Source organism: Phyllobates terribilis, unplaced genomic scaffold (assembly GCF_046119375.1).
Source record: "Phyllobates terribilis strain yellow unplaced genomic scaffold, ASM4611937v1 Scaffold_1__5_contigs__length_1240528914, whole genome shotgun sequence".
Taxonomy (NCBI): Eukaryota; Metazoa; Chordata; class Amphibia; order Anura; family Dendrobatidae; genus Phyllobates; species Phyllobates terribilis.
The window spans coordinates 417215969-417288057 of NW_027362761.1; the positions used below are offsets into that span (position 1 = coordinate 417215969).

Sequence of the window (72089 nt, forward strand, 5' to 3'; positions counted from 1 at the left end):
TTTTAGCAGTTTCAAAAGTGAGAAAAGATCGGATTCTGGAGATGTTTTTAAGGTGCAGGTGACAAGAGCGAGTGAGCGATCGGATATAGGGAGTAAAGGAAAGGTTAGTGTCGAATATGACCCCAAGGCAGCGGGCGTGCTGCTTGGGAGTTATGGTTGAACCCTCCAAGGTAATTTCGATGTTAGGTAGAGTTAGGTTAGTAGAGGGGGGAAACACAAGAAGTTCAGTTTTGGAGAGATTCAGTTTAAGATAGAGGAGGAAATGATGTTATACACAGCAGACAAACAATCCTTGGTATTTTGTATTAGGGTAGGGTCAGGGGATGTCAGGGGAAGAAGTGTATAATTGGGTGTCGTCAGCATAGAGATAATACTGGAACCCAAATCCGTTGATTGTTTGTCCAATAGGGGCAGTGTATAGAGAGAAGAGGAGGGGGCCTAGGACTGAGCCCTGCGGAACCCCGATAGAATTTATATTATGGCAAGAATACTAACAGTCTATTCAGTAGGACTATCAGCTGTGTATCCACCTGACTTCTGCACAACACAACTGATGGTCCCAACCCCATTTATAAGGCAAGAAATCCAACTTATTAAACCTGACAGGGCACACCTGTGAAATGAAAACCTCTTGAAGTTCATCGAGAGAATGCCAAGAGTATGCAAAGCAGTCATCAAAGCAAAAGGTGGCTACTTTGAAGAACCTAGAATATAAGACCTATTTTCAGTTGTTTCACACTTTTTTGTTAAGTATATAATTCCACATGTGTTAATTCATAGTTTTGATGCCTTCAGTGTGATTGTACAATTTTCATAGTCATGAAAATATAGAAAAATCTTTAAATGAGAAGGTGTGTCCAAACTTTTGGTCTGTACTGTATGTTCATTCATTTGAGCGTTGAGTCAACTCTTCTTAACTTTGTTTTCAGAGCGGAATCCATGTGAAAGTTACGTCTCGTGCATATACCCCTAGACTTCTCCTCCAGAGGAACTTATGCCTAGTCTAATATGCTATAGTGTCCGACAAGGCGGACAGTGCTGAAATGGTGGTCAAACGGAGTCCCTAGTTTCATATTTTGTACTCGACCTTCCCAATCAAGTCAGTAGTTGCTTCAGGGGAACACCTAAATACTGTGTGTCGACTAATCACAAGGAGACCCCATGTTGTGAACCCAGCATAAGGCTACAAGGAGACCCCGTGTTGTGAACCCAGCATAGAGCTACAAGGAGACCCCGTGTTGTGAACCCAGCATAAGGCTACAAGGAGACCCCGTGTTGTGAACCCAGCGTAAGGCTTGCTTCATATTTTGGTTAGTTTTTTTTCTTTGATTGTTAAAAACTGCATGATTATTTTTGTGACTTTTTTTATTCACACCAAGAGACCTAGAGTATAATGATTTTGGAAAAATAATGCAAGGGTTTTAAAAAAGTACCAAATGCTAAAAAAAAATGGCACAAAAAACTATTTGAGACTACATTCACACCTCTGTTTATATAGCCTCGTAAAACATTTTTCTGTTGTGTCATCTGTATTGCCTCTGTTTTTTTTTTTCTCATCGATTTTTAAAAATTGAAGCAGGTAGAGAGAACTTTTAATCATCTAGTTCTAACAAGTGTTAATCTATGGGTTCCCTCACACAAGCGTATAAAAAATCAGTCCCATTCTCATCCAGAAAAGTGGTATGATTTTCTCATGTGTCATCCGTGTGTTGTACATATACAATCTTTTTCTTACTCAGCAGCTATTAATCATCTACAGGACGATTTACAGATTCCTATGTTACAGAATTGTAATGTATCCGTAAAAATCCGATGCCATACTGATTGTCCGTATGGTATGTGATTTTTTTTATTTTTTTTGTATTGTTTTCTCTCACACCCATCAGATTTTAGAGTGAAATCGTAGAATGCTGCAATTTTTTCTCATGCTGAATACTTTTTCTGAGTCCAGCTACTGTAGCTATGCAGGTTGTTTTGTGAAATCTGGTGACAGATGTTCTTTGGGCTGTGAATACAACACAAACGTTATCTCAAGAGCCTTCTGTATATAAGAAAGCTGTATACTACTGTACTGTGCCCTATAACTGTTTTCTCCTTGTCGAACATATCTTTCCTTTCCTGGATACATTGATAATAAATATATATTTATATTCTAAATGGTATGTTTGTGTTTTTATTAATGTTAGACTTTTTTTTTTTTTTTAATTATACTTTGATCATATAGTATTCTATTGCATTCTTCAAAGCAAAGCAGGAGGTGCCTGACTGTACCACTAGGGGGGGCTATTATAGGAATATCCCTTTATATAGTAAGTATTCTGAAAGTAATTTGGCTCCACTCACTTCTGTATCTTGAGGCGAGTGGGGCCGGTGATGTTATGTCTATAGATATCTTCTGTCACACGTGTGCTCGGAGGTATTGGGCTCCTGTTCTATTCCAGTGATTAGCAGATCTGGTGCATTGACATTTATAGTTCACACGTGCACAGACCTTTATAAAGACACACCTGTTGAGCGCTGTTTCCTCCACGTTTGGCCCTTTCTGGCGCATATTGATGATAGGAGACTCTGATATATTTCATTGTGATAAGTCGCTCACAAGCTACTGTACTTTAAAAAAAAATAAAAAAAATAATACACTGTGAGAGATGCTTCGATATAGAAAAGACCAGTACCCTTTTCCATACAGTTGAAATGACCAAAACATATCTACAGTGATAACCGAAAATTTTAAGACTAATACATTTTGTTGTTCAGTTTGCTGCTTCACTTTTTTTAAGGGCAATTTGCATTAACTTTATTATGAAGAGTGATCAGATGAATTGCTGAAAAGTATAAAGTCATTCTTGGCCATTAAATTACTTTACCAAAAAAAGACGTTACACTGAATTTCAGCCCTGACACAAAATGACCTTCTTATATCATTTAGGCCAAGTGCACACATTCAGTAATTGACTATTCACATCAGTATTTGGAAGCCAAAATTAGTGGGTGAAAAATCCAGAAGTGGTGACGTGTTTCTATGATTCTTTTCCTGTGATTGTCCCACTCCTGGTTTTGGCTTACAAATACTGAGGTAAAATACTGATCAAATACTCAACATGTGCATGTGGCCTAAGATAATCTTTTTGTAAGCTAAGACTACGTTACCTTGAAGAGCTTTTGTTGAATTTTTGACACTGTAGAGTTTCCACACCTAATATTAAAATTGGGTTACTTGCATTTTTTATTGCAGTGTTTAACGTGTTTTTGACAACTTCTTTTTGTCTTGGTGTCATATTTCAAATAAAGCTGCTTTTGTTTTTGATACTTCCTGTTATTTGGCTTTGACAAAAATGTATTGATATACCATATTTTGCGGATTATAAAACACACCACAATTTTTTGGGTGGAAAATAGGAAAAAAACTTTTTTAAATAAAATGGTGGTGCGCCTTATAATCTGTTTTAATGGTAGCTTACCTGGGGGGAGGCGGTGGAGCGGGGTCACAGGAACCAGGGTCGCTGCTTCACGAGGTCTGCGGCAGCAGGAGTGGGTCGGTGCTGCAGGCCCCATTCTCTCAGAAGGGTCACTGATTCAGGAGGTCGGCGGCAGGAGGAGTGGGGCGATTGTGCTGGCCCTCTCAGAAGTTGTCGGCGCCGGTTCCCTCTCCCATACATATCCCTGCGGTGGGCTATGGGAAAATGGCCGCCAGAGGCCCCAATCTGCGCATGCTTCGCCTGCATTTTTGACACAGTATTAAAAACGCACCAAAAGCTCATCATGGGAATGTAGTCTAAGAAGAAAGTGTTAACGAGGATAAGGCAGATGATATCACTCTATTATGCTGATTGTATAACAGCAGACTGGTTGCTTTAAAACCGATGCACAGCTTCAGTTCTCAAGGGCTACCAACAGTGCATGTTTTCAGGATTCCCTTATTATTGCACAGGTGATAATTTAATCACCTGCACAGGTGATGATTCCTACACCTAGTGCAATGCTAAGGAAATCCTGAAAATGTACTGTTGGTGGCCCATTAGGCTTGGAGTTGTGCATCTCTACTTTAAAAGGAGGCTGGTGTTTGAAATCGTTGTCTTATGTTATGCATGATTTCCACCAATGAAATGCATGCAGCAGCATTGTTTTGCATCAAAAGGGCTTTACAGGCAAGGACATTGCTGCTGCTAAGGTTGCACATAAATCAACCATTTATCGAATAATCAAGAGCTTCAAGGAGAGAGGTTCAATTGCTGCAAAGAAAGTTCTAGGACTCCCAATAAAGTCTAGCAAATGCCAAGACTATCTCCTATAGAAGATTCAGCTATAGTATTGGTTTAACACCAGTGCAGAGCTTGCTCAGGAATAGCAGCTGGAAGGTGTCGGTGCATCTGCACTCACAATGAGGCAGAGGAATTTAGAGGATGGTCTGCTATCAAGAAAGGCAGCAAAGAAGCCACTTCTAGCCAAGAAAAACATCCAAGGACAGAATGACATTGTAGGAAGTACAGAGTTAGACTGCACAGGACTGCAGTTCTCTGATAAAGCCCCTTCAGACTATTTGGGACATCTAAAAGAATGATTGTCCAGAGAAGAAAGGTGATCACTACCGTGACTTCTGTGTCATGCCAACAGTAAAGCATCCTGAGACCATTCATGTGTGCAGTTACTTTTTATCCATGGACAGGGCTCACTCACAATTTTGCTCAAAAACACTGCCATGCATAAAGAATGGTATCTGAACAACGTCACCCAATAATTCAGGAGAAATTTGGTTATAGACAATGCTTCTTTCCAGCATGATGGAGCAACATTTCACAAGGCAAAAGTGATAACTAAGTGGTGAACAAAACATTGAAATTTTGTGTCAATAGCCAGTAAATTCCCCAGATCTGATTAGACGAGAATAGTTATCAGGGCTGTGGAGTAAGCCAAACCTCCGGCTCAATTTCCATGACACAGACTCCACGACTCCATGACACCGACTCCCTCATACATGGCTCATGTTTAAGTGATAAATTTACTGTAGCACAGATTCATCTCAGCTAAAAGTCTAGACCCTTAGATCAGGAATAGGACAGACGTTTATAGGAGATTTCATAACTTTCCCAAATCTTATGAAAAAATATTCCCCACAAACTGCATTGAACTACTGTACCCAATTTATTATATATTTCAGGAGTCGGTCCATTTTATACTGACTCTGACTCCACCAAAATGGGCTCCGACTCCACAGACCTGGTTATTGTCAGTCAGGATTTGGCGCAGAAGCTGATATCCAACTGCCAGGGTACAGGTTTAACAACAACAAAAAAAATCCCAACAATAAAATACAATGCAGTGAGGTGCCCTGATGTGAATACACTTAAAAGCAGCTACAAAATTATAAAACTGGCACAAAAATGCAGCAAAGTGGACATCAAAGGGTGTTATTGAAAGGGTTAAATGACTTTGGGCCATTGCTCTCACAATGCAGACATACATAGTGATGCCACGCATGAAATTCAGGTCACTCCAGCTTGGCCCAAATGGGTTCTGGGAATCAGAACTGGCATCAAAGTGAGAAAATATAATTTTTTCCCAGATTTGAATAAGTGTTTTTAAAAGGTTAAATGACCTTTGGCCACTGGTCTTACAGCACCAGCACAAAGCAGGAAGACCCACATCAAAATCAGTTTTTTGCCAGGAGTGGGTACTGATCAAAAAAGCTGGCATCAAATTGAGCAAATTGCAACTTTGTATTGAATTGAATAAGTTACTGATTTGTTTTAAGGGTTAGAGGGAACCTGTCATGCCCTAGCTACTATCTACACGGCCCCCATAGCGTTGTTAGTGATGCAACGTGCATCACCAACACTCTTTTTTCATTACAATTGTTGGTAGTATAATGATGTTATAACATTATATACACTTTGTTCTACCTGCTCATTTTCAGTCATAGGGGTGTGATTCTGCTATTCGGTCATGGGCAGCACCGCATTCAGTCACTGCTGGCGCTGCCCATGTATTTGAATATTGCTCCCGGCAAGTGCTTATACTATTGGGGCGCTTGTGCATTTCTAAATGTCTGGCCGCTGGTCCTGCACCTGCGCAGTGAGGCTATGTGATTATCAACTTCACTGTGCACACGCTATGTCCCCGTGCATGCGCAGTGAGGCTGTGAAGTTCGCAGCTTCACTGCGCATGCGCTATGACCCTCTGTTCACCGTACGTGTGCAGTGAAGTTGGTAATCACACAGCCTCACTGCGCAGGCGCAGGACCAGCGGCCAGACATGTAGAAATGCACAAGCGCCCCAATAGTAGAATACTGCTCCCGGCAAGCGCTTAAAATACGTGGGCGGTGCCAGCAGTGAGTGAGTGCGGTGCTGCCCCCGACTGAATACAGCAGGTAGGACAAAGTGTATATAATGTTATAAAATCATTATACTACCACCGATTTTAATGAAAAAAAGCTTGTTAGTGATGCACATTACATCACTATCAACGCTATGGGGGCAGTGCAGATAGCAACTAGGACATGACAGGTTCGCTTTAACGGGGTTGTCCGGTCTTAAAGAAGTTGTCCACTACTTTTTTGAATTGCCCCAATGTATTTAGCATGTGGCCATAAATTTTTTTGTAAATATTTTTAGTTGTACAGTATGTTTTGCCTGTGAGCGGCGCTATAACTGGCCGCTCACAAGCATCATGTGACCCCGGCTTTTTCTTCCGCTGATGTCACGTCAAGTGAGCCGTGACATCAGTGACGCGCTTCCCGCGGTGGATGCTGGGCTGTGGGCGGGGTTACCCCGTGCGTCACCCCCAGAATCCACCACGCGCTTCTCCAATGAATGAGTTGAGGTAACATGCGTGCTGGATGCTGGGTGTGACGCATGGGGTAAACCCGCCCACAGCCCATCAATCACCGTGGAACGCAGCACTGATTCACGCCCGGCTGCAGCCGGAACTTGACATCAGCGGATGTCAGAGCGGGCTGCAGCCGGGGATCACGTGATGCCTGTGAGCGGCCAGTGATAGCGTCGCTCACAGGTAAAACATACAACTAAAGGTCTTTACAAAGACACTTATGGGCCCCGGGGGGATACATTGTGGGGGGAATAATAAGTAGTGGACATCTTCTTTAAGCTACAAGTCTGAATCCTCACACACACACTGCTCACTGTGAGCATTCTCTGGAGCTGGGACCAGGAGCGGTGGGAGCATTACACACACACACAGCTTTGCTGGAGCATTACACACACGCACAGCTCGGCTAGAGCATTACACACACGCACAGCTCTGCTACAGCATTACGTAAAAATTAATTCATCGCACACTCATAGGAAGTTTTGCTTTTTAGTGCCAATTTATTTATAAATAAATTGGCACTAAAAAGCAAAACTTCCTATGAGTGTGCGATGAATTAATTTTTACGTGATTTGAGGACATTTCCAGTCCATTGCATCTGCACCTCAACTCTATTTGACAGTGTGCACGCTAATTTTCTATTTACTGCTACAGCATTACACACACACACAGCTCTGCTAGAGCATTACACACACACACACATCTTGGCTAGAGCATTACACACACACAGCTCTGCTACAGCATTACACACACACACAGCTCGGCTAGAGCATTACACACACACAGCTCGGCTAGAGAATTATATACACACACAGCTCAGCTGGAGCATTACACACACACAGCTCGGCTACAGCATTACACACACACACACACACAGCTCTGCTGGAGCATCACACACACACACACAGCTCTGCTGGAGCATTGCACACACACACACACAGCTCTACTTGCGCATTGCACACACACACACAGCTCTGCTTGAGCATTGCACACACACACACACAGTTCTGCTGGAGCATTACACACACACAGCTCGGCTAGAGAATTATATACACACAGAGCTCGGCTAGAGCATTACACACACACACAGCTCTGCTAGAGCATTACACAAACACACATCTTGGCTAGAGCATTACACACACACACACACACAGCTCGGCTAGAGCATTACACACACACAGCTCGGCTGGAGCATTACACACACACAGCTCGGCTGGAGCATTACACACACACAGCTCGGCTGGAGCATTACACACACACAGCTCGGCCGGAGCATCACACACACACAGCACGGCCAGAGCATCACACACAGCACGGCCAGAGCATCACACACACACACACAGCTCTGCTGGAGCATCGCACACACACAGCTCGGCTGGAGCATTACACACACACAGCACGGCCAGAGCATCACACACACAGCACGGCCAGAGCATCACACACACACACACACAGCTCTGCTGGAGCATCGCACACACACACACAGCTCTGCTTGAGCATTGCACACACACACACAGCTCAGCTTGAGCATTGCACACACACACACAGCTCAGCTTGAGCATTGCACACACACACACACACACACACACAGTTCTGGAGCATTACACACACAGCTCTGCTAGAGCATTACACACACAGCTCGGCTAGAGGATTACACACACACACACACACACAGCTCGGCTAGAGAATTATATACACACAGAGCTCGGCTAGAGCATTACACACACACAGCTCTGCTGCGCTCCATATACACTGTCCACTGCACACTACATATATGCACTGACACTACAGCCCCCCTCCATGGACAGAGTATACGTACACACTGTATAGTATATATATATATATATATATATATGTGTGTGTGTGTGTATTCACGCGTACACATACACCATCACTCAGTAACATGTGGAATATAGAACACCCAACAACATTCGTATAGCTCATGAAGTACAATCACTCCCCGGAAGCCCAGAGCCTGACTGCTCTCCCACGTGACTGATCACATGACGATGACATCATCGCAGGTCCTGCAGCTCTCTACTAGGTTTTAGCATCTACTGTACGGAAAGAGGAGTGGGTCAGAACACATTAGGGAGATGGCGGAGGAGGACGATGAGTTGCTTGGTGAGAGGTTACTTTTCTTACCCGATCGTCATGTGCGTTACTTCCAGCGGAGTCTACAAGCGCTCCCCGAGCAGTGCTCGTCACTGGAGACCAGCAGGTAATGTGTGTCTGGGGGGTCCCCAGGTGATGACATGACTGGGGGCTCTGTGGCTGCTCACCCTCCCCTGTACCGGGGCTGAGCCCATACACCCTGTATACTGTCAGCAGTGGCTGCCATCATTTCTTTGCCTCGGACACTTTGCCTTCCCCTCACCATATTGTTCTCAGAAGAAAATTGGAATGCTGTGAATGTTATAATCCGCACCCCAGGTTAGTCTGTGTGCACAATGTCCTGGGGGGTGACAGGAGGAGCCCCCACTCTGCCCCTGTGTAACCACTTAGGTGCCGGAACCAGGAGCAGGGATGTGTGCCCAGCACCACCACATCAGTGTCACCAGTGTCATGGTGCTGGACCAGTGCCCGGACAGTGAGGTTAGGAAGCGGTTAAACAGAGCAGGAGTCGGGGGTTACTGGCCTGCACAGGAAAGCCCCATAGGCCATGGTTCCGTCTCCTCTGTAAACTGCAATGCATAGGGGATACGTAAAAAACCTAGGCAGTTTGTATAGATCACATCTGACTCCCACCTCTAACAGTCAAAAAGAAAATAACAGAAGCAAACACAGAACACAAGGATCGGCCAGTTACACAGCTTTAAAGGGTTATTCCCAAAATAGTAAGTTATGCCCTATCTGCATAATGGGGGGATAACGTACTGATCACTGCGGATCCAGCTGCTGGGACCCCCAATGATCCTGACAGTAGCGCTCTGTATGGCAGCTCCGCTCATTGTCTCTGGAAGCTTTCAGCTGAACGCTTAGACTAGAAGCAATGGGATGAAACTGAAAGGGAGAAGACACAGATTAGATGTTAGGAAAAACTTTTTGCCAGTGAGGGTGATCAATGGGTGGAACAGGCGACCACGGTGAGTTCTCCTTCACTGGAAGTCTTCAAACAGTGGCTGGGCAGACATCTGTCTGAGATGGTTTAGTGAATCCTGCATTGAGCAGGGGGTCACTTTGTCGTTGGCTATTGGGCTCACATGGATTGGCCAATTTATGCACTAAGTATCTAAATTTTTTTAACTTCTTTTCTATAGCAATAATGCAATTTTATATATTGAATGTTTGCACACGATAGCGTTCCAGAGTGCAGCTTTAATTCATTAGTTACATATAGAGTGGCTCTATTAGCTTGCACCTGTTCACATTTGTCTTTCTGTTCGGAAGTGACGATCAGTAGGTGAAAATTGGTCCGTGCAGAGACTGCTAATGCATGGACTGGCCTCGTGTCTCCCGAGCCGAGAGTGATAGTTCCATGTATTTCTAGGAGGCTGTTCCCTCTCGAGTCAGTAGCGTCACAGCCAGTCCGTGCATTGCGGTCCCATCTTGGACCGATTTTCACAGATATCTGAATGAGGCTGCGTTCCCACTATGTGTTTTTGCCGCAGAATTTCCGCAGCGAAAACGCTTAAAAAACGCTTGGTAATACGTGCCCCATGGTCCCCAATGATGATCCGCATGTACTGTGCACATGCTGCGGAAATTTCCGCTGCGGATTATCATTGCGGAAAAATACGCAGCATGTCCATTAATTTTGCAGACATGCAGTGTAATCGCCGCCATTGACTTGCATTGCACCGCGTGACATCCGCATGACTACTTCTGTACATGCAGATATCACACGGTTCAATGTGCGGATGGTACCCAGGCCTGGAGAAGATTATACTTACCTTCTGATGTCCTCCCGGTGTTTTCTCCTCTCCGTCTGGTCTGCTGTATGGGTCGCGGTGTTGTGAAGGACCTGCCATGACATCATTGAGTCATGTGACCTGTCACATGACTCAATGACGTCACCGCAGGTCCTTCACACCACAACGAGCCCCCCAAGACACCGGACGCAGCGGAGAAAACACCAGGAGGACATCAGAAGGTAAGTTTAATCTTTATTTTTTACCATTCTTATTCTTTTTTTTTTTTTTAACTAACTTGGTCACACTACTATAAATCCATGCCGGTTGCATGGGTTTATATAGGGTGACCAAGTTGTCAAGCACTTTTCCAAGTGATGCTAAAATTGTTTGGAAAGCGCTTGATAACCCGCATGCAGAAATGCATGCAAAAACGCTTGACAAACGCTTCTACCTGGCGGGAAAAACGCATGTAAAATCCGCATGCGTTTTTTCTGCCAGGGAGAAGCGGAAAAAATATGCAGCATTTCTGCATCGTGGGCACATAGCCTGAGCCCTTACTGTAATATAAATCAAGGTTTGTCATTTTTCTTTGCCTGGGCCCCATAATAATATTAAAAATATTACTCAATTTACCTTCTGGGTAAAATCAGCCTCTGTGTTTCCCCACCAGAGATTACTCCAGATATAAGTGACCTGGGCAGATTACCACTTCTGACTAACCTGCTGAGCTTCACCAGTAAGTAGGGGGCACCTCACCGTTTGAGAAGTGCAGATATTAATTAGAGCAGAAATCTACATTATCTTCTCATAACTGGCACGATGGCTTTCTGGTGCACAACCAGCAAATGTATGTGAAATGTATTGAGAGTAATGACCCCAATAAATACAATCGGTGCACTTTAGGGTCTGTGCACAAGTGTTTGCTGCAGACATATTTGCTGAAAGTACTGGTGTTGGCAAGAAAAACGCAGCATAAAATATGTGCGTTTGTGCCGCGCTTTTGATGTGTTTTTTTCCTATTCAATAGTATAGGTGAAAAACGCTGCTAAAACACTGAAAGAACTGACATGCTGCAGATATGAAACTGCGTGAAATCTGCAAGGAAAAAAATAAGCAGCATGTGCATGAGATTTCAGAAATCTTATTCACTTAGCTGGTAGTAGGAAATGCTTCAGTTTTGGTGACAAATCTGTGCAGAAAAAAAATGCGACAAAAATGCAGCAAATACTTAATTTGTGCACATACTTTTATATAGTGAAGTATAGTTTAAATTTAATGTTTTTTTTTTTTTCAAGTTGTATGAAGCGTCAGACTTAATAAATTCTCCATCCAAGTTTTTGAAATGGCCTTCACAAACCGAATGGCCTGTGCACGACAATCTAAGGCCTCATTCACACATCCGTGATTTTTCTCATGCGTAAAAAAACACACTACGAGTGTCATCAGTGTTTTTGATCTGATTTCATCAGTTTTTGCTCTGTAAGGTTTTACCACCAGTGATTTTCACATATGAAAGTAAGTAGATGAACTGCTTCTCCTATTGATTGCAATGTTAATCATGACCAGCCACGGATCCAGCCTCGTGCTGTCCATGATTTTCACTGACTTATTTTGACCTGTGATCAGAAATGAACATGTCTTTGTGTTTCTATTTTTTTCATGGGGATTTAATAGGTGGCTTTTTTCCTTGTGGAGAGTGACAAGCCAGGCCTGGCATGTCAGAGTCAGGAGACTTGTATGCCATGCATGCTCCAATGGGAAATTAAATATGCAAATTGCTTCTCTAGTGCCATCTTTTAGAAATGGAAGTCCTAAAAGTCAATATCGACCTTTCAACTAGCAAATTGAGATTCTGGTTTGACTTTTATCTCAAGTCATATTGCAAGGCTCATTGAAGGGTCGATAGTGACTTTTAGGATCGCTACTTCCAATAGGTGGCGCTAGAGTTCTAATACTCTTCCTCTCTGAATTTGCATATATTTTTTTCACGGACACACTGTCCACAAAACAAAACGGACATGTGATCAGCCCCATAGACTAATGGGTGCATGTTTTATCTGTGAAAAAAAATAATAGAACATGTATGTAATGCACGGATCTGAATGAGGCCTAAGGATGCTGATAGGACTGTGGCAGCAGATAATGGGAAACTGGTTGTTTTCTGGCCTGTGATAAGTTTGTTGTCCTGTCTGTGTGGGACGACGAGTACATTTAATGTGTTCGGGGGATAAATCATTGCTTTGACATTTTTCTAACTTGTATTTTTAGGTTGACGATTGCATTTTTCGCTCTGTCTGGACTGGACATGTTGGACTCCTTGCACGTTGTGAACAAAGCTGAAATAATAGAGTGGATATATTCCCTCCAGGTTCTTCCCACTGAAGATAGTAAGTCATTATTATTATTTTCTTTTATGTAGTACTAAAATGAATAAAACGTTGTAAGAATAATAAAGAATAATAGACAGTTTATTTTAATGCCCTCATACACATTAGATTTGTTGGCTGTATTGGGGGCCGCTTGACGACCATAGATGGGTATGGGGCCCCCAACTCTCCCCTGACAGATGACCATTTGTTCTCCTACTAAATAAGCTACAATATGTCTGGCAGCAGTTTACTCCACTCTATCCATAGTGAACACCAAAGAGAGCGCTCCTGTGTCTGGGGATGTTGGGGGAGAGATGACTGTCAGCCGAACGAGGGCTCGGCCGACAGCTGTCTTGTATTGGTACTTATACAAAGCAGATGTCTTGGGGAGACAGAAGAAAATTTCTTGTATCTTTCTGGGTGACATATGTGCCACCAGTAAGTTCTCGTGGACCTACTATAAGCACATAGACAGTATATAAAGTGGGGAAATGCACAAAAATAGTGACTTGGCGTACGAGTCTGTGGCAACACACCAGATACCAGCTCTTTTAGCGTCATCAGGGAGGCAGAGGCTGGGCTAGTCCCTACACACTGTTCGAAGTGATCAATGACAGCACGCTCTCTGTTGTCGGCTCAGATCATCAGTTAGGAGCTGGTGTCAGAATACCCGGCGTGCAGTGACCAGTGCCGTCCCTGGTTTCTGCACACTGGGTATACTTTGTTGCCGGCTGGTTGCTGCTAATCTGAGCCGACAACAGAGAGCGCTCTGTCATTGTGCACATTGAACAGTGCGCAAGGACTAGCCCAGCCTCTGCCCCCTGATTATGCTTCGTTTGAGTATCCCAGCATGCACTGGGATTCTGAAACAAGAAGTCATCAAAAAGGAATTGAAAAAAATAAAGCAGTTAGATAGTGTAGTTAGAGAAGGATAGGGAATTTTTAATTGAAGTACACTGCTCAAAAAAATAAAGGGAACACTCAAATAACACATCCTAGATCTGAATGAATGAAATATTCTCATTGAATACTTAGTTCTGTACAAAGTTGAATGTGCTGACAACAAAATCACACAAAAATCATCAATGGAAATCAAATCCAGGCCTCCATTGGTTAATAAATTTGGAGTCACCCCCCCAAAATTAAAGTGGAAAAACACACTACAGGCTGATCCAACTTTGATGTAATGTCCTTTAAAACAAGTCAAAATGAGGCTCAGTATTGTGTGTGGCCTCCACGTGCCTGTATGACCTCCCTACAATGCCTGGGCATGCTCCTGATGAGGTTGTGGATGGTCTCCTGTGGGATCTCCTCCCAGACCTGGACTAAATCATCCGCCAACTCCTGGACAGTCTGTGGTGCAGCGTGACGTTGGTGGATGGAGCGAGACATGATGTCTCAGATGTGCTCAATCGGATTCAGGTCTGGGGAAGGGGTGGGCCAGTCCATATCTTCAATGCCTTCATCTTGCAAGAACTGCTGACACACTCCAACCACATGAGGTCTGGCATTGTCCTGCATTAGGAGGAACCCAGGGCCAACCGCACCAGCATATGGTCTCACAAGGGGTCTGAGGATCTTATCTCGGTACCTAATGGCAGTCAGGCTACCTCTGGCGAGCACATGGAGTGATGTGCAGCCCTCCAAAGAAATGCCACCCCACACCATTACTGACCCACTGCCAAACCGGTCATGCTGAAGGATGTTGCAGGCAGCAGATTTCTCTCCACGGCGTCTCCAGACTATGTCACGTCTGTCACATATGCTCAGTGTGAACCTGCTTTCATCTGTGAAGAGCACAGGATGCCAGTGGCGACTTTGGCAATCCTGGTGTTCTGTGGCAAATGCCAAGCGTCCTGCACGGTGTTGGGCTGTGAGCACAACCCCCATCTGTGGACGTCGGGCCCTCATACCACCCTCATGGAGTCGGTTTCTAACCGTTTGTGCAGACACGTGCACATTTGTGGCCTGCTGGAGGTCATTTTGCAGGGCTCTGGCAGTGCTCCTCCTGTTCCTCCTTGCATAAAGGCAGAGGAAGCGGTCCCGCTGCTGGGTTGTTGCCCTCCTACCGCCCCCTCCACGTCTCCTGGTGTACTGGCTGCACTACCTGAGCAACTTCTGTGGGTTGTAGAGTCCGTTTCATGCTACCACGAGTGTGAAAGCACAACCAACATTCAAAAGTGACCAAAACATCAGCCAGAAAGCATTGGTACTGAGATGTGGTCTGTGGTCCCCACCTGCAGAACCACTCCTTTATTGTGGGTGTCTTGATAATTGCCAATAATTTCCATCTATTGTCTGTTCCATTTGCACACCAGCATGTGAAATTGATTGTCAATCAGTGTTGCTTCCTAAGTGGACAGTTTGATTTCACAGAAGTTTGATTTACTTGGAGTTATATTCTGTTGTTTGTGTTCCCTTTATTTTTTTGAGCAGTGTATATTAGAAAATAGACAGTTTTAGTTTTAATTCGCGCTAAACAGTAGTGAGACGGACTCAGGATCTGAAGTAAAGGAGGTTAATTTTTATTTAAGGTCATAAAATGTTTTGGTTCTTGGTTAAAAATATTTAATTCTTTTAAAATTCACAGTTTGCAAATCTCCATTATGAAGGTAAAATAAAATTAGAAATAGAGGTCGTGCTCTTGGTTGTTCATAGGAAATGGTCGTTTGTTTGGTTGGCTCAGAGGTGGAGGACCTGTAGAGAAAGAGAATAGGTTATTTAGGTCTGATTTGGAGGGTACTGGTCTATGGTAGTGGGGGGAGGGTATTATTTTAGGTACCTGGTTTGGTGGTTCGATAGGTGTTTGATTGTAGATAAAGTGCTTTATCCAAGGGTTCCTGTAGTAGGCTCTGTAGGGAAGTGCAGAGGTTAGTATCTCAAATGATAGCACTTGTTAGGAATTCTGGTAGATAGTAAAATATGTACCTGTATGGACTGGTAGTAGGTGTTTTGATGGGGTCCAAGCCTGAGGTTGCTTGGTTTGAGGTTGACGAGCTTTAGGGAGCTTGCTGCTCGGGTATCTTGTTCAGGAATGCTTGTTCCTTTAGGAGGTAATATATAGGGATTAGATGGAGTGAAGAGCCAGGTTCCTAGGTTTTGAAGGGGGGTTGTCTTACCTGTGGAAGTGCTTAGGTAGAGATTGGTTAGGTTAATGTTTAGGAAATTGGTTTCCTTTGTTTATAGGAGTGTCCAGGAGGGTCCTGGATAGTCTTCAGGTGTACGTGCTGGTTAAGAGTACAGGGTATGTCCCTAGGTTAGGTCAAGTCGTTAGTGTTGTGGTCAATAGGGAGCTAGTAGTGTTGTACTTAAGGTGGTGGTACCTGAGAGTAGCCTGGTGGGGGGTTTTGGTGGCACAGGTTTTGTGCTTTGGAATCTTGAGGTTTGTTCCGGTGCCTTGATTGGCTCTGTAAGTGGTAGGGGAGATCGAGGATTCTGGCAGTGGTTCCTGGGGGGGAACGTAGGTACTGGCAGCGGTGCCTAGTGCATTCTGGCAGCGGTGCCAGGTACGGTGGTCCAGGGGGGCGGTGCAGAGTCCGGATGATAGTCACCGTTCTAGAGAGGCAAGTATATCTATTGAGGGTGAGAGCTCTGGCTGCGGTGCCTGGTGCACCGGTCCAGGAAGGCGGCGCAGAGCTCCGGTGATACTCACAGTTCTTGCAGTGGCAGGCGTGTTCCTGCTGAGGGCTGGAGCCCCAGAGTTACTCAGTCTGGGAGGCGGGCGGGTTTTTCCAGGGGCCGGAGCTAGAGCGGAGTCCCGGCCGGTGACTGCCGCTGTCTCGCGTAGTTCTGGGTAGGGGTGAGTTTGCGCTTCCTGCAGAAAGCGCGCGAGGACCTGTGTGACGTGGCGGCACGTGACACACGTGGTACAGAGGCTTGTTTGCGCTAACTGAGCTGGAATAGGGACACTTTCCAACGCGTTTCAACAGCAACTGCTGTCTTCTTCAGGGATGGTCCTATCCAGCTACATAGTGTCCTTATACACCCTATGGTAATATGATGCTTGTAGTCCACCTGTCAGTCATTAAAGGCAAATAGCTCAATTTCGCTGTTTAGTCCCCTTGGTCTTAGAGTATTTAGTTTAAAGATCCACTGGCTTTCTATTTTTGACATTGTTTTAATAAAATCTCCTGATCTCTCTAGAAAATAGTTTAGATTATGGCACTAAATGGAAAGAGATTTAGGATGAAAATTATTTTGGACTTCGGACCACCCTGTTAAGTATCAGGGTCTTTATTTATTCAGATATTTTAAGGTATATTGTTTTTCTTTTCCTGCACAGTCTAATATAATCTGTAAGAAGCGGACTCTATAATTGTATAGGATTTTTTTTAAGAGACACATAGATACAAATTGAATGTGTTCCTAAACACATAGGAAAGCTGCCCTTCTGCTCATCTGTGCTGTGCCTCGCATGACCCCTAGGTGGCAGTGTAACTTAGGTAGTTTTCTTACAATTATCTATTCAGTATCGGATACTCTACAGGTTTCACTTTATCATAAAGCAGATGGAGATTCTTGAAACTGGAGATGTTTTCAAATAGTCATAAATCTGCCTCAAAAATGCTTACTAATATATATATTTATTTGATATCTTGTATCCCCACTGGTCTGTGTATAAACTACATCCACTAACATTGGGGAGTGATTTGGTCGGTGGGAGTTACATTTCACAGATCCAATATTTTTTTTTAGAAGTTAGATGAACATGTAAAAGGTAAAATATACATACGATCAGCACTAAAGTAGGCAGGTTGGGTGAAGATTGAACTTCTTCAGAAAACGGCTGTATTCAGCAGGAAAATGTATAAGTAGCTCCAGTTATATAGTGTGTTTGTAATAGATCAAGATGAGAAGTTCTCTTTCCACTGAAAAAAAAAAAAAGAGGATATAAACTGAGACTGATATAGAGCTGAACCTGTTACATAGAAGGCAGCGGCCCACGGGATCTGTCTGTTCCCACTGAGCGCTCAGCCGCTTTCACGGTAAAAATGGCGCCGTATGCTGTGTCCAATGCAGATATAATATAAGCTGGTCACAACACATGCAGATTGCACTAAATCTATTATCTTCTACCACTATACGGTATATATACATATACCACACATGGAGGCGGCCATTTCTTTTGCAATCAGACTATCTTAGAAAGTAAACTGATACGTGGACAATAAAGTGCATATCCACCAGCCTTAGTGGGTACTCCCTATTAGCAGATGTCAGCCATGTGCACTGATTATATGGACTTCTTGGCTAAATAAGTTGGGCTGGATACCTTTAACTCCTTTAGGCTATATTCACATCATGTTTTGTGTTCAATCTATTTTTATTGATTAAAAGCAACAGAAAATTTCCAATTACATCATACTAGAATATGAAAGATTACAGAGGATTAAAGCAAAGTAACAAACGTCTTAATATTTATAAGCAATAGTTATTAGTGATTTTGAAATATCATATCCTGAACAATTTTACAAAAGTGAAGAACAACAAACCGGAATGATATTGCATTAAATACAGAAGTCACTTATGGAAGAGGACTTTCCCAGAAGACCCCTATACAAAGAAGAGAAATACCAAATGGGGGGAAAATGAAAGGGAGGGAGGGGTTGGGGGATCCTTCAATCTCACTGCATATTTTGTCACAAATCTGCTAGCGCCAATCCAAAACTCTAACATCATGTTTTAGCCCTGACCTCGCTGGCTTACATCTGAAGCCATGAAAAACGTGATTCTGGTGTACCGCTGAAGGGGCCATTGGCTTCAAAGGGATCATCAGCACAGAATGACTGTTCAATCCAAGTCCTGGCGCTCGGTGCACCCTTGGTTTGAGCAAATATTTAAGTGCACCTTCCCACTTACTTGCTTTCCTTCTCCTCCTTTCCCACTCATCTTCTTTAATTATAGAGGAAGAAACGGATGGAGATTGATGGAAAACAAGTAGGTGAGCAGGTGTATATAAATGATGGGCACCGAGCATCTGTGCTTGGTTAGAAGGGTCATGCTGTAAACATTACCTTAGTGACCAAACTCAATTTTTAAAATTTTTAAATTGTGTCAATTTGTGAGGCAATAACTCTGGGCTGCATCTACATATCCCAGTGATTCAAGAGTTTTTTTTTCATGGCACATCATACTTTTAGTGGTTAAATTTAGGTCGATATGTTTTGTGTTTATAAAAAATATTGGAATTTTTTTTTGTTAGTTTCTAAAAATGATCAGTGTTCAAATTTTGATTGCTTACTCCCTTTAGACAGTCAGAGTACACAAAAAGGTACCATTTCCCATATGTCTACTTTACCGCAGCATCATTTTTCACACTTCATTTACTTTTATAATAATGTAGAAAGATTAAAAGTTTAGCAGCAATGTTTCACTTTTTCAATAATATTTACAAAACGTCGTTTTTAAGGACTTAATCAGTTTTGAGAAGCCTATATATTTGAAAAACCACCAAATGTGTTACTATTGTAAAAGCAGCACCCCTCAAAGTACTCAAAACTGCTGTCAGGACGGTTAACACTTCAGGTCCTTCACAGGAATGAATGCAAATTTCTGAATAAAGGAATGAATAAAATGGAAAACATTTTTTTTTTCTATTAAGATTTTGCCAACCTTCTATCAGGCCACCATAAATAGCAGACGTTGTGGCTATTACTTGGCCTCAGAAAGCAATGGCAACCATCGGGACCACACAGGATGCCAATGAGGTGTAAGAGGGAACCCCCTGAATCTGTTAACCAATTAAATGATAGGGGTTTAAACCATGTCCATAGTCCATAGCCAACACCTTTCACATGTTAGTCCATGCTGGAGTGCTGTTCCCTTATTCCTCAGGTCAGTAAAAAAGCATATAAGTTATTAAGGGGTTAAGGCTGAGTATGCCCTTGACTGCCTGAATAGGAGTTTATTTTCTAAGAGTATGTGCACACTTCTGCACCAAAAATCCTGCACCAAAAACATTGCAGTTTACAGAACCTTCATAATAAATGAGATTTCTGAAATGCTGCTTATTTTTTTGTATTGTAGCAATTAATAAGCACATGCTAAGGTCATTGTGAATGGAGGGAGGGCTGTGACATCGCCTATTGTGATTGGTAGATCCTGTGTCATAAGCTGTGTATGAATGTGTTACCTGTCACTGTAATGTTGTCTTTGATGATACGGAGCCTGCTGAAAACTCTTAATCTTAAAAAGCCCCAGTGGCCACTGTGAAAATTGTAAAGATTGTGATGTGGAAAAAAAACACATTGTCAACATTTTTTTTAACAATAAATGGAGCAAAAAATCTGATTTAAACAGTAGGTCATTTTTTGATGATCGCTTCCTTTAATTCTGCACAAGAACTGAGAAACCTCTGTGTTTCTGCAACCCCCCGATAGTAAATGTTCAGGAAAACGCCAGTCTGGTCGCAAGCAAGGCACACATGACATATTGTAGTTCATGATGGCAACGACGTGTGCACTGAGTTACCCATGCCTAAACCTTAAAGGGATGTCCAGAATTCTTATATGGATGATCTATCCTTAGTATAGGTGATCAATATCTGGTCGGTGGAGGTGTGACACCCTTTGCCGCCGGGTGTGCTGAGTTGGCCAGCCAGCCATGTACTGCACATCTGCCCCCTATTGATGCGAGTAGGATCTGCATTACCCAGTCGCTGTGCAGCTCCTTAACTCAGCACATCGGCCGCTGGCAGTATCGGAAACAGCTGGTTGGCCTGGGTGCTGGGTGTCACATCTCCACCGATCAAATATGGATGACCTATCCTAAGGATAGGCCATCATTATAAAAGTCCGAGATAAGAACATTACTGCTTTTCTTGGTCGCAGCTATATGAGCCTTCTTACCTAAAACACACAGAGCCCATCTGCATATTCCTAATTGGACCTCCGTTATATGGGTTGTATAACCCCTGCCCATATGTCCTGTTAAGTCTTTTAGATATGTTAGTGGCGGGTCCCACACACAGGACCCTTTTCTATCCTAGATTGGAGAACCAGCCTGTCCCCTTATTGTGTTAGTATAATGACTTTTCCCTTTTATTTTGTAATTTATAATTAGATGTGATCACCAGGAGTTAGAAAAGCCAGGACTGAGTTAACCAGATGATTGCCACAGCAGCTTCTTTTTGCTAAAGTTTTGTTTCAAGTGCACAGTGAAGTTGCTGATGGTGATAGTTGTCACTCGGACACCATTTTAGTGCTAACGCAACCATTTCTGTCACTGGCATTGTTACATACAAGTCAATGCAGACGAGACAACAAAATTGAGTTTTCGCGAGGGAGCATGAATAGGTGAGCAAAGTAATTGAGCTGACTCTGCAGTCTGTGATGACCGATGACTTGCAGGCATTTTTAGAAATGAAGACGCTGGGTGCAGAGGACAGGCTTTGGCTCCGATCCTGAGTCAGCACACCGGGACTGTTAGCAGTAGAGCTGGCGCTCTCCTCTCTTCAGGCGTCCCCAGTCCTGCAGGAATGTGGCACAGAGCTTTAATTATATCTGATTTATGACTCTTAGTTCTAGAGTCAGGAACATAATCAATATGTAATGTCCTCTTTATAAGTCGCTGACTGGTTCCTTTACATGTCTGAGTAGTACCGGTGTCCTCAGTGTTTTGGAACAGTGTGTCATCAGTGTGCCATCCATTTTTATCCGGTATGGCTCAAAGGGGTTGTCAGGTCCAAATTGATAAGTCTGCAGTCACTCTTTGTGCCTGCAGACATATGAATCCCCCCCCCCCCCCCCCCCAGTGCAGGCACTGTGCGCCATGAGGATTTGCCGGTTTCTGAGCCGGCATCGGAGAGTATGAATGAGTTATACATACTCCCGGACAGAGTCCGACTAGTGGGCGCGGCCTCACTCCATACACTTATATTGAGCAAGGCCACGCCCGGTCTAGTGACACAGCCGTCCAATGGGTGTGGCTGCCTAGAGGGTGTGGCCTCGCTCACTGGACGCCCACTGGATGAGCTCAGGCCGGGAGTATGTATAACTCATACATACCCTCTGGTCCCGACTCAGAAAGCGGCGAATCCCCCCAGCATGCACATGGAGCGACTGCAGACTTATCGATTTGGACGGGACAACCCCTTTAAGAAAAATCAATTGCAAAGCTTCTCTTATACTTTGCAATGTTAAACACGTACAGCATATGGACAGTACACTGATGCCATCCGTGTGCTATACATGTTTTACATGGACCCATAGACTTGTATTGGCCCTTGTCATCCATGCTGCTGGTAAAAAACGGACATGTGTGCAGCACCATAAGTTATAATGGGTACGTATGGTATCCATGAAAAAAAAATGGATGCAGCACGTACCGGAGACATGTGATGGAGGCCTTAGGGTATGTGCCCACGATGCAGGTTTTAAGCAGAAATTTCCTGAGCGTTTTTTCCTCTCCCTGGCAGAAAAAATGCATGCAGGTTTTACCTGCTTTTTTACATGCGTTTATGCATGCGATTTTGAGCATCATTTGGAAAAGGGCTTGACAAGTTGGTCACACAATATAAATCCATGCAACTGAACTGGCATGGATTTATATTCTGTGACCGAGATTTCTGCTTAAAATACTGCACCTATAGTAAAATCAAAATAATTATAAAGTAAAAAGTAAAAATAAATATTCATACGTACCTCTCCAGCGGCCCCTGGTCTGCTTCTGGCGGCGTCCTCGCTCTTCGGCAGCCCGCGGTGTTCTGCCAGGACCTGCAGTGACGTCATTTAATCAGCTGATGTTCACGCGACCATCACCTGACCGCTGACGTCAGGGGTCGCGTGACCATCAGGGGGCCGCCGGAGAGGTGTGTATGAATATTTTTTTTTATTTTTTACTTTATAATTCTTTTTTTAACTTGCAGGTACCAAGGTACCCTTTGTTTGGAGGAGAGTCTCCTCTTCCCCAGACCTGGGTACCATCCGTGCATTGAACTGCATAACATCAGCATGTATACATGCGGATGTTATGCGGTTCAGTGCAAGTCAATGGTTGTGCTGTGGATTTTTCCGCAATGATAATCCACAGCGGAAATTTCCGCAGCATGTGCGCATCACATGCAGATTATCATTGGGGAACATGGCCGACATCTTAACAAGCAATTTTAATGCATTACGCATTAAATCTGCATCATGGCCACACAGTCTTACATGAACTTCTGTAATGTTACAAAGGACGTTCAGTAATTGTGACTCGCTCCAGGCTCTTAGCTCTCTCATTAAGGGTTCTCTGTACTGGCACATTCACACCTGCCTTTTTGCTTTAGTGTTTCATGGATTGAAATGAAAATGATTTCTCTGGCAATTTGTAACTTGTTCCTGCGCCGCACATTTCTGTCAGTACAATTGTGCTATGCCCTCAGCATCAATGTGGTTGAGCGCTGTACTATACGGCAGCTGATGTCCAGGGTTGGTGATTCCAGACAATAAACCTTTTAGATGCAGTGACTGCGGCGTCTAAGGAGTTAGAGGCGCCCCTTCCACTATACGCCACATTAATGGCAATACTATCACTTGTCTTCCAAAATCGCAATTCCTCATAAGAGTTTTGTTAATGGCAAATAAAGAGAAAAAAAAGTTTTGGTTTATGGAAGGTGAAGATGCAAAACAGCGGATTAAAGGTACCAATACATGTAGGATAATGTCATAAAGCTCTCTTCTGCCTTTCCTCCCTGTATATACATGTATGCTCAGTATACACATGTTCTCAGTGGGGAAAGTGGACTAAAGGCGGCCATACACCTCAGATAGCTGTCGACTAAACAGTCCTTCAGCCAGCAGATATCTCTCCTATCTCCCCCATAATATGGAAACGTTTGGCTTGGGTGATCGCTCCTGGGTTTTCTATGAGACTCCTCAGGTAACTGCTTCTCTCCGGAAGAATAAAAGGATCTGCTGCTTTCTCCCCTTTCGTAAAAAAACACAAATGTCTGGCCAAGTGGAGCGTCCATGATATAGAGGATTCAGGAGACATGGTTGGCGACCAGAAATAAGGTGTCGGTGGGATGATGATGGGGGGGGCGGGGGTTGTGGTTTAAGACATATCGGACATGTTGGATTTCCATTGCCTACAGGTGATTGTTATAACTATTCTCTGTTCCTGAGTTTGTGATGTGTCCAGATTTTTTTCCAAACCTATGATAAATAATAATCCCATTATAAGTTACAGTTTGCAAAGTCTCACAAACAAACTCCAGATATTTCATTTTTTAATTGAGATTTTACACAAACTAGTTTAATTTTCTACATGTATTATTATTATTTTTTTTTTTAAGAATCCAATCTAGATCGATGCGGTTTTCGAGGTTCATCGTGTTTGGGGTTACCATTTAATCCTTCAAAGGTATGTTAACAACTGTTCAGAACTGGGGCCATGATGCTGTACACCGCCCCTTGTACCATAGACATATAATGGGGATTGTCACAGATTCATCAGTGTGAGAGTAAAAATAGAGCTGTATGTGGCCTATGCTGGTCAAAAGTGCTCGAGGTCATGACTGGACCCCAATTGTGATTAATATTACAAACGTGAACAGGACATGTGCTGCCGAGAACCATGATATTTTTTTTTAAAGCCAGACAAAAGATCATTTGAAACAGACGAGTGTTTTGGTTGTTTGACAATTTTTTTACACTGCAAGATTATTAAGAAACATTTGTTTCCAGTAGTCTGAGTGCACCCCAGCATAGCTCCAGTGACCAGAGCGAAAATTGCAAGATTACTAATTTTATTTTTCAAAACAAATAGTGATTAGAAAAAAAATTACATATAGCACTTGTTTTAAACAATGGATTTTAAGGGGTTGTCCAGGCTTGGTGTTCAAGTCTATCATTTCCACACAAAAAAAAGCCCTTAATTTTCCAATATTTAAGGGTAACTAAACGTTTAAATGATTTTTCATTTATTCTCGCCTCTGTTCCGTTCTGTTCATTGAGGAAAGTCCAGGTCCCGTTGACCTTCAGCTGTCACTGAAGCCAAAGGGCAGAGGTGCTCCGCTTATACATTACCAGGGCAGTTTAGGGGCACAACAGAACATTTGCAGGTCTGTGCACTGCTCTGCTCTAATGATCACATTTCCTAAATGATCAGATGCTGGAGTGATACTATGATAAAGCAGATATGTATGTATTAAACCTACCTATGATAGATGAATACTTCCAGGAACAAAAGTCAGTAATAACTCCGGCACACAATAATTTTTAACTTGCATAGATTCCAAAATGTATTAGTGGTATTCATTAATGGTAGATCAGACCCATGAAAGCAGATACATAAACACCGTTTATGTTACTTCCAGGGACAGTCTCTGTAGGGGATTTTGATTTTATTTCTAATTCCGACAACACTACTCGGTAAAGATAAGATGTTTGATTTGTCAGAACATTCATCATCTCCGTCATCGGCTATGTCTTTTTCTATTACTTGACAGAGCAATACCCTAAAACAGAGCCCAAAATCTATTGGATTACGTACATTGTACTGATAATTACAAGGGTGGCAGACGTCACCCAGGGGTCCCCTGATTCGATAAAGGCATGAAACCTCAGCCATGTGTCTTGTATTTGCCTTCTGTCTGCAGTAGTTTACAGATGGGGGTCGTTGTCCCTTCTTTACTACGAGTTGTACATCTGCCAACTATGAACAATACATTGACAAGCGGCAGGTATTCAGATTCCCTCCTATTTGTAGATACTCGTCTCAGTCGCTTTATCAGGACAGCCAGTGACATTTTTCGAAAACAGCTATAGCGCACTTATCTTACAAATGTCTTCGCTGGCATAAAGTATCAGTTTTAGTTTACAGATGTTATTTTTCCATTGTCCCCAATACAACAGGTTTGTTAATCATTAATTTGTACATTGTTCTTCTACAGGGCCATGGCTTTTACCACCCGTATGACAGTGGCCACATAGCAATGACCTACACCGCTCTCTCCAGCTTGCTAATACTGGGTGATGACCTGCGCTGTGTCAATAAGGAGGCATGTCTTGCAGGACTACGCGCTCTCCAGCTTCCTGATGGAAGGTATGTTCTCACGTTTCATCACTATTTAAATGTTTTTTCACTGTATACTGGTAATGTAAGGTGAGATCTTAATGATGAAAACACAGCGATAAGCACCTACAGGTGCTTCTCACTAAATTAGAATATCATCAAAAAGTGAATTTATTTCAGTTCTTCAATACAAAAAGTGAAACTCATTATATGGAGTCATTACAAAGAGAGTGATCTATTTCAAGTGTTTATTTCTGTTAATGTTGATGATTATAGATTACAGCCAATGAAAACACAAAAGTCATTGTCTCTGTAAATTAGAATACTTTATAACAACAGCTTGAAAAATGTTTTTAAAATCTGAAATGTTGGCCTACTGAAATGTATGTTCAGTAAATGCACTCAATACTAGGTCGGGGCTCCTTTTGCATGAATTACTGCATCAATGCGGCGTGGCATGGAGGCGATCAGCCTGTGGCGCTGCTGAGGTGTTATGGAAGCCCAGGTTGCTTTGATAACAGCCTTCAGCTCGTCTGCATTGTTGGGTCTGGTGTTTCTCATCTTCCTCTTGACAATACCTCGTAGATTCTCTATGGGGTTAAGGTCAGGCGAGTTTGCTGGCCAATCAAGCACAGTGATACTGTTGTGTTTAAACCAGGTATTGGTACTTTTGGCAGTGTGGACAGGTGCCAAGTCCTGCTGGAGAATGAAATTTCCATCTCCAAAAAGCTTGTCGGCAGAGGGAAGCATGAAGTGCTCTAAAATTTCCTGGTAGACAGCTGCGCTGACTTTGGTCTTGATAAAACACAGTGGACCTACACCAGCAGATGACATGGCTCCCCAAACCATCACTGATTGTGGAAACTTCACACTAGACCTCAAGCAGCTTGGATTGTGTGCCTCTCCACTCTTCCTCCAGTCTCTAGGATCTTGATTTCCAAATGAAATGCAAAATTTACTTTGCATTTACTTAGTGTCAATGCCTTCAAGTCAGCATTCTTCCCCATGATTGTGGAGCCTACTGAAACAGACTAAGGGACCTTTTTAAACGCGTAGGAAGCCTTTGCAGGTGTTTTTTGTTAATTACTCTAATTTACTGAGATAATGACTTTTGTGTTTTTATTGGCTGTAAGCCATAATCATCAACATTAACAGAAATAAAGACCTGAAATAAATCACTCTGTCTGTATATGATACGAGTTTCACTTTTTGTATTGAAGAACTGAAATAAATTAACTTTTTGATGATATTCTAATTTAGTGAGATGCACCTGTATATGTTCACTTAAAGATCCATTTACATGTATGGAGCTGCAGCAAGATATGACCCCTGATCGGTAAACTTTTACCGATTGCCAGTCATTTAAATGCCACAGGTAGACCAAAGTAAACGATGCGCACTGAGCACTTCGCTGCCATAGTTCTCAGCAGCACGAGTCCGGTTTACACAGGATAATGCACTGCCAAGAATGATAATCGTTTGTGCTGCTCAAAAGATCATTTCATGCGATGAAGGAGTGTTTTGCTTGGTCATTGGGTGATCGGCAATATAATCGTGAAATGAGCCCTTTTAAGGATGTTCGTTTACGTTTATCTTGCAGTGTAAATCCACTGGTCTAGGCTGCAGAGTAGCCTGCAATGCAACTCCTGACTCTTTTGGCTTTATCTCCCTCCACTGCTTACACTGCAGCTTTGTGTTCGGAATAAGCACAAGCCCAATTCATGCTCCCCACGAAATCACTGCATGTTGAGATGATTCTTACAGTAGCTAAAGTACAAATGGGGAAAAAAAACAGGAAAGTCAGGTAACTGCCATATATATGCTGAGCAAATAAACCTTAGGAGATAACCTGGGGTGCTGCTTAGAAGAAGTTTTCTGTCTGACAACCAGTCCAGTGCATGCGCTAATGTGTAGACAGGATGTCAGTCTGACTTCCTGTGAACTACTGGATGACATTGGCACCTATGAAATCCCTCCTCTCAGACTCCTCCAGCCTCCCTGTTCCTCTGCACATCTGGCCAGGAAGCTAAAAGTATCGGAGAAGACGCATGAACAGTCTAAAAGAAAACTGACTTTGCTGCTTATAACAACCAATCATATAGCAACTTTCATTTTATATTCTACAAAAATGAAAGCTGTGCTGTGATCAGTTGCTTTTTCTATTGGTCAATTTCATAGATCTGTTCTATTATTTATGCTTTATATAAGAGCAGTGATGTAGTAGGGGAGACTCTGCTTCATGCATATAACCTAGTAAGACCCTGCTGTATACGCATCACATCTAAAACACTGAGACTGTGCGTCACCCGGGAGACAGCGAGGCTGCTGTCTGTGCGTCACCCGGGAGACAGCGAGGCTGCTGTCTGTGCGTCACCCGGGAGACAGCGAGGCTGCTGTCTGTGCGTCACCCGGGAGACAGCGAGGCTGCTGTCTGTGCGTCACCCGGGAGACAGCGAGGCTGCTGTCTGTGCGTCACCCGGGAGACAGCGAGGCTGCTGTCTGTGCGTCACCCGGGAGACAGCGAGGCTGCTGTCTGTGCGTCACCCGGGAGACAGCGAGGCTGCTGTCTGTGCGTCACCCGGGAGACAGCGAGGCTGCTGTCTGTGCGTCACCCGGGAGATAGCGAGGCTGCTGTCTGTGCGTCACCCGGGAGACAGCGAGGCTGCTGTCTGTGTGTCACCCGGGAGACAGCGAGGCTGCTGTCTGTGTGTCACCCCATGCATTGCACCTTGTGCCTGATCCTGCGTATCTTTCCATTTTCTGGTTTGTATAGTGCATCAGCGACCATGGCTGATGCCTCCTGTAAACATCATTTTTGTGAACCAACCAATAGAAAACCAACATTTTCTTATTTCTCTGTGCAGTTTTTGTGCTGTGCCGGAGGGGAGCGAGAATGACATGAGATTTGTGTACTGTGCGTCATGCATTTGTTACATGCTCAATGACTGGTCAGGGATGAATATGGAGAAGTCAATAGAGTATATTAGAAGAAGTATGGTAAGTTCTTTCTCCATTATATCTGTATTTTATTTTTATCTTTCATGTTTTTGTAGCATTTAATAAAGACATTAGTTCAAAACACAATAAAATTGTCTGTAGAGATTATTAGAACAGAGGATATCTGAGATAAGTTCTTGCTGATAATAATTGTGTGTTTTCTATTATAAAAATCAGGTGGTCATCCATTTATTGGGTTGAGCTGTTTAGAGAAGGAAAAATTGATTGCTTCTGACAATGATTAGACCTAAAACATTATGTCCAACAGTGATGTCTCAGGAATGTTAAAGGAGTTGTCTATCAATGTCCGCTTCAGTCATCATGCAAGTTTAGGACATATGGACGACACACAGCATGGTCCCCAGTCTGGTGTCCCTTTGTAAGCCAGTATGGAGAGGAACTTTGTAAAATCCCCTCCTGCTTTGGCAGATGTTGCCTGTACATTACTTGATTGAGAAGTTATTTGAAAGGCAGATCTGTATTGAAAGCTCATTGAAAAAGGGTAGAAAATGAAAAGAATATCACAGAAAAAGGCAGCTATACTTACTAACACCAGGTCACAATACTAATGTACTTGTCAGGATGCAGCAGACCCCCATTATAAAGTAGGGGGCAGCACAGGTGCAAAATACTGATGGAACAACCACTCACACGCCTACCAATTCATGGCGAGGGTGGCGCCTAGTGTTACAACTGAATGCGGATAAGGCTTGTATAGGGCGCCAGTCACACAGATAGGTGTGGTGCACAACGTCTGGTTTACAGCCTGTTAGTGACGTCCATGCTATTAGATCAGCACTATGTACCTCAAATGCACCCCACAAGGGCAGACTCCACAATTTCCTCAGCCAACACTAAAAGTCTTACCTGCACCCTGGACAAAAACATGCAACTAAAAGATAAAAAAAACATGGGGTGCACTTATATATTGCTGGGTAGCCCACCTGATCAAATTATATTGGCGTTACTAATAGGCTGTAACCAAGACGCTGTGCACTACATCTATGTGACCAGCGCCCTATACAAGCCTTATCCATGTGCATTTATAATATTAAGCAGCCACCACCTCCACCATTGGTAGGGGTGTGAGTGGTTGTTTCATCAGTATTTTGCACCAGTGCTGCCTCTGCCTTTATTATGAGGCTGCTGAATCCTTCAGTGCTCTAGTATTGTGACCTGGTGTTGGCAAATACGGCTGACTTTTTTTTTTTAGGGTATGTTCTTATTTAACAGCCAATCTCCAAAAGGTTAGAGAATTCAGAACCCAGCAATCAGCCGATCACTGATCTGCAAATTGATGTGTGTCGATTCTGCATGCTATCAGCTATTTGTTTTCATGCACCAATTTGCAAGCACAAGTATAACGTTTTTATCATTTAAATAAAGCTGCAAAAGTTAAAAATTTACAAGATCTGGACCTTGTGCTTTACCTGCCATGGGATCAGAATGTCTTAAGATGCTGAGATGGGTAAATTAGGTGTTAGCCTGTGGTGCTGGCTACGGGAGAGTAATAAGCCATAGCAGTTACATATCCATGTCAGGAAGTCGTAGTTAGAACTGGTCGTGTAGAGACTAGCGGGGAACCGGGAAGCAGTAGGGGGATCGGTAAGGTGATTATGACTTTTTTGGAGTTCTACAACACTCTCTAAGCTTCTCCAAAAGCTTTTTTTGCTGGCCACCCCATCAGCAAAAAACAAACCCAGGATTATGGTCACTGTCCTTTGTCTGCTGGTTTTGAAAGTGCTATTTAGGCTGCTAGGATCAGTATGGTGCAAGGTTTCCTCCACACTGCAAAGACATACTGATAGGGAATGTAGATTGTGAGCCCCAATGGGGACAGTGATGATGATGTCTGTAAAGTACTGTGGAATTAATGGCACGTGAGTAAAATAAATAATTACAAAAATGACTCAAGTCCAAGATTAGTAGTGTGACAGCTGCTGACCATGTTCCTGATATGCAGCTTCTTGAGTAGGAAAATATAAAGTCCCTATATTGACAGGTTTGCCTAAATGTTTGTGTTTTGCATAAGATTTCTATTAATCTGCACTGTGTAACATTGTTCTATGTCCAGATATAACAATGGGTACAGTGTGAGATCTTCCAGTTTTTCATAAACTACGTATTATTACTTATGTTTGTCATTTGCATGTCCATCATATTTAGGACAATAGTGGCCTCATGATTTGCAAAACCACACTCCGTTGTATGGAAATATTTTCACTCGGCAATGGGCATCTTTGCATTTCATGTTTTTGTATGGTGGACACTTTTACGCTGTAATGTTGAAGTCCTTAGTATAGTCTTCTACTCCATGTAGTGTTAGTATAGTCATTGTGGTAAGAGCACATCTTTAAGGCCACGGCCCCACTATCAGTATTTGGTCAGTATTTTTTCTCAGGAGTGGGAGCCAAAACCAGGAGTGGGTGATAAATGTAGAATTGGTGACTTGTTTCTATTATACCTTTTCTCTGATTGTTCCTCACCTGGTTTTGGCTCCCACTCCTGAGAAAAAAAGTGGCTTAAGTGCAACTCTTGGTCTAATGCAAATAAATATTATAAGAAATATATGAATGGAGTTATAATCTTGTAAATACACATAGAAAGTAAGGTCCTGTTAACACCGCGTGTATACCCTCCACCAGCAGTATATACTATAATACGCAGCATTAGCGTCCAGACGTATTCCTCTACATATCCATTCATTTTACTGGGCATAATGTAGTCTAAGGCTGGCCATATAAAATAAATGCTTCAATTGCTTGTTCGGCCGACGGCTTTCTCCACTTTATCTCCCATACTCCGGAGCACTCCTGTTTTCTCTATGAGAAAGCTGCTGACTGACACGTCGGCCTGCGACTTATCTCAGGTAGAACAATGAAATCAATAGTCAGAAATCGGACATGCATGATTGACTTCTCTCCCGACCATCAGCCGGCCAGTGCCCCCACACACATTAAACCATAGACCGTTGGCTGAACCCATCGATATTGACTGGTTCAGCCAAAATTAGTCTAATGCAGTGTTTCTCAACTCCTGTCCTCAAGACCCACCAACATGTTTTCAGGATTTCTATTCATATTGCACTAGTGATGGAATTATCACCTGAACAATACTAAGGAAATCCTGAAAACATGACCTGTTGGTGGGTCTTGAGGACAGGAGTTGAGAAACACTGGTCTAATGTGTATGGAGGCCTTTAGACAGTGGGCCTTGAGACCATGTTTTCAGGATTGCCTTAGAATTGCACAGATAGATGAAAACATGATATGTCGCTCGGCCTTGACAACTGGGATTGAAGAACTATCTAAAAGGCTATCATTTTAGCTACGTTTGACCTCTTCTATAGAAGCATAGATTTTTTTCTGATATTGTAGAATAGAATGATTTAACTTTGCATATTTTAAACTTTTACATTTTTATCTTTTTAATTTTTTTTTGTAGAAGAAAAAGTAATGTTAACCCTCTCCAATAACCCAGCCGTTTATGCTGCATTATTAGGGTAGTGGGCTGACTTTAGGACTGAGCGGATTTCATCGCGTAACCATGTCCATGGTTTAGGTCATTGCTCTCTGGCTGTTGACAGTAGCTGCACAAATTTCCTTACCTTCAAGGCTTGGCCGCACAGATGACTTTGTGCCAGGCCGGCAAATCAAACGCTGCACCAGGGACCCTGGAAGCTCAGGAAATTGGGGCAGCACATGTCCACATCCAGAGAGCACTGACCTGGACCATACACCAGCGTTGTGCAAAGCGATCTGCTCATCTCTAGTTGACTTGTATTGAAATTGTAACTGGGGAAGTGTATGCTAACATACCTATACTAATTATCGAAATATGCCAATCATGTAGATTGAAGCAGAAAAATGCTATACTTTTGTGTAAACTTTTATATATATGCGACTTGTATACTGAAAACTTGTACCTGAGAATAGACTGATAAATGTGATGTGAACCGGGTCTAAGGATGTGCAAAAAAATATTGTAAGTAAAAGATGACACTAGGAAAAAACGTGGGCAGCAAACGGCCTACAGACTTCCTCATGAATTTTTGTATACATTGTGATATTTAGGCGGTACTTGAAAGTATTTGAGCCGCTGCCTAGCTGCAAGCACTATAGATGACTTTGGTTGTTACTGACATTTCTGCAGAATTAATGCCGTCACATACTGTATTGATAACGTGCCACCAGCGCACACATCCTTCTTTCTATGGCCCCCACATCAAATAGAAGTCAGCCAGTTTTGGTACAAATGTCAGTTTTCTGTGGTAAAGACGATGACTGCATCGGTGTGCAATGTTACTGATGACGGATGGTGAAAAGTGTAAGTGAACAAGTCTTATACATCAATAACTTGTGATTTTTATTTTTGGTGCAGTCATATGAAAATGCCCTGGGACAAGGAGCCGGATTAGAAGCTCACGGTAAGAAGTTATTAGCTGGGGTTTTTTTTTCAGAATAAATTCTGAATGACACAATCTTGGCTGAGAATCTAGATTTATGTGCATTCAACACCTTTTTATTCCACAGGTACATTTAGAAGCACGATAAAAATGATCCTATAATTCAGACCTGTTTAGTCCTATTAAATGCACTAACAGTGATGGTAGAAGATTAGGGTTAAGTAAGGGCAGGTTCAGATGAGTGTACTACTAGTGCGTTTGTGCGCCTGTATCTCGGAAGCAAGTTACAGCGCCATCATGGGTCTAACAACCCGAAATGACAGGTTCATGGGAATCTCTGAATCCTTCAGGTCAGGTCAGGTCATTAGATCCACGATCGGACCAGGACAGGTGTCCGTCATCCGGGTGCACAAACGTGCCCATAATTCATAATATCATCGGAAATCTGCCTAATTGAAATTTGGCCCTATACGGTCTAATTTTTATGCATGATATGATGTACATTTTTCCTATGGTGCTATTACAATCAGGGCTGTGGAGTCGGTGTCCATTTTGCTGGAGTCGGAGTCGGTATAAAATGGACCAACTCCAACTCTTAAAATATATAATAAATTGGGTACAGTAATACAATGCAGTTTGTGGGGAATATTTTTTGATAAGAATTTGGGAAAATTCTGAAATGTCCTATAAATGTCTGTCCTATTCCTGATCTAAGGGTCTAGACTTTTAGCTGAGCTGAATCTGTGCTACAGTAAATTTATCACTTAAACATGAGCCAAGTATGAGGGGGTCTCGGAGTCGGAGTTGGTGTCATGGAAATTGAGGAGTCTGAGTCGGAGGTTTGGCTTACCGACTCCACAGCCCTGATTACAATGGATTTTTCTGAGATTTGAAGAGGTCACTGTTCTTCGTTCTTTGGCAATTCTGGTTTAAGCTAAAGATCCGAGTAATCAGACAGGCCGGTTGCAAAGACTGTGTTCATACATGGTGAATTTTGTGAGGATTTATATAGATAACCATGCCTCCGACCCTGTATGAGGTATTTTAGACCTTTTATTACATGCACTGGAAATAGTCCACAAGGAACTAAAACCGCACCGGTAAAGCTGCAAGTTAGCCCTTTTACACTTTCGAGAAGCCAATATGCCAATCTATTGCAGAATCTGACTTTCACCTGTAGGTTTCTGCCATTGGTGATAATTTTGATGATGTGAGCATTACAGAAGTCTACAACATTGAGGAAACTGGTTCAGTAGTGTAGCTGAAAGATGAATTGGCTGAACAGAGAGAACATAGCTTTGCCGTGGTCTCTCTATTATTCTCCATTTGAGATTGCAATCCAATTTTGATATTAATGTATGTGGTTTCTTATTCATATGCTACCACCTCCTCAAAGTTTACATCTGATAAATAAAGAGCATCTTGGGCTAAGGCTGGCCATATACTTTATTACTTAGGACCACTTATACACATGCACACTCTTCCGAATGTCTTTATGTTCTCAATTAGCCAGAAGGTGATAGGTCAATGCCAGACACCTCTAGCAACATGTTATCTCTGTTCAGAACAAAAGAATTGAGCATGTTGAAATCTAACATGTCCAACCCTTCTTTTTCTTGGCAACTGCCATCAGGGGAGATTTGGAACCCCACCAAGCAGATTAGGTGGTAATCTGGTCCTGTCGGCAGGTGCAGTCTGCATTCATGTAATGTGCATAGCACCTTCTTAATGTTAATTATCTCAATAAAATCATTAAATCTCCCTGCACAAAGGAAATCATAATAACTGAAAAAAATAAAGATATGTATGTACATGTGTGTGTTTATCATGTGCTTAAGCCTGAGGGGAAGAAACTGAACTTTTCTATCTTGTTTGGGCAATGGCAGATTTGTATACATGCCTTCAAGTAAAATAGCTTGTCATATGTGTGTTATGTGTATCTCTAATTTAGAAACCTGAATACATGAGTTGTATTTATTATGTAGATATGCAATAAAAGTCTTTTATTAGCATAACCCTTTAATCAAATGTAAAACTCCCTATGAATACAGTATTCCTATGTTGTGATTTATTCAGTTCATCATGTAGTACAAACCTACAAAGCTGACGACTACAGGAGTTTGTAGTCTGTAACTATGGAGACACATACTTCTGCATAGTAGCTGAAGATACAAAATAGTAGTTGAACAGTATTTGAAAAATTGCATGGTCAAACTAGAAAAATATATATCTGTTGTGCATCTTTCAGAGTCTGTATATCTGTTGCTTCATCAATAGAGTGTAGGGAAAAAAATCGCCTCTTGTACATGTGATATTTTATTCCTGGTCATGTTGTGATTGGTCCAAGGCCATTGGTCTTTGAAATTCTAGTAAAAGATGAAATGTGGGAATTTGATACTTAATTGAAACACCAGGAAGGAAAAGTCGTGGGATTCTGGAATGGACAGCATTGATAAGCATGTTAATGATATGGAAATGATGAAAAAATGAAAACAAAAGTTGCAAAACATCTTGATTTATTCGGTATCAATTATGAGCAAAAAGCGTAGAAATACATGTAATTACACTTTGATATGCTATCGTTGAAGTAATCAATGGTTGTCTAAAGTATGTTATTCCACACTGAATGCACTTGGGCACTCAAATCATCAAGATCCACTGCTGGCAGCTCCCTTTACAGTTGCTGATCAATGTGATCCCAGATATGCTTGATGCAAGACAAGTTCAGAGACGCTGAAGCCATGGTAGTACATTTAGGCCATGCAGACTGGTTACAGTAGCACCAACAAATGTGGCCTGGTGTTGTCGTGTTGAAAACCTTCTCCTGGGAGATGTTGGAAATGGCCGTACCACTGGTTCCACCTCCAAATCAGTGTAATGCTGAGCTGTTATTGTATCTGCAATGAAGACTAGAAGGATCTGGCTACTTTACGTTATGCCTCCCCACATCAAGATCCCAGTAATAGGACCGGTGGGATGTTTTCTCATGAAGGCCTCTTCATGTCATTGCCCACGTGGTACATTGATTTGGTGGTGGAACAAATGGTATGGCAGTTTCTAAATAAAGTTCCAGGAGCCATTTTCCAACACGACCGCATGCTACTGTGCGCAGCCTGTGTGGTCTAAACCTGCTACTATTGGCACATCTGGGATGTCATTGGTTGGCTATTGCAAAGGGAGTTGCAGGTAGCAGATGTTGATGATTTCTGTACCAAGTGCATTCAGCGCTGCAAAACCTTCCTCAGATAACCGTTAATAGACTCATTGATGGCATGCTAAGGCGTGTAAACACTTTCATTTCTGCACTTGGTGCTCATAGTCGATGTTTTGAAAATTTTGTTCATCATTTGCATGCCATTAACATGCCTGCGATTATCAAAACTTCACAACTTTTCCATGTTTGTTTTGCAGGTTGAATATTGGGTAGTGTAATGTAAAATAAGTAATAAGACATATTAGAAGGTTTATTATTAACTTTATTTAAATTTTGTTTTTACATACTCATCAGTAATGTGTCTGGGATCTGAATTTATCATGTGTAGCGGCATGTTCCTCCCTCTTAAACATGGCTTTTCTATCTGTGTGGGCTCACCTGATAAAGTGGATTTGCTGAGCTAAAGGTCAGATCGAGCTGCACAAATGGAGGCGTTGATGCAGCAGAATTGGATATGACCGACAATGTGTAAAACTGTAGACCTGGATCAGCCTGTCAACAACTTGAGCTTTGTGGGACATCAGAGCTGGATTTGGTGGACAGCACCTTAGAGCTGAATGTGTGGACCTCACCTTGCCAAAGTAGGGTCAGGTAGATAAAGGGGTATCTTCAGTGCTCGTTCACACGAGCGTATTACACAGCCGAGTGCTATGCGATGTTTTATCAGAATACACTTGGACCAATGCTATACTATGGGGCAGTGCAGATCTGCAGCATGCTGTGAATGCATCCGATAATCGGACCATGCACACCCATACAAGTCTATGGGTATGTGTAAAACATCAGACTGCACTCAGATGTCATCCAAATGCAGTCCAATGTACACGCACAGAGACAATGGAGAAATTAAAACAGTTCTCACACGAACAAAAGTTCATTTTAAAAATTGTCTGTGTCTGACCGTGCTCGGAACATACCACATCTCCTGGGCAGGGGAGGAGGCAAAAGACAATACAGACATTACAGCAGGGGGTCACAGCTGATTCTTACTGTGAAGTAAAACATTTCACTGCCTGTTTTTAAACAATATTTTACCTCACAAAATGAATCCTCTACAATCCCCTGCTGTAATGTCTGTATCCTCTTTTGCTTCCTCCCCTTCCCAGGAGATGTGGTATGTTCCATACACGGTCAGACACAGACAATTATTAAAATGAACTTTTAATAAATAAAATATACTGCCGCGCTTGCACAATAGGTTTCTAAGGGGAACCCCTGAACACCTATGAATAAGGATGTGGTCTATAGAGTGGAGTACTGGTGTATGTCCCTGTAAAAACAGACCGGCTTAAACCGGGAATAACCCTGCCTACTGTGACCTAGGTATATGCAAGAAAAACAGAGTAGAACCTGGTCCTTTGAAACCTTGGAATACTGCTGCAGGCCTCACGGCCATATATTATGTATAAACCGCAAGTATCAAAATATGGAAGTTGGCCAAATGGCTGAAATACCTGTGCGGCTCAGTAACTCCTCCTATAGTGTGCTTAGGTCCTCAAATTCACGTGAAGATCTTGCTGCAAACAGTTCTTTAGTGGGAGCGTCCTCCCAGAGATGCCCCTCGCCGTGGGTCTTCAGCTGATAGGGTATCAGTAGGATAGGGCATCAGTGTATGATCGGCCGTGGTCCCACACACGGCACCCCCGCCGATCAGCTGCTATCGGTGCCGGCGGCCGGAAGTGCTTACCTGCGGTGCTTGACCGTCCATCTGTAGTGGCCGCCGCGGGGTACTGCACATCCGCCTCCCATTCAATTGAATAGAAGGCGGATGTGCAGTAACAAGCATCGGCCACTACAGCTAGATGGCCAAGCACCGCAGGTAAGCACTTCCGGCCGCCGGCACCGATAACAGCTGATCGGCAGGGGTGCCGGATGAGGGACCACGGCCGATCATACATTGATGCCCTATCCATAGGATAGGGCATCAATATGAAAGTAGTGGACACCTCCTTTAAGTACAAATTTGTTGTGGATTTTCCATATATATGAATAAACTTGTCCAAAGATGGGGCTGATTGGCACATGATATGGTTCCTTTAACACACTGACCATAGAGTTGGCCTATGAGTTGTAGATGTGCTGATATATGGTTCCTACTTGCATAGCTAAAGCTATTCGCTGAAAAAATATCACCGAAAAAAGCAGCCTTATTTACCAACAGCAAAACACAATACTAATGAACTGCAGTATACAGCAGCCCCATGATAAAGGCTGAGGCACCACAGGTGCAAAGTACTGATGAAACAACCACTCATACCCCTATCAATTCATAAAAGGGATGGTTGCCTAGTTTTACTAATACACACAGATAAGACTTGAATAGGACACCAGTCACACAGGTACGTGTGATGTACAGTGTCTGGCTTAAAGCCTATTGGTCACACCCATACTATTGGATCAGGCAGGCTGCCTAGCACTAAATAAGTGCACCCCACAGTGACAGACACCCGAATTTCCCCGTCCAACACTAAAATACCTGGCTGCATCCAACTTTAAATTAAAAAATGTGCAATGAAAAAAATGTATAATGTGCATGAGTTATTTGTCGATATTATGGTCAAAATATGAAAGCTTGCAATCCACATCAATGGTCCTCGTTATCTTGCGAGTCCCTACACTAAAATCCAGTGGTTATTCATCAGTATTTTGCACCTGTGCTGCCCCCACCTTTATTTCTGCATCCTGGAGTGCATTAGTATTCTAACATAGCTAAAGCTATCCCAAAGTATTACCCTCTGCACTTCTAAAAATGTATTCAGCAGGGAAGTGTTGCTTCCTTTTAAAACCATCCAATTGACATGACTCCAATTTAGGTTCCTACCTCTCAGATTTCTGGCTGCTGAGCAGACTACTACAAGTGCTTTGAAGAACTCCTAAGCATCCTAATGGACACCCATTAAAATGTTGTAAATTTGGTTCCCCTGGATCACTTATGCTAGAAACTATTTCATTATAGAAGCCAGTTCACCTCCCATCTGCTCATTTTTTTTTGTGTGTTCTTATTATATACCACCTTACATTAATAGATACTTATCAGCAAAATTAGGCATGCAAAGTTGCATATCCTCAATATTTGAGTAAGATGATATGAGATGAATTTATCAAGGGGTGATAGGGAATTGGTCACCATCTACCACATCAAATGCCCTACCAGGGCCCTGATAAGCTGGCAAGTGGGTGTAAATATAGAAAGGACCCGCCATTAGTCTAATAACAGTGTAACAATAATCACTAAACAAATGTTCTTGATAATAATGTCAAACCCTAGTCTTATCCATGCCTAACCACGGTGGTTGGCACTCTAGGGACAACAGGCGAAAGTGGCAGCCGCCGCTCAGCCATGGTGGTGATGATGGGTTATATGTGGATTGAATAATACGACCTGTCACTTGCCTAAAAAATTCAAGATAAAAACCTTGTAAAAAATCCTTGCACTCTCTATTCTACCTTTCTTTTCTGTTTTGTGCTGTCATTCTATTGAAGCAATGTTCACGTTTACTGCTTTTGAAGCGCAGTATGTGAAATCTCTGCTTATAATTTCACTGGCCGTTTCTTTAGATTCTTCTATTGGAGTGCGTGCTTTCACCCCTCCCTCACAGATGCTGTCAATCACCGTTTGGTAGAAGACTAGCAATCTTAAGACACTGCTGAGATTGCAGCGTCGGGCTGCGAAGAGAAATTTCACACACTGCCCTCCAAAAGCAACAGATGTGAATATCTCTCCCAAGTGACCGGTCCTATTTAAATAAATACCATAAAAAATCATGCTTTGTGTATAATCCGGATATTGTTGTCTAATTTTACATTTTGTTGAAGAATCGGAAATGTAAAATGTGTTCAGTAATGTTTTTTACTGCACTTTTTCGAGTATTATTCAAATGTGTTGTTATCTTCTAATAGGTGGATCTACGTTTTGTGGTGTTGCTTCTCTGTGTCTCATGGGAAAACTTGAAGATGTTTTCTCTGAGAAAGAACTCAACAGAATAAGAAGATGGTGCATCATGAGGCAACAAAATGGCTTTCATGGGCGGCCCAACAAACCAGTTGACACCTGCTATTCCTTCTGGGTGGGAGCAACTTTAACAGTAAGATTTCTTTAACTAAATTTGATAACTTGTAACTTTCTTGCTAGTAATAGGAGTAGCTTCATTGCCTTCTACAGCTTGAAGCTCATGTCTGCTCATTACTCTTGGATGTTAATGAATACACTTATGTATGCCACTTACATATTGTTTTGCATTGCCATTCTTCATTTACTAATATCATTAAAGCTCATTTTTTGGGGTTTTTGCAGTTGTTAGACATCTTCAAGTATACAAATTTTGAGAAAAACAGAAATTTTATTTTATCTACCCAAGACCGTCTAGTTGGTGGTTTTGCAAAGTGGCCAGACAGCCATCCAGGTACTTTTTGTTATTATTTCTATAATTTTATGCATTTTAATATCTCTCTGCAATTCCGCACTAATGTGTCAAAGCTTGAGTAGAACGTAAAGGGAACCTGTCAGGCGATTCACACTACCCAAGCTGAGCGCAGCATGATTCAGAGCTTGGCTAAACAATTGCACCCAAGTACACTTTTCTCTGAAACACACCGGCCTTTTAGAGAAAATATACTTTGATGATCCGACTAGTCCGGCTCCGCCCTTGGCTGGCTCTTCCCAACGCTTTTAGAGGTGATTTTTCAGGTCTCTCCCTATGTACACACCAGGTAAAAGCCTGTCAATAAGAGCGGTGCTGGGAAGAGCTGGCCAGAGTCCATAGCTGGGCACCAGAATAGCTGGGCTAGTCTGGTCTCTAGCTATGATCCCCATTCAGATCTTCACAGTATATTTTGTCTGAAAGGCTGGAGTATGTCAGAAGGGCAGCATGAATCGCCTGATGTTGTGTCTAGCTCAATACTGTGTATTTAAAAGTTACTCACGACTTACTAAAAGTTGGAGATCTTTGCTGTAGTCAGGACAAAATATATTTATAAATACTAAAGTATGTAATATATCTGTACATTGTTTTTTTCATCACTCTAGATGCCTTGCATGCATACTTTGGGATCTGTGGCCTTTCTTTGATGGGGGAGTCTGGTATTAATGAAGTCCATCCAGCACTGAATGTAAGCCTAGCAACATACAAACATCTCCAGCAGCTCCATGACTCCTGGAAAGCCAAGAACTGTGAAAAGAGCTCCAATCATCTGCATCTGAGTACTTGACTGATGACCACCAACATCACTTAGGCTGGAGATTCATATCCCCACTTCGAAGCCATGTATTAACCAAGTGTGCTTTTTTGTACTGGAGTCATTCGATCAAAGTGTTCATCGGCTAGTAGCACTGCATTGTACAACAGGCTTCAGCCACTCCTCCTGTACCTCAATAAAAATATATTTTATAAGATGGTATTATTTAAAAATACTCACTTCGTCTGCAGCAGCTTTAGACATTTACTTCTATGATCATGTAAAAGCTTTATATGGTACCTGTAACACAAAAAGATCTTATTCTACCCAATCTGCATATAAGGTAACATTATGTGAATTCTTATGCAGGCTATAAACAATGACCAGATTAATGCTGACACACCAGAAAATAAATCAAGTGTATCTGATCTAACTTATTTTAAACGTTGTCTTGGATATGCTAAATAGTTGCCTGCGCAGTTTTTATTAAGTAGATGCGCCAAGAGTTTAAATGGGTTGTCCTTCACATTGACATAGAGTTGCCTTTGAGTTACAATAAAATCCCAGCATGACCTGTGAGCAATCTCAAGGTTTCCCTATCAGGAAAAAAAGTTGTGACCGACTTCTGAGAAATGCAGAAATATCAAACATTTCAGAATTTGTTGTTGTCTTGTGAATGTTTAAACTATAGCTAAATGTGGAAGGTATGGTTAATTCATGATAACACCACAATTTTTTCACCACTTGGAGGTTACCCTTTGCCTTCATGGACCTCCTGCCCAAATAAAATTAAGCAAGAGGCTCCAAATTGCATTTGCCATTTGAGGTGACTGTTCAGAATAAGCTGCTGGGTTGTGAACTGGAGGAATAACACTTTGTGGCCATTATATGACCTGTAAGTTTTCCCCTCTGCAGACTCTATCTAATTATCAGTTGTCTCTCAGCTAGTGGGTATAGACTAGCTGCTATGCTCGCTCTCATTCACAGCACACACGAGGGATTCCTGCTCTCTTGTCGCTATGTAGCACAGGTTCAGAAGCAGCAGCATGTAGGAGATTATATAGCAGTACTGAAGAGTGTAGGTAGGAATCCAATTTCTGGGGTGACATAAAACACTTACTAGAAAGCAATTGATGGGTCTGTGTGTGCCTTTCTTTCACTCTATTTTTCCTTTCCTTTCCATAGGCCTCAATAGGCACCTGTAATCTGATACCTCAATGAACTGTCTTATTTTGACTGATGCTGATTTTGGCAATTTTTAGATTGAAAAATAGATTTAGGGTGAGTGGGGGAAGATGTGGCTTATAAGTGGAGAAAAAAGAATATTTCTCTTACAAAATATATTACAATGTTTCTTCTATTTTTTTGTACTAATGATTTATGCAAAGTTTGTTAAAATGATTACTTAAAATAACAAAAGGTAGTATACTGGCTTCAGGATATGCCCAAATAGTGTGGGTTGGTACAGGATATCAACTGTGCGCCCAGTTCATGTGAGTTCATATCTTGAAAAGAAGGGAATCAAGCCTGTAATGATGCAGAGTGGGGAGGAGAAGAAGAGAAAATAATAAATATACAACACTGTGCAAACGTTTTAGGCTGGTGTGGAAAAAAAACTGCAAAGTCTGAATTACCATAATTCTGAGTAAAATAATTCTATGAATTAAAATAAGGATGATTTCAAAAATAGCAGTGTTAATAGTTTATTTTTATCATTGAACAAAAGAGAAATCGAAATCGTACTAATATTTTGTGTGACCGCCCCATCAATTCTTCTAGTTATGCTTGTATTTTCACAAGCCTACATCCACAGGAGATCTGTGGTTGGTTCTCCAAGATGTTTGGAACAACCCCCCTGCTGAGTTCCTTCAAAAGCTGTGTGCAAGTGTATCTAGAAGAATTGATGCTTTTTTGAAGGCAAAGGGTTGTCACACCAAATATTAACTTGATTCAGATTTCCCTTCTACTTATTCAATTAGAATTTTGTTAATTGATAAAAATAAACTCTTAACACTTCATTTTTTTTAAGCTGTTCAGCATTTTTTCCACAGTACTGTATAGTGCCATTTGTTATTTTCAGCAATTTGGAGCATCCCATCTGGTTTTATTAAAGGTCAAAAAACTTCTGTAATATCTTTGCCAGCAAGTATTTTATTAAATGATGACCATTTATCACAGAGCCGGGCAATCTCTAAGTAACATATCTATGTAGAGTTCATGAAATATCTGTAGAAGAAAAACGTGTTAAATTGTACTAAATACCAGGTCAGCCTAAAATATCTGTTGTACAGGAAAACAATTCAAGCATTTTGCATGTCTCACATAGTAATATTTTTATGACAAATTCATCATTTCCAGCTTCATCGCACAATATTGCCAAGTATTGACCACAGAATGTGTGCTATGCGCTGCATTTTACTACAGCTACATTATTTAATCAAGTAAATGAGTCTGTAGTAATGATTTATACATTTTTTTACAATAAATATAATTGTACAGCTGCTTGATGTGAATACTTGTTTTTATTCGGGCGAGTCTGTATTGTAAGAAATGAGTAGTCTATTATATATTAGTGTCTCCTGGCTTCCTCAAAAACACTAAGTCATGGTTTACTCTTTAGACATAAACCTAGAAATAAATAAGGACATTAAGCAGGATCTGTCACAGGAATTTCTTTATTCCATTAGAAGCCGCACTTCAGTAGTGCCTGCGGTGATACTGCACCCGTGGAGCACAACCCTTTAGATTGTGATGTATAACAAGACATGATCAAGTATTGGCAACTTTTAAAGGGAATATGTTGTCCGTAAATAAAAAAAACTATCGTTTAAATCAGTTTTGATACTTGTGTGTTTTTCTTGTTTTTTTTTGTTTGTTTTTTTACATTTTTGGCAGTTTATTTTTCCAATATTACGATCTGTATTTAAAAAAAATAAATAAAAAAAAATTTGTAATGTCAATTTTCTCACTATCCACTGAGGCTATTTTAGACTCATTCTTCCTGTCCTTTCAGGAAGAGTTTTCAGCAGGCTCCTTATCAGAGGCAGGATTACAATGACAGGTAACAACTGTATATAGAAGTAATAGCAGTCCCACAGTTCACAATAGGTGATGTTACCGCTGACCCTGCTCCCTCTCCCGTCACAATGACATTTGCACTCACTCATTACCTACTTTGTGACTAATGTACATATGGATTTCCTTATACACCTGGAAGTTCATCTAAAAAAGCCCCAGTGGCCTGTGTAAAAAATTGTAAGATTTCTATTTTTAATAAATATTGAGACATGGGGAAGGTGGGAGGGTTGCGAGCATACATTTAACACAAAATCCTGATTTAAACAATAGGTCATTTTCCGATGACACATTTGCTTTAACGGCACTAAAAGCACAGCCATATTTTTCAGACTAGAAGTCGTACTTTTTAGGAAGAATAAAATCTTGCAAAAAAGTTGTTGCATCTTGTAAGTGTGGAAGTCAGCAGTCTTCATACAATGAGAGGAGATAAGGGGAGTCATACTAGAAAGAAAAGCCTAACTCTGTCCCAGGATCTTGACTGTTGCTGTTAGGGACGAGCAGGCCATATCACACAACCCTGGTCCATGGTCTAGGTCAGTGCTGTCAGGCAGTGGACAGGAGCTGCGAGAATTTCCTTACTCTCTGGGATCCCATACTCCACTTTTGATTAGTGGGGCTGGTGAGATGTCACCTGTGCGACTCATAGTGACATCACTCGAGGTTGGCGACTCCAAAAGCTGTGTCGAGAAACTTGGAAACGCAGGATATTTGTGCAGCTAATGTCCATGGCCAGAGAGCACTGACCTGGACCTGGGTTGCACAAAGCAGTGTGTTCTTCTCTAATAGCTGTGCGTCCTGTCCGCTCTCCTCTTGAGATCAAGGTGAATTTCTCTACTCTCCCACCTGCCGACCCCTGTAGCATGGCTTTTCAAGGCTGTACAGAACATCTCATACGCATACTATGTGCTAGCATGCATACCCAGCAATGAAAGCACATGTCCACGTGGAAGGATGACATTGGTAACCTTTCCAAACTGCGAAGTGATTTTCTGTCTAGAGTGGGAATTTTATTTTTCTACGTTACGAGGTATCTGCAGTGTGCGCTTCAGGGGGTATTTCACAGTAACTGCACGATCTCTGCTGAAGAGTAGTGTCCCTGCCCAAGGGTCAATGACCAGGACAATGATCTCTGCAATATGTCCAGAGCTTTAGTGTGCATAATACGCTGATATCACCAATCTTTAGCTTCTATTTTTACTTCAATGTAAATAAAATGGTAAAATCATGTTGTTCCCTAATATTGATGGCCAATACTGACCTCACACGAGCTGGAAGAGCACCACCTCCTAGGGCAGGGATGTCAAACTCAAATACACCTTGGGCCAAAATTAAAAGCTTGGACAAAGTCACGGGCCAACATTAATATTTATTAAAAAAACGTCTACAATGGAGGAAGTTTTGCTAAATATAACAATGAACCTTTTCATATGGAAACAAAGTTAAAGGGGTTGTCCCACGAGCAAAGTACTTTTTAATAAATCCTAACCTAGTCCTCCATGCAGTATAATGGCCCCACATAGTCCTCCATGCAGTATAATGGCCCCACATAGTGCTCCATGCAGTATAATGGCCCCACATAGTGCTCCATGCAGTATAATGGCCCCACATAGTGCTCAATACAGTATAATGGCGTCACATAGTGCTCCATGCAGTATAATGGCCCCACATAGTGCTCCATGCAGTATAATGGCCCCACATAGTTCTCCATGCAGTATAATGGCCCCACATAGTGCTCCATGCAGTATAATGGCCCCACATAGTGCTCAATACAGTATAATGGCGTCACATAGTGCTCCATACAGTATAACGGGGCCCTGCATTGTCCTCCATGCAGTATAATGAGCCACACATTAAAATAAATAAATACTCCCCTTTCCTTGTTCCCCCGCTGCTGTCTCGGTAGCAAGCGCATTGCAATGATGTCATCATGCCCACTGCGCTGTGACGTCAGATGCAGAGGGAGAATTATGGCATCATTGCTTTCATAATTCTCCCTCTGCCCAGGCTATCTCTGCATGTATCACAGCTGTCAAACAGCCGTGACACTTGCAGGCACGGCGACAATGAATGAAACCCCGAGCACGCCAAAATACTCGGCAAGCACCTGAGCGTGCTCACCGAAAGAGTTAATGAGGCCTACTCGCTCATCACTAATGTTAATCCATATCTGCCATTAGCTTACATAGCATGCACCTCTTGTCCTCAGTGAAGTAGAGTGGATATTTAAGCTGAATGAATTTATGTCAGTGCCTCGAGTCCATGCATCTGTCATGTACCCAGTTTGTATGAGGTGCTGCTTAAAGGGAACCTGTCACCAGAAAGAACGCTATTACCTGCAGATATGGGGTTAATCTGCGGGATAATAGCGCCCAGTGCCTGCACTTAGCTGAATGCTGCATGGAGAAAATTAACTTTATACCCCCTGCAGCATTCTGGTTTCAGTCACAGGAGCTGCGTCAGCGTGTGTTCGCTCACCGCTCTGAGAATACAGAATGGCGGCTGTAACCGTGCCCCCTGCCCTGACTGACACTGGCTCTACATTGGGGCGGACTGTTAGTCTGGACTGGGGGTGTGGTTACAGCCGCCACTCTGTATTCTCAGAGCGGTGAGCGAACCGGCGCCGCTCAAGTGACTGAAACCCGAACGTTGCCAGAGAGAATAAAGTTCATTTTCTCCTCTCAGCATTTGACTAAGTGTGGGCTACGGGCATCATAATAACGCTATTAACCTGCAGATGAACCCTATATCTGCAAGTTAAGGTCACGGCCCCACAATCAGTATTTGGTCAGTGTTCGGTCAGTATTTTTTCTCAGGAGTGGATGATAAATGCAGAATTGGTGACTTGTTTCTATTATACCTTTTCTCTGATGGAGCCAAAACCAGATGAGAAACAATCAGAGAAAAGGTATAATAGAAACAAGTGCACCACTTCTGAATTTATCACCCACTCCTGGTTTTGGCTCCCACTCCTGAGAAAAAATACTGACCAAATACTGATAGTGGGGCCGTGGCCTAATAGCGTTTTTCTGGTGACAGGTTCCCTTTAAAGCTGAGTGGACGCATGTTCAATCCACAGAAGCTGTACATGTGTTGGTGACACTATTTCCTCTGATATTTACTCTGATCACCAACATTTTGGGTGGCTGATAGAGACCCATAACTTGTGTGTAATTCAGAACATAAAATCTGTAAAGACAGTTGGACCTTGAGATGTCTGCAATGGAGGATGGACTAAGGCTTGTTTTGTGGTGATCGGTGACAGGATGAGTAATTCTTGACATTGGCTTCCTGTCGCATGCTGTGTCATATACTTGTCTTCCTTTGTGTTATCAAATGTCTCCTCACATCCTTTAGATACATCTTTACACACATCTCATTTTTTAGATGAATTGCTGCTTGTATGCGATACACTGCTGAAAACAACACTTTCTAATATTTCAGAACTTGCTCAGCAAAAAAGGATGCTGATTTACAATTGTGGATTTAGAACTTAAAGAAATGCTCCTTATATTAATTTGGCCTCTGCAATAATTTTAATAGCCATTTTTAAAATCCTGTTTACACAATATTGGTAGAAAGTTGCAAATAGAGGAAGTCATCAGCATAATATTTTCCCATCTAAGTTATGTCAGACTGTTCTGTTGTAAATCGGGCACATCACATAGATACAAACTCCCAATCTTTTTTCATAAACTTATATTTGGTGGTACAAATATATATATATACAGTCATATGAAAAAGTTTGGGCACCCCTATTAATCTTAAGCTTAATGTTTTCTAAAAATTGGTGTTTTTGCAACAGCTATTTCAGTTTGATATATGTAATAACTGTTGGACACAGTAATGTTTCTGCCTTGAAATGAGGTTTATTGTACTAACAGAAAATGTGCAATCTGCATTCAAACAAAATTTGACAGGTGCATAAGTATGGGCACCCTTATCATTTTCTTGTTTTAAATACTCCTACCTACTTTTTACTGACTTACTAAAGCACTTTTTTTGGTTTTGTAACCTCATTGAGCTTTGAACTTCATAGCCAGGTGTATGCAATCATGAGAAAAGCTACTTAAAGTGGCCACTTGCAAGTTGTTCTCCTGTTTGAAGCTCTACTGAAGAGTGCCATCATGGGCTCCTCAAAACAACTGTCAAATGATCTGAAAACAAAGATTATTCAACATAGTTGTTCAGGGGAAGGATACAAAAAGCTGTCTCAGAGATTTAACCTGTCAGTTTCCACTGTGAGGAACATAGTAAGGAAATGGAAGAACACATGGACAGTTCTTGTTAAGGCCAGAAGTGGCAGGCCAAGAAAAACTTCAGAAAGGCAGAGAAGAAGAATGGTGAGATCAGTCAAGGACAATCCTCAGACCACCTCCAGAGAGCTGCAGCATCAACTTGCTGCAGATGGTGTCACTGTGCATCGGTCAACTATACAACGCACTTTGCACAAGGAGAAGCTGTATGGGAGAGTGATGCGAAAGAAGCCGTTTCTGCAAGCACGCCACAAACAGAGTCGGCTGAGGTATGCAAAAGCACATTTGGAGAAGCCAATTTCTTTTTGGAAGAAGGTCCTATGGACTGATGCAACCAAGATTGAGTTGTTTGGTCATACAAAAAGGCGTTATGCATGGTGGCAAAAAAACACAGCATTCCAAGAAAAACACTTGCTACCCACAGTAAAATTTGGTGGAGGTTCCATCATGCTTTGGGGCTGTGTGGCCAATGCCGGCACCGGGAATCTTGTTAAAGTTGAGGGACGCATGGATTCCACTCAGTATCAGCAGATTCTTGACAATAATTTTCAAGAATCAGTGATAAAGTTGAAGTTACGCAGGGGATGGATCTTTCAGCAAGACAATGATCCAAAACACCGCTCCAAATCTACTCAGGCATTCATGCAGAGGAACAATTACAATGTTCTGGAATGGCCATCCCAGTCCCCAGACCTGAATATCATTGAACATCTGTGGGATCATTTGAAGAGGGCTGTCCATGCTCGGCGACCATCAAACTTAACTGAACTGGAATTGTTTTGTAAAGAGGAATGGTCAAAAATACCTTCATCCAGGATCCAGGAACTCATTAAAAGCTACAGGAAGCGACTAGAGGCTGTTATTTTTGCAAAAGGAGGATCTACTAAATATTAATGTCACTTTTCTGGTGAGGTGCCCATACTTACGCACCTGTCAAATTTTGTTTGAATACAGATTGCACATTTTCTGTTAGTACAATAAACCTCATTTCAAGGCAGAAACATTACTGTGTCCAACAGTTATTACATATATCAAACTGAAATAGCTGTTGCAAAAACACCAATTTTTATAAAACATTAAGCTTAAGATTAATAGGGGTGCCCAAACTTTTTCATATGACTGTATATTTTTGAGTGTTTAGAAAGTATTAGAAATCCTCTTTGGATGACAGTGACAGAGAGTATGATCATATAAGGACTATCTTATCAGTATCACAATATAGGGAAGCTTCGATATCACGCCTACATTTTATTGTTTCTTACCACTGACATTTATTTCTATACGTGTTGTTTCCATTGTACGGCAATTGCTTTGAAGACGTTAAATGAGGCCGATCTGCGTTTTCTTAGAGAAGTTCATTTGGTAACATGGTTAGTAAAGCTTGTTTAGCTGCCTGTTGGAACTTGTTCTGTTAATAAAAGACGACGCTACACTGTGAGCATGGGAACGCAGGCCGGTGTCCTGAAGTCTCAAAAATCTGATTATGTAAAAACTGCTCGTCTGCAAATTATGTTGTTGGAAACTAATGAAATTAACTCAGAAAAATTCTGTATCCAGCAACATTTACCTAAAAAGAACCATACGATCAAGCAGAGCAGTAATACACTAATGATCAAGGAACAGGATAATAACATTTTCAAAAAAATAAACAAAACTTGTTGACAGGCTTAATTGGCTTCCTATGGAATTGACCCCACTCTGCGTCTGTGTTGGATTGCACTCACACAACTGTAGTTTGTGGCCCTTGTCACGATGCAATTTCTAGCATCACTATATATAAGATAACAGTCTCATCATATATGACTATGACACTGAAAATTTAGCTCAGCAGACCTGCAGTCATACTGGATATTGCAACCCAAAAAATATAGTCCTATGAACGCACCCTTAGGTCATTTTCAGACAGCTGTAATATGGGTGTGTGTTACTGAGGCAAAAGACGCAGCCTTCCCTCGGTTCACCAGGACAGGATTTAGTGCACCACAGTCACCCATAGTGTGCTAAATCCTGTTCTGATGAACCTTAAGAGGTGTTTTATGGCTTTTATTTGGTTGCAAAGAAGCATCCATATCATGGCTGAAAGTTACCAAAGATAAATTACATTGTGAGTACAAGTAAGGACAGATCTGAATGATAGTTTATTCAAGTTTATTTCAGCGACTATTGTGGGTTTTTCTTACTTTAACCCCTTTGATGCCGCATGACGGATATAGCACATCACGAACAGGTGTCAGTTCCCGCATCATGACGTGCTATACCCGTCACTGTGTGCAAACTCCGTGCCGACAGCAGTCACAGACACATGACTGGCATGGCTACAGATGCAGGGATCAGTTACAGTGGTCCCCTCTCTCCGATCGCTGTGATAGGTCATTCAACCTGACTAACCAAACATCAGCATTTCCCTGCATGATCACTGTCGGGAGCTCGGCTTAGCTGACAACCAAGCTCCTGCGGTAACAGTCAGGGGCGGTGCGGGCTGATTAACCCTCCAGATGCCGCTGTCGATAGGAAGGTTGTGAGACGGAGTGGGCTCCCCAATCGGCACCCCCGTGATGACATCACGGGGAGCCGATGGTTTTCATGGCACCCGGAGGTTAATCAATGACCTTCTGGTGTACTAGGTATGGTGGCCCCTTTGACCCCGCCATAGCAGGGTTTAACAGGCATTCTGCCTGTGTAATCTGACAGATGTGATGCATTGCATTACATCTGTATTGCAATGCATTATACAAGTGATCCGGCAAATGAAAGTTAAAGTCCCATAGAGAGACTAAGTAAAAAAGTTAAGAAAGAAAATGGGAAAAATGATTAAAAAACAAAATAAACAAAAACTACTACCAATAAATACACATAATTATGTAAAAATAAACTAAACATATCTGGTATCACCGCATCCAGAATGACCCGATCCATAAAACTGTCACACTATTTAACCCTTACAGTGAACACAGTAAAAAAAAAATGTGGCAAAAAATTATGCTTTTCATTATACCTCGGAAAAAAAAGTGGAATAAAACGCAATCAAAAGACAAATGCAAATAAAAATGGTATTGCTGTAAAAGTCATCTGGTCCTGCAAAAAAACAAGCCGCCATACAGCTCCATCAGTGGAAACATAAAAAATCTATAGCTCTCAGAATAAAGCGATGCAAAAATATTTTCTCTATAAAATTGGTTTATTGTGTAGAAGCAGCAAAACATTAAAAAAATGCTATAAATATGGTATCACTGTAATCATACTGACCCGAAGAATAAAACTGTCTTATCACTTTCACCACACGGTGAATGGCATAAAAAAAAAAATCAGAATTGCTGGTTTTTGTTCATTCTGCTTCCCAAAAATCGGAATAGAAATAGATCAGAAAATCTTATGTGCCCAAAAATGGTACCAATAAAAACGTCAACTCAACCCGCAAAAAAACAAGCCCTTACATGACTCTGTAAGCAGAAATATAGACAAATTATATCTCTCAAAATATTGCGATGTAAAAACTTTTTATTTATTTTTTTTTTTTTATAAAAAGGGGTTTTTAGTGTGTGACAGCAGCCAAACAGAAAAAAATATATAAATCTGGTATCGCTGTAATTGCACCGACCCAAAGAATAAAGTCGTCTAATCACTTATACTGCACGAGGAACAGTGTAAAAATAAATAAAACCAATTCTTCACCTGCTGCTGATTTGTTCATTCTGCCTCCCAAAATACATGATTCAGACGGAACCCCCGGAGGAAGATTCCCTATAATGAGCCAGATGGAGACACTGTGGATGCTGTCTGGCCTATGATTCAACAGTCTGTCTTTTTAGGCGGTCAACCACAGTTTTGTGCACCTCTTAAGCCTGGATACCTCCGAACAAAAGCCACAGAGTCTAGAGTATCTCTACATCCTAATTAGTAAGTGGACACTTTGGAATTTTCATCAGAACCACATATTTTGTAGATTTAGATGGAAATGCTGATGTAAGTGCTCAGCGTAGAGCACAGGATAAATGTGAAGTGATCCAAAATGTTCTTTACCCCAAAATGCCACCAATAAAAGCTTCTACTCAAACCACAAGGTCCCGCACAGGTCCTTCATCTGTTAACAGAAATATAGGGGGCTTCCAAGTTACTGGTAGCACAAAGGCTGGACAAAGTGACGTGGCTCTCACCAAAAGAAATACAGCAAAATCTGCTCTCCCAAATCCCACTCCCTTCTGAGTCCCTACAATGTGCCTAAACCACAGTTAGCGTCCCATGTTTGGCATTACTGTATCGAGGAGAGCCCACTTAATTTATGTTGTGTGTATTTCCAGAAGCACGAGCTGGGCACAATGTACTGAGCAAGAGAATGTACAGGCACTACAATAGCACATTTGCATTTTCACTGCAACATCCATTGCTGCTGGTATCTGGAAAACAACCATGGAGTCAAAATCATCACTACACCTGTAGATATATTCCCAGAAGAGTGTAATTTCCAAATTGGGGTCACTTGAGGGAGCTTTCTGCTCTAAGGGGTTCAGCAAATTGAGTCTGCAAACTTTTCTAGGAAAATCTACGCTCCAAAAATCAAATGGTGCTTTGTCGTTCCTGAGTCTCACCATGTGGCCAAATAGTACTGAACCACATGTGGTGTACTGCCACATTCGCAAGAAATTGTGTAACAAATTATGTGGTAATTTTTATGTATTTCTACTTGTGAAAATGTAAAATCTGGGGCTTAAACAACATTTAGTAGTAATAATTAAATTATTTTATCTTTATCATCGCCCAGGAGTATAACATTTTGTGAACACATGTGGTGTCAATATGCTCACTGCACCCGTAGATGATTTCATTAAGAGGTTTTGTTTGTAAAATGGGGTCACTTATGGGTTTTCCTGCTGTCCTGATACCTCAGAGGTTCTTTCATTGTCACATGGCAACCGCAAACCATTCTAGATAAATCTGCTCTACAATATGGAGCTTCTTCCCTTCTGAGCTTTGCGCTGTGCCTGAAAAGTAGTTTTTGACCGCATATGAGGTATTGGCGTATTCAGAAGAAATTGCGCATCATATTTTGTGGTCCATTTTCTCCTATTACCCCTTTTGAAAATTAAAAACTTGGGGCTAAAACAACATTTTAATGGAAAGAAATATATATATTTTTTTTCATTTTCACAGCCCACTGTTATACAATTTTGTGAAATACCTGTGGTTTTAAAATGCTCACTATACCCCTAAAGGAATTTTAAAATGGGATCATTTGTTGGGGTTTCTACTGTTTTGGCATCTGAGGTACTCTGCCAATGTGACATGGCATCTGCAATCTATTCTAACAAAAATTGTGCTTGCTCTAAAAGTCAAATGGCGCTCCTTCCCCGTCAAGCCCTGCTGTGTGCAAGAGTTTCTGACGACATAATCCCTGTACTGTACTGTAGAAATTGCATAACAAATTATTGGTTCCATTTTCTCCTGTTAACCTTACCCTAAAATAATGCTGATATACAGTGACTTTTGTGAAACTATTCACCCCCTTATCATTTTTATGTTTTGCTACCTCACAATCTGGAATTTCACTGTTTTTTTGAGTTTGCAGCAGTTCATGTAAAGAACGAGGATCATCCTCATCAAAGCATCGGCGAAACGTGCGTCGGATGTGCAGTGGCTCACTGGGGTCAGTATTCCTCTGATTGTTATCATCTTACTCTATCTCTAACACAGCATTCTTTTGCACAATTTGTTTATATACTATGTGTACCCAGGTTTCATCTTAGCACTGCATAGCCATGGAGGTCAGGGATTTATACTGAAGCACTCTGCACTTTACTCATTTCCCTTATGACCATATGCTGCTAGATAGTACCGGTATTCTGGTTCCAGTTGTGCCTATTTATTTCTTTAATTTATTTGACTTTGTTATGCTGTTCTGAGATATTTGATCATTGTTATTGATTCTGTTACTCTGTACCCCCAGTGCTCCTCCTTTTCATTGTACATCCTTATCCCTATTCTCCATATATTTTTTATTTGACTCAATAAAGATTATTGTATTGTATATTTACACTTTAGTTGATGTGTCTCCCTTTTGTAGGTCTTTATTATGATAGACACACAATGTACCAACATTTGTTGGCTTAATTAGTTTGGTGCTGATGATGAAAATTGCATCATCTAGAGAGAAGGCACATGATGTCAGCCATAGCCACACAGATTGCATCATAATGCCTTGCAGCTATTACATCATATGGTGTAGCATAGCCAATATGGGAGGAGTATCACAGGGACTATAAAAAATGAGGGCAGGAAAAGCAGGGGACTTTTTAGGATTTTACAGCCTATGGATAGGAGGTCAGATGGCATAGCTCATCGTTACAGATGGGGATTATAAAAGTCAAAATCGGATTGTGGTGTCAGACTGCATTGCCGAAAAAAATGAAAAATAGAAATTTTAATCTGAGACTGTGAACAATAATAAGAGTCAGTGTGACACTTAATTGATTGGTCTGTGATATATTGAAATACAGCCCCTTAATGACACTTTTTTTTTTTGCTGCACTGCAAACAAGGAGAGCAGTTTTATACCTTTATGTTACTTTTGAAGAAAATCCTGAAACCAAGGCTTGTGTATCAGAGAAAGTGTGCTTCATGGATTGGGAGATGGGCAAGCCATAAGCTATATTTTTTTTTGCATTTCTTTTGTTTTTTTAGTATTTTTTTAAAGACTAAAGAAAAATCTCCACATTCCAGAAATTTAAGGACATGAACATATTTTAATATCTGTTTTAATAGTCCACTTTAGCAACTAAACACCCTACGATAATACTGCATGCTGTTGCTGTATGTTCCATTCCAACCGTGTGTCATGGCTCAGTTTGGGGATTTGATCCGATGACCTGTTGCTGTGTGGTCAGTTCCAATCTGCAGAGCTATTGCCTTTTCTCCCCTGTGCACATGCTGATGGTTCTAATTGTCTGTGATCCCCCTTCTTGGTTTGCTCCTCTCCAGGTGTTTTCCATTTTCCCGTTTTGGTCTGCCTTATCACATTCTGGGTTGGGTTTTATATGTTCACCCATCACTGCACTTCCTTGTTGGCTATACCTCAAAGTGGACTTGAGTTTAGTAGTTCCGCCCTTCAGCTAAGGGGTTTACTTTGCATGGTAAACACCACTGAATTCCTGCAGTGAGTCTGTTTGTTTTCCTCCCAGTTCCTCTTCCTTTCACCTCTTAAGGTTTCTGGGAGGTTATACTTGTTCTGTTTACTTTTGGCTCTCTTTAGCTTTCCCTCTCTGCCCTTAATGAATGTGTTTAAATTTTCTCACTCTGGGTTTTGTATCTTCTTGCATACTTTGCTCTCCTCTTGTTGGCAATGCGTTGCGGTCTCCCTTCTGGTTGCTCAGGAGGTACGATAAACCCCTCGATGGCCTTTTATGGGGCCAAGTCCGAGGTGGTGTTTTTGAGTTGCGCTCTAAGTTCTTTCTAGTCTGTACAGGGACCAGTTGGGTGTGGGTGCGGCATCTCCCTGTAGTCCCCGTAGTAGGTCTTCACTTTTTCCGTTACCCATGAGTGAGTGTGTGTTACATTCATAACACTGTGAACCTGTATGTAGCTACTTAACAATGTATCATTTTAGGTTTACGTTGCATTTGTGGTCACGGTGCGGATAATTTAATCTAATCCAAACATAATTATACATAAAATACCAAAAATTAACAACTGTATGCACAACAATACAGCTAGCTGTTGTTGACATTTCCTTTCTATGTGTGTATCTAATATACTTAGCAACATAGTTTTTGGGTTTACAGAATTTCTCATAAAGGGAGTTAATTCATATTGTCAGAAAACCTTTAGTTTCATTTCAGAATCCAAATTTTCTATGTGACACCATACTACAAAATACTTCCACAAATGTGGGCCATTGATTGCAAAAAAAGATTTGTTATTTTGCACATCCAAAAGAGTAATTTTTCTAACAAATTAATTTAAGACCATATGCACCCCAATGAAAGTCTTAGGAGCAGAGCAAAAGTTTAGACTACAAAATTCTAATTAACTAGTTTTCAACCACCGATAAGGTTAATTATTTATTAAAGAGGTTGTCCCATGAGCAAAGTAAATTTTAGTCAATACATCTTGAAATAAAAATAAGCTCCACTATTGGGTGTGTTAACATTTTTTTTTCTGTGTTGACATAGTCTGTGCTATTACTATGTACTCGAAGAAGTTACAAAACTTGTCAATAGGGACAACTGTGGAATCCACTATGTCTTCCCCTCATATTTATACTGGAAAAATACTTCGCAGAATGCAAGAGGAGATGGAGGAACAACATCAAATTTCTCATGTTCATAGCTGCCCTGTGTCTTTTGGGGACCCTCAAGGTCCATGTTACATGATGCATGATGTGAAGGAAGTGGAAAAGGAGCAGTAGCAGGTGGATGTCAGGGGGGACATTAGGTTTGCAGAGGCAGGAGACGAGGCTGACAGCGTTAAAACGATGACTCTTGCCACAACTAACAACCGTCACATCAGGGTGATGAAAGTGAAAATTAAAAATGTTTTATTCAGCTCTGCATTCACTATTCCGTGATGTGGCTAGTTTAATATACCGAAAGTGATGAATGGTCGTCTTTAAAGAACTCACTGCGGTGTCTTTATGACAGTACAAGTGAGATTTATTTGTGACATTCTTGTTATATGGCTTCTCGTATATAAGGATTAAGTTGTTTTGAAGATTACCTCTTGCAAATGTTTCATGCCCTGTGTGGTCTTGTATTAGATTGAACTAATTGTATTGCACAGGTCTAGTCTAAATATAAGATAACACAATCATGTGCATGCTTTGTTTTATTGATCTTGTATTTGGTTTTAAAGGGAACCTGTCACGAGGAAAATGCAGTGCAATCTGCATGCACCTTGTTATCGATCAGGGGGAGCTGAGTAGATTGATATATAGTTTTGTGAGAAAAGATTCAATAAAATCTGTGTTCTAATCATTTAAACCTCTGCTCATTCTGGGATTTTTGGTCCAGAGGGCGGTCCTATCAGTGATTGACAGCTAACTCTCTATACACACTTATACAAAGACAACTGTAAGTCACTGATAGGACCGCCCATTGGACTGAAAATCCCCCAAAAAGTAGAGGATTAAATTATTAAATCAAAGATTATACTGAACTAGATGGTGGCCCGATTCTAACGCATCGGGTATTCTAGCATATGTCTCCCGACCCTCCTTTATAATGCCCCATGCAGGAAGTCACATCCCCCCTATATAATACCCCATGCAGGATGTCACTTGTTCCCCCATATAATGCCCCATGTAGGATGTCACCTCTCCCCCCATATAATGGCCCATGCAGGATGTCACCTCTCCCCCCATATAATGCCCCATGCAGGCTGTCACATCCCCCTATATAATACCCCATGCAGGATGTCACCTCTCCCCCATATAATGCCCCATGTAGGATGTCACCTCTCCCCCCATATAATGGCCTATGCAGGATGTCACCTCTCCCCCATATAATGCCCCATGCAGGCTGTCACATCCCCCCTATATAATACCCCATGCAGGATGTCACCTCTCCCCCATATAATACCCCATGCAGGATGTCACCTCTCCCCCATATAATGCCCCATGTAGGATGTCACCTCTCCCCCCATATAATGGCCGAGGCAGGATGTCACCTCTCCCCCCATATAATGCCCCATGCAGGCTGTCACATCCCCCCTATATAATACCCCATGCAGGATGTCCCATCCTCCCATAGTGCCCCATGCAGGTCCCCTATGGCCCCATACAAAAAAAAAAAATCCAATACTCACCTCACTGCTTCTCTGGACTCGAGCGCAGCTGGCATCTTCACGCTGTGCGCTGTGACCGGTCAGGAGAGAGCGCGGTGTAAAGACGTAACCGCGCCCTCTGACCTGAGACGTCACAGAGCATCAGCGGAAGACACAGGAGCTGCTGCGGAGGCACGGGGAGGGGTAAGTATGACACCGGTGCCGGGGTCCTGATCGAGCGGGTGGAGGGACGGGAGGAGAGGAGAGGGGAGGGGAGAGGAGGGGAGGGGTAAGTATGACGCCGGGTGCCGGGGTCCTGATGGAGGGGCGATGAGAGGAGGGGAGAGGAGGGGAAAGGAGGGGAGGGGTGTCACACTTGTCCTCGGGAGATAAGCGGCCGTAGCCGCTGATCTCCCGACGATAGCCGCATGTAGGTCAGCGGCGCCTGCGGTCGGGGGACTTATGCTGCGAGCAGCCGGCTGCATCTCCCGGCTGCATCGCCGCTGACCTCCGTGCCGCACATGAGCCGCTAACGGCCGCCATGTTTTTCTGAAATGCCGCGTCGCTGATTGGCCGCGGCCGGACCAATCAGCGACCCGGGATTTCCAGGACAGACAGACAGACAGATAGACGGGATAAGACAATTATATAGATAGATTTTTTCTCACAAAACTATACAGTCATTGCCGAAAGTGTTGGCACCCTTCAAATTGTTCCAGAAAATGAAGTATTGCTCTTAGAAAATTACTGCAATTACACATGTTATGTTATACACGTTTATTTCCTTTGAGTGTATTGGTGTTAGAACCTTGCTCTAAGGTTTTTTTTCCTTTGCTGGTCACATGACCTTGTTGGCCTATTTAATCCTGCTCCGCCCTTCTGGCTTTGCTGGACTTCATTGTTTAACTACTTTCTAGCTAGCCTGTGCTCTGTATCTAACTCTGTTAGTTTGCTTGGTCTACGGACCTCTTTGTTCTATATTTTTTGTTTGTTCGTCTGTCTGCTACTATTTCTGTTAGGAGGTGTCCCATTTTCCTCCCAGTCCTTAGTACTTGTAGGGATTCCTTCCCCACATCTATAGGTCTCCGTACAGACTAGCTTAGGACTTTAGCAGGTCTGATCGCAGGATCAGGTTCCCTGTTACATCGTAGGGATTCAGCTGAGTTCTATCATAGGGACAGATCTCCTCTCTTTCCTTAGCTCTGGTAGCAGAACATAACAGTAAGTCCAGCCCAGCAAATGCTCTAAGGAAAGATTTTTTCTGTTCCATCATGGTGTCGGTTCTGGATTTGGCTAAACACCTGCAGGGACTCTCTTTGGAGGTGACTGAGCTCCGTCAACACTTGAGTAACTGTCCTGGAGCACATTTCTTGGAGCCTAAGGTACGTTTGCCGGATTTATTTTTTGGTGAACACCGAGAATTTTTTTCATTTAAAAATGCTTGCTTATTGTATTTTCGTTTGAGACCCAAGTCCTCTGGGGATGATTCCCAGCGCATAGGGTTTATAATGTCACTTTTGCACAAAGAGCCTCAGGAGTGGGCCTTTTCTTTGCAACCTAGTGATACATGCTTCAGTTCAGTGGATAGTTTTTTTTCTGCTTTGGGACTATTATATGATGATCCTGATCGTGTCTCATCAGCTGAGACTGAGTTAAGACGTTTGAGACAGGGATCAGGTAATGTGGAAAAATATTGTACTCATTTCCGTCGATGGTCTACTCAAACAGGGTGGAACGATTCTGCTCTGAAAAGTCTATTTCTTGCTGGGCTCAGTGAAAGGGTTAAATACCTGCTAATTGCTTATCCTACACCTGAAGATTTGCAACAGGCTATGCAATTAGCTATACGGGTGGATAGGAGACTGCGTGCAAGGGTTAATGAGAGCAAATCCTCTGCTATGTCAGTTTCTGGTTATGAGAATGTGTGTACTAACAGTGGTGAACCGATGGAGATTGGAGCGATGACACCTCGCTCTCAAGAAAAAGATCGCAGATTTTCTGAAGGCTTGTGTTTCTATTGCGGAAAATCTGGTCATTTAATTAAAGACTGTGAGCTTCGTATCAAGAAAGAAAAAAAAATGGTCAGTCATGCCCGTATTGCCTGTTTAAATTCCAAGGGTGTATTTTTAGCTGCTTCCACGATTGCTCAGGAAAAATTAATGGAATTTCGGGTGTTTGTTGATTGTGGGTCTACTCTGAATGTTATTGATGGGGAATTCTTGGAAAGACTCAATTTAAAACCCGAACCTTTATCATCCCCCATTGCTGTGGTTTCGGTGGATGGTTCCCCTTTGAAGAATATTACTCTCAAGGTCTGTGAATTTCCTCTCACTATTAATGGTGTTCACCACGAGAAATTGGATTTGGTAGTTTTGAATAACTTGCCTTCTCCAGTAATATTGGGATTGCCCTGGTTAAAATTTCACAATCCTGTACTGGATTGGTCTACCAGTGAAATTAAATCCTGGAGCCATAAATGTTATGACAAGTGTTGTAACGGGCGTATTGCAGCTTTGGATAGGGGAGAATTGCCTGTTCCTATTCAGGATTTTTGGAGAGTTTTTTCTGAGAAGGAATCGCAGGTTTTGCCTCCCCATAGAGACTATGATTGTTCTATTGAATTTGTTCCTGGAGCGACTCTTCCTAAAAGTCGTTTATTTAACCTTACTATTCCTGAGAGGAAGGCTTTGGAGGAATACATACAGACAAGTTTGGCCGCCGGTCACATTAGGCCCTCTTAAGTCTCCTGTGGCGGTTGGATTTTTTTTTGTAAAAAAAAAGGACGGCGGTTTACGTCCTTGTCTGGATTTTCGTGAGATTAACAAAATTACTGTACGCAATCCTTACCCACTGCCATTGATTCCTGATCTGTTTAACCAGTTAATGGGGGCCAAGTGGTTCTCTAAAATTGACCTTAAGGGGGCATACAATCTGTTGCGCATGAAGGAGGGTGACGAATGGAAGACTGCTTTTAACACTCCTGTGGGTCATTTTGAGAATCTGGTTATGCCCTTTGGTCTTACTAATGCTCCTGCATTTTTTCAGAATCTTATTAATGACATCCTTAGACCTTTGATCGGCAAAAATGTGGTTGTGTATTTGGATGACATTTTGATTTATTCGCCGGATCTGGAGTCTCATTGGCGGAGCGTACGTGAGGTATTACAGTTATTAATGGACAATTCGCTTTTTGCTAAGCTGGAGAAATGTGAGTTCGCTGTACAGAGAATTAGTTTTTTGGGTTACATTATCTCCAGCGAAGGTTTTGAGATGGACCCGGTTAAAGTTCAAGCTGTGCAGGAATGGCCTAGGCCTATTGGTTTGAAATCGATACAGAGGTTTTTAGGTTTCGCCAATTATTACAGAAAATTCATAAAAAATTTTTCTAGTATTGTCAAACCGCTGACCGATCTCACCAGGAAAGGTGCTGATGCGGTTCAGTGGTCTTCTGAGGCCATTGAAGCTTTTGTGTATCTCAAGGAGAGGTTCACCTCTGCTCCCATCCTTATGCAGCCTGATGTGACTAAGCCGTTTTTGGTTGAGGTTGATGCTTCCTCTGTGGGGGTTGGCGCAGTATTGTCTCAGGATAACGGGGATGGATTACATCCCTGTGCCTTTTTTTCAAAAAATTTTTCGGAGACTGAACTGAATTACGATATTGGTAATCGGGAATTATTGGCTATTAAACTCGCATTTGAACACTGGCGCCACTTCTTGGAAGGTGCGGAATTTCCCGTTCAGGTTCTTACGGATCATAAAAATCTGATATATCTTGATGCTGCCAAGCGCCTGAATGCCCGTCAGGCTAGGTGGGCACTGTTTTTCTCGCGGTTTAATTTCTCCGTTACTTACATCCCTGGTACTAAGAATGTTAAGGCGGATGCCTTGTCTCGCAGTTTTTCTCCCATAGTCGGTGCTGAGAAAGAGGAGAACATTTTACAAGAAGGTGTTGTGATAGCTGCTTTGGACTCCGTTTTGGAAGATGAGATTCTTAAAGCACAGGAGAATGCCCCATCTAACACTCCTCATTGGAGGTTGTTTGTGCCTGGGACTTTTAGGAGAGATTTGTTTGTTGAGTGTCACGAATCTCGGCTGGCAGGTCATCCCGGAATCTCTGAGACCAAGAGACTGGTGAGTCGCAGTTTTTGGTGGCCTGGATGGCAGAAGGAAGTCATTAAGTGGGTGCGTCAATGTACTATATGTGCTAGATCTAAGTCCTCACATACTCCTGCTGCGGGGTTGCTTTGTCCTTTGGAGGTTCCCAGTGCTCCTTGGACACATTTGGCTATGGACTTTATAACTGACCTTCCCCCCTCTGAGGGTTTTACTGTCATCTGGGTGGTCGTGGACCGTTTTAGCAAGATGTGTCACTTGGTTCCCTTCGTCAAACTGCCCTGCGCTAAAACTCTCGCTAAGGCCTTTGTCAAGGAAATTGTCAGACTTCATGGCGTTCCTACTGACATTGTTTCTGATAGGGGTCCTCAGTTCGTGGCTCGTTTTTGGCGTGCCTTTTGTGACAGGTTGGGAGTTCATTTATCGTTCTCGTCCGGATATCATCCTGAATCTAATGGCCAGACAGAAAGGAAAAACCAGGATGTTGAGCAGTTCTTGCGTTGTTTTGTGGCAGACAATCAAGAGGGGTGGTCTGAGTTTCTGCCACTTGCTGAATTTGCTCTGAACAATCATACATCTTCTTCTGCTGGTTGTTCGCCTTTTTTTTGTTGTTCTGGGAGACATCCGTCGTTTGGGTCGTTCTCCAAGTTGGGATCTGCCGTGCCTGAGGAGGAGAATTTTTCCGGTGATTTGGAGAGAGTTTGGACGGATGTGCGTGGTAATCTTCAGGAGGACAACAGAAAATCTAAGGACTACTTTGATAGGAAACGACAGGAGGTTTTGTTCGCTGTTGGTGACATGGTTTGGTTGTCCTCTAGGAATCTGCGGTTGAGGATTCCTTCTAAGAAATTGGGTCCCAAGTTTGTAGGGCCCTTTAAGGTGCTTCAGGTTGTCAACCAATCTGCTGTTAGGTTGGAGGTTCCTACCTCCTGGAGAATTAATCCGGTATTTCATGTCTCTCTGTTGAAAAAAGCTGTTGTATCGGATTGTGACGCCTCTGCCTCTGTTCCTCCGGTGGTGGAGGACGGGGAATATGAAATTTCTCGCATCCTTAACTCTAGACTGTATAGAGGTAGTTTGCAGTATCTTGTGGCCTGGAAAGGTTTCGGACCCGAGGATAACACTTGGGTGAGGTCGGATGATGTTTCCGCGTCCAGACTTATCAGAGCGTTTCACAGGAGATTTCCTGATAAGCCTGGTCCTAGGGGATCCGGAGGATCCTCTTAGAAGGGGGGGTACTGTTAGAACCTTGCTCTTAGGTTTTTTTTCCTTTGCTGGTCACATGACCTTGTTGGCCTATTTAATCCTGCTCCGCCCTTCTGGCTTTGCTGGACTTCATTGTTTAACTACTTTCTAGCTAGCCTGTGCTCTGTATCTAACTCTGTTAGTTTGCTTGGTCTATGGACCTCTTTGTTCTATATTTTTTGTTTGTTCGTCTGTCTGCTACTATTTCTGTTAGGAGGTGTCCCATTTTCCTCCCAGTCCTTAGTACTTGTAGGGATTCCTTCCCCACATCTATAGGTCTCCGTACAGACTAGCTTAGGACTTTAGCAGGTCTGATCGCAGGATCAGGTTCCCTGTTACATCGTAGGGATTCAGCTGAGTTATATCGTAGGGACAGATCTCCTCTCTTTCCTTAGCTCTGGTAGCAGAACATAACAATTGGAACACAAAAATGCAGACAAATTGGACATAATTACACACAAAATTGTTGGCACACTCAACTTAATATTTGGTTGCACACCCCGTGGAATAAATAACTACAATCAATCGCTTCCTATAACCATCAACAAGCTTCTTACACCTCTCAACTGGACTTTTGGACCACTCTTCTTTTGCAAACTGCTCCAGGTCTCTCTTATTTGAAGGGTGCCTTCTCCCAACAGCAATTTTAAGATCTCTCCACTGGTGTTCAATGGGATTTAGATCTGGACTCATTGCTGGCCACTTCCGAACTCTCCATCCATTTCTGGGTGCTTTCTGAAGTATGTCTAAATTGGATGACATTTTCCTGGTGACAGGTTTCCTTAAATTATGGTTTTGGTTTTCCTTTCAGTCTGCTGGATTTCTATATTTTCTGTGTGTAGTGTATTGTAGAAATATAAGCTGTGTGATAGTGAAGTAAAAAAAAAAACATCAAGGGCATCTTGCAGAATTTTGAAAGTAACAATGTATATAAAAAGAGAAAATAAATCATGTAGCATAAATCAATAAAAATATGAAATGTCCTTGCAATATTTAATACTGGTTTATACTGAAACATTTCAGCCTTGTGAACAGAGCCTTTAGTGCATGGAGTTTGTGCAGCTTAGTACTGACCTGCCGGTCCTCCACAAGCTTCCATACTGGTTCAGTTGGGTGCCATATTTAAGGGCAAATTCGAACTAACAAGCAGCGGTATAACAATCGTGGCTGTGACCAGGCCCATGCAGCAGGGGGGCCCTCCGAACGCCAGTGCCTATTTCAGCTGAATGTGTGATGGGGGACATTATACCAGGAAGGGGCCCAGAACAGGGGACATTATACTAGGAAGGGGCCCAGGATAGGGGACATTATACTAGGAAGGAGGTCAGAATGGGGGACATTATACCAGGAAGGGGCCCAGGATGGAGGACATTATAACAAGAAGAAGTCCAGGACAGGGGATATTATAACAGGAAGGGGCACAGGATGGGGAAAATTACACCACGAAGGGGCCTTGGAAGAGAGACATTATTACAGGAGGGAGAACACTATGGGTAGATTATTACAGGAAACAGCCAGGACAGGAGACATTATGGCATGGGAGGGTGAACATGCATGTCGTTATAGGATATAGAATGCTACAAGGACCCCCATCTTCGTCAGGTCCAAATTCTGCACTAGGGCCCATCGGACTCTAGTTATGCCACTGTCTACAAGTGATACCAAGACTGCTGCTGCCAAATCCATCTCCTTATTGAAATTCCCTTCTCCTCACTGAAGTAAACATACACTTGGTTTAGCTAATTAATAATTATAATTATTGTAGTAAAAAGCGAGATTGAGCAAACATTTTGGTGTGTCAGTATGTCACCTATGGTCTGGAGAAAACCGAAGATGGTTCATAGGACATAGTTGAAAAGACCCCCCCACTTTAAAAAACAAAATGCATTTGACTAAAGTTGATGAAAATGGACCATTTCACCTACTAAAAACATGTTTTTGACATTGAACAATCATTTTAGCCAATCGATCAGTTCATTACTATCTGAAATAAAGTTGGCTGTTTGAATCTCTCATTTTATAGTCAGACCCAAAAAATCTTAGGTGCATGAATGAAAGAATTTTCTCAGAGAGACCGTTTGTTTATCTGTCATCATAGAACATGTATGGCCAGTTTGAATCACTGTAAAGATGCCATAAACATTAGATAAAAGCAGTTTGATGACTGGACAATCATTGACTGATAGTCAACTGTGCAAATATTAGGCTTTCACAGCTATACATATTTTATTTCACATTGGCTGTTACAGGCATTCACACTGGCCACACATGTTCAATGACACTGGGCAACGAACATACAATCTTTTTGGAAATATTCTTTCATTCGTGATTGAAAGATCTTTTGTTCAATGAAAGAGCTTTCACACGACTATTGGAAAAAATAAACATAGCGGACTTAATTTCACAAAATGATTGTCAAATAAATGATAATTTTGTTTCTTATGTTTTAATTGAATAACTATTGTTTTTGTTGAAATTATTCATTTTCATCAATTAAAGTCTATGGGAACCTTTATGGCCAACATGGACATTTAATTGTGTAACATTTAATTGTGTATGCCTGCATCTGAATAGAGGTCGCTCACTAGATGATTGTATGCTCATTGATTGTTCAACCATCAACTTACTTCTATCAAATATGTAGTTATTTATTTTACTTTCTTATTTAGCATCATCATATTCCAGAGTGCTTTACAGATGCCATCATCACTGTCCCCACTGAGGCTCACCATCTAAATTTGCTAGCAATATGGCTTTGGAGGAAGCTGGAGTACATAGAGGAAACCCACACAAACACGGGGAGAACATACAAACTCCTTGCGGATGTTGTCCTTGGTGGGATTTGAATCCAGGACCCCAGGGCTGGAAAGCAAAATCCATGTTTATATAATATTACATCGGCTGAATAGTCATTTTTTTTTAGATAGCAATGGCGGTTTTAGTCAACTAAAGAACTGTTTCTTAGGATTAGGATTTGCCTAGATCTTTGTCCAATTTGTACTAAAAAGATGCTTTTTTATTGTCCAGATTCCTTTTGACTATATCACCTATCTGACACTATTCCTCCCTCTACATTACAGTGAAGAAATATCATCTGGACCTCCTTCATCACAGCATAATGTGAAACCAGATCTCCTTTTGTGAAGAAGTAGGACATGTTAGCAGATATCCTTTCTGTTTGTTACAAGATACAATTGAGGTGTATAAAGTGACTGCATCTTTTGTTACAAATTTATCTAAGCTCATCCTAGACTCTTTCAGCTCAGGCCTGTTGTATTTTTTTACTGGAGAATGGCCAGTATTTATACTTCATGTTGAAGGCCATGCAGAATGGCACTAAAGGGGTTGTCTCAAGTTCCTAAACTGGTAAAATTGCTATGTGCTTGTAAAAAAAAACAAGCAACTTTGCAATTTACCCTTTAGTAAAAATCCTCTCTGTTCTCAAGAACAGAGGGATTTTGAATTTTATACTGTACAACTTCTTGCGTCCAGTCCATGCCATTGGTCTGAACAATCTTCAGGACCACACAGCCCTTCAAGAAACATGAAAGTCTGGAGGCATAGGACTGACGCGCTCCTCAAAAGGGAACATTAGAACAACTCTTTAACTGTTAAAAAAGAAAAGCATCTCTTATGGAAGAAGGCCAGCATATCAACAACGTTTTACAAAATGTTCTGTCCAGACCAATCCTGTGTCTACATAACTTCATGTTACGGTTTGCTTTCACCGTGCATGGGAGATAATAGTAGTCGGAAATTGCATTCAGAGAATTTGCTGATGCACAACCAAAGTGCACAGGTAGCAGTACCAAAGCCAGTGGCATACCACCAATGGCGGCAGGCCACGCGACTGCCATGGGGCCCATGAGCCGGTGAACCCAGTGTCGCCCCCCCCCCGCTCCAGCCAGCCAGCCAGAACTGCCCCACATTCAACTGTATCCGCAGATGACAATACAGTCGAAAGCAATGACGGAGGAGGGAGAGTCATGTGCCACTTCATCGCCCCATGCTGTGTCAGGCAGTGGTGCTGCTGAGAGGCGCTGCGAAGAACAATGCAGCAGGGGACGGGGAGGAGAGATATTGTATTTAGTTATTTTAAAATCAGTGAGTAAGTTGCGCTCATAATACTGGAGGACTGTGGGCTCCATTATACTATATGGGGACTGCATATTACCCTGTGGGGACTGCATTTTAGTCTGTGGCGGCTGCATTATACACTATGGGGTGTGCATTATACCCTATGGAGGACTATTGGGAGTGTATTGTACCCTATGGAGGACTGTGCGGAGTGTATTATACCCTATGGAGGATTATGGAGAGTGTATTATACCCTATGGAGGACTATGGAGAATGTATTATACCCTATGGAGGATTATCAGGAGTGTATTATACCCTATGGAGGCTATGGGGAGTGTATTATACCCCATGGAGAACTATGGAGAATGTATTATACCCTATGGAGGACTATGGAGAATGTACTATACCCTATGGAGGACTATGAGGAGTGTATTATACCCTATGGGGGGGCCATGGGAGTGCATTATATTGTATGGAGAGCCATGGGAGTGTATTATACTGTATGGAGGACTATGGGGTGTGTATTATACCCTATGGAGAACCATGGTGAGTGCATTATATTATATGGATGACCAGGGGGAGTATACTGTATGCAGGACCACGGGGAGTGCATTATACTGTATGCAAGACCATGGGGAGTGCATTACACTGTATGCAGGACCATGGAGGGGTGCATTACACTTTAGGCAGGACCATGGGGAGTGCATTATCCTGTATGCAGGACCACGGGGATTGCATTATCCTGTATGCAGGACCACGGGGAGTGCATTATCCTGTATGCAGGACCATGGGGAGTGCATTATCCTGTATGCGCGGACCACGGGGATGACTATGGGGAGTGCATTACACTGTATGCAGGACCATGGGGAGTGCATTACACTGTATACAGGACCATGGGGAGTGCATTACACTGTATGCAGGACCATGGGGAGTGCATTACACTGTATGCAGGACCATGGGGAGTGCATTATCCTGTATGCAGGACCATGGGGAGTGCATTATCCTGTATGCAGGACCATGGGGAGTGCATTATACTGTATGGAAGACCATGGAGAAAGCATTATACTGTATAGAGGACCATGGGGAGTGCATTGTATTCTATGGAAGACCATGGGGAGCGCATTATGCTATATAGGTGCGGTCACATTATACTATATGGAGGATTATGGGGGGTGCATTATACTATATGGAAGGCTATGTGGGACCATTGGAGGGTTATATGGGGGGCCATTATACTGTATGCAAGCAATTATACAGTGTGAAGGTTTGTGCGGGGTCCATCATACTGTTTGGAAGGCTAGTGCAGGCCATTATACAGTGTGGGGCCATTAAACTGTATGTAGGCACATTATACTGCATGGAGGGCTGTGTGGGGGTCACAGCTGGGGATCATACTGTGTTGGGGTCACCATACTTTGCCTTGGGAGTTCAAGTGTTCAGTACACAGTGAGCAGCAGCTGTAAGCACGCCCTGGGACATTGATTCACAGCAGAATCATAACTTTCAGTTCTGTATGCCTTGTACCTCTGTGCCTTTGTCGCAGAATTCTAATTTTCTGAAACTTTGTTGATCCTGGACTTTCCTATTGACTACCCGTTTGCATTGCCCCCTTTGCTCTAATCTGCTATCTTCCTGGTATTCTGACCTCAGACCGTTACTTGACTATGCCTTTGTCTCTTCCCCGTTTATGACGTACCCTCCTGGCTATTGACATCGGATTCCTTGACTATCCTGACTCATGGCTTGTCCATGAGAAGTGACTCAGCATCACTTTACGACTAGCCTATATGGGTTTTTTTTCGCCAGTATGGGGGCTATTCATACGCTCTGTGACCAGGTGTCCAATCTACATTTCTCAATTGGTGCATATTAAAGATAATATATCTCTTGCTAAATAGCTGGCACCTACTGATGGAAGTCTAGGTTAGGTCGTTTAAACATAAATGAATACTTGAAGAGAAAAAATACGACCATATAAACCCAACACAATTATAAAAATTAACTTTTATTCATAAATAGTGTAAAAAGTTTACTTCATAATATAGGGTACAATGCAGAAATACAGAAAAACACATATCATGTAGAAAAAACCGTCTCACTGAAGGGACGATGCGATCCGCATATATAGGGGGCCTCGGCGCCACAGCAAAAACATATATATCTAGTCCTTCATCTGTTATACCAATACAGAGGACTAACAAATAGCCACATTATAATACCCATGGTAGTATCCATATAACAGTGCATATCATAAGCAGTACTTAGAAATTCCTCAAAGAGGACTCATGATCAGTATTAGCAAAATGCCATGTGCCAGCACCTAGACTGTACTTGTCAATATATCGAATGCACGGTATAAAAATAAATAGATACAAAATAGAATGAAGAGCAAGTGCTGCATATTATCAAGAGGATTACCTGGGCCACAGGCTGTGATGCAAAGGATCCCCCACGTGGATCGCTCGCCCACCCCAACGCACGTTTCGGCGTTTGCCTTGTTCAGGGGGCGTCAACTTCCTAGAGGGGAGTGTGGATTTAAATATTGTGTTTGGCCAATCAAATGGAGGGGGTGGACCCGTAGTAACGCGCGTAGCATCCCCGCTGCCGAGCAACCGGTGACGCGGGCGTCATGCAAGGAATCACATGACGGTCACATGGACCCACGTGATGCAGGTCCTTGCATGAAGACGCCAGGCGGCACGGGGCACTCAGAAAGCGGCGACGCTCGCGCGTAAGGTCCTATTATACTCACATAGATGGGGAACATAACGGAAGGTATATATTCACATTGCGTGATTTATATATTCACCACCACCACTTCTCAGGTGTATGGATGTGTCGTATTATATCACACTGTCCCAATCGAGCAAATTAGTATTATGACAGTCAGCATATAAAACATCATTACATCAACTGCATATATCCCCACATAAGAAGACTGCTATAGATCATTTTCAGTCCCATATATACATAGGTAAACATGTAAAGACCAAATTGTCACAATAGTAATATATAATAAATGAAATCTCAAAGGGATAACATCCTATATATCATCATAAATTCCCAAGGAACCATATCTAATGTGGGGGTAGTGAACTTCCCTGATCTAGATATAATAAGACAATAAGGTCTATGAAGATCTTAGAGCACAAGACAGGGATCCACAATATAAATATATACATCACAGTAATTGCTCCCAAATAAAATGAATACATTCAATATATTCTTATTCACATATTGATCCATGTGGTATCGGCCATAATGTAGACACGACTCGTCGGAAGAAGTAGGGTGCAAACGGATGGTGAAGAAAACTGAAAATTAAAAGAAAATTTTAAAATCATAAAAACCACAACAAGAATATGTGACAGGAGAGAAGTTAAAGGAAGGGAGCGAAGCTGAGACTCTCATTAAGTCCGTTGGGATGTACAGTATTAAGTCGCCAAATCCATCTAGATTCAAGCTGAGCCAAGCGTTGGCTCTGTTTACCTCCACGAATACCGATTCTCAACGCATCTATCCCCCGAACCCTCAGGAGGGAACTATCACAGTCATGATGGAGTTTAAAGTGTTTTGGTATAGTCCTGAGTGTGGAGGGATCCGTGCAGTCGGTCGCCGCCAATATCCCCAATATATGTTCTCTTACTCTCACTTTAAGTTGGCGCGTTGTTAGACCAACATAAATAAGCCCACAAGGGCAGGTGGCATAATAAATAACAAAACGTGAGATACATGTA

General features: G+C 42.1%; 1 protein-coding gene across 2 annotated transcripts; it reads left to right on the forward strand.

Annotated features, from left to right (window-relative positions):
* The first annotated feature begins 8809 nt into the window (after positions 1–8809).
* On the forward strand, positions 8810–42710 carry PGGT1B (protein geranylgeranyltransferase type I subunit beta). 2 transcript variants are annotated; one of them, XM_073677156.1, is made up of 9 exons: positions 8810–9047; positions 12949–13067; positions 24325–24392; positions 25924–26075; positions 28910–29042; positions 33423–33468; positions 40562–40746; positions 40956–41064; positions 41688–42710. In XM_073677156.1, the coding sequence occupies exons 1-9, from the start codon at positions 8923–8925 to the stop codon at positions 41867–41869; spliced, it is 1119 nt and encodes a 372-aa protein (XP_073533257.1). In that variant the 5' UTR covers positions 8810–8922; the 3' UTR covers positions 41870–42710. The 2 variants fall into 2 exon arrangements, with proteins under 2 accessions (XP_073533257.1, XP_073533266.1); XM_073677165.1 differs by having other exon boundaries at positions 8820–8950.
* Positions 42711–72089: the final 29379 nt, after the last annotated feature.

What these genes read in the sequence shown, in the direction of transcription:
- PGGT1B (XM_073677156.1), top strand. Translation starts at nt 8,923, where the DNA reads ATGGCGGAGGAGGACGATGAGTTGCTTGGTGAGAGGTTACTTTTCTTA. An exon ending in AGCCGGATTAGAAGCTCACG is followed by an intron (nt 33,469 to 40,561) that starts GTAAGAAGTTAT and finishes ATCTTCTAATAG; the next exon opens with GTGGATCTACGTTTTGTGGT. An exon ending in GTGGCCAGACAGCCATCCAG is followed by an intron (nt 41,065 to 41,687) that starts GTACTTTTTGTT and finishes TCATCACTCTAG; the next exon opens with ATGCCTTGCATGCATACTTT.